Source organism: Culex quinquefasciatus, chromosome 2 (genome assembly GCF_015732765.1).
Source record: "Culex quinquefasciatus strain JHB chromosome 2, VPISU_Cqui_1.0_pri_paternal, whole genome shotgun sequence".
NCBI lineage: Eukaryota > Metazoa > Arthropoda > Insecta > Diptera > Culicidae > Culex > Culex quinquefasciatus.
In genome coordinates, this window is record NC_051862.1 from 108,637,950 (window position 1) to 108,709,481 (window position 71,532).

The 71,532-nt window shown below is 39.2% G+C and overlaps 4 protein-coding genes and 1 long non-coding RNA gene across 7 annotated transcripts in view; 1 reads left to right on the forward strand and 4 right to left on the reverse strand.

Annotated features, from left to right (window-relative positions):
- Positions 1–891: 891 nt before the first annotated feature.
- On the reverse strand, positions 892–1,537 carry LOC6050905 (putative U5 small nuclear ribonucleoprotein 200 kDa helicase). Its single transcript, XM_038250658.1, has 2 exons — positions 1,493–1,537; positions 892–1,419 (listed from the first exon to the last, which is right to left on the reverse strand). The coding sequence occupies exons 1-2, from the start codon at positions 1,535–1,537 to the stop codon at positions 1,123–1,125; spliced, it is 342 nt and encodes a 113-aa protein (XP_038106586.1). The 3' UTR covers positions 892–1,122.
- Positions 1,538–10,826: 9,289 nt separating this feature from the next.
- Positions 10,827–12,998, reverse strand: LOC119767106. Of its 3 annotated transcripts, none has more exons than XM_038254756.1 (4): positions 12,734–12,998; positions 12,317–12,607; positions 12,089–12,256; positions 10,827–11,184 (listed from the first exon to the last, which is right to left on the reverse strand). In XM_038254756.1, the coding sequence occupies exons 2-4, from the start codon at positions 12,348–12,350 to the stop codon at positions 11,000–11,002; spliced, it is 387 nt and encodes a 128-aa protein (XP_038110684.1). In that variant the 5' UTR covers positions 12,351–12,607; positions 12,734–12,998; the 3' UTR covers positions 10,827–10,999. The 3 variants fall into 3 exon arrangements, with proteins under 3 accessions (XP_038110684.1, XP_038110685.1, XP_038110686.1); XM_038254757.1 differs by lacking the exon at positions 12,734–12,998 and adding an exon at positions 12,650–12,664; XM_038254758.1 differs by lacking the exon at positions 10,827–11,184 and having other exon boundaries at positions 12,179–12,256; positions 12,317–12,998.
- Positions 12,999–30,303: 17,305 nt separating this feature from the next.
- Positions 30,304–31,377, reverse strand: LOC119767105. The gene is made up of 2 exons (XM_038254755.1): positions 30,581–31,377; positions 30,304–30,447 (listed from the first exon to the last, which is right to left on the reverse strand). Exons 1-2 carry the CDS (start codon positions 30,921–30,923, stop codon positions 30,398–30,400), a joined length of 393 nt encoding a protein of 130 aa, XP_038110683.1. The 5' UTR covers positions 30,924–31,377; the 3' UTR covers positions 30,304–30,397.
- Positions 31,378–33,781: 2,404 nt separating this feature from the next.
- Positions 33,782–34,640, forward strand: LOC119767116. The gene is made up of 3 exons (XR_005277335.1): positions 33,782–33,929; positions 34,049–34,131; positions 34,198–34,640. It is a non-coding gene; the product is annotated as an uncharacterized LOC119767116 (long non-coding RNA).
- A 17,234-nt stretch (positions 34,641–51,874) lies between these two features.
- The window catches only part of LOC119766220, a 20,612-nt gene continuing 954 nt past the window's right edge, over positions 51,875–71,532 (reverse strand). The window contains exons 2-3 of the mRNA XM_038250659.1: positions 71,410–71,532; positions 51,875–54,348 (exon numbers count right to left, since the gene is read on the reverse strand). The exon at positions 71,410–71,532 is cut by the window's right edge and continues 32 nt beyond it. Of these exons, the coding sequence (XP_038106587.1) occupies positions 51,875–54,348; positions 71,410–71,532 (2,597 nt within the window). The remainder of the gene's footprint in view (positions 54,349–71,409) is intronic.

A 71,532-nucleotide genomic window follows, 5' to 3' on the forward strand; every position in this document is an offset into this window, starting at 1 on the left:
CCATCTATTACTGGGCAACCAAGATCACATTTTGGTCGCTGATATTTGCACAAGTAATATCAAAATTTGGTATTTTCATACCATTTTTAGTGCAGCAGTTGCAGTTAGTGAAAAAACGGAAATGATCCATATGCAACAGCCAAATCTACTCACCTGATGATTCCATGTTGTTCTTAGTGATATTCTTCACCACACCGAATGCATTTGTCATTGATGAACGGCCTGTGCATGAAGTTCTTGAAGATTCTGAAAAATAACAAGATTGAAAAATAAGTGTTATTAAAATAAAACTGGATTGAAATTCAACAAAATTCAATAATCTTTCGATTGACTCGTTTTTCAAAGTATTTGGTTGTTTTCAAGTCATTTTAGCGCAAAATTTATTATCTTGTCCAAATTGGTAAATAAAAATCCCAAAGTTTCAGAGAAAATTGATCAAACCTTTCAATACCAAAATAATACCAAAATGTGCCATCCTGACTTAGAAAATTTTCCACAATTTCAAGTCATTTCTTTAGGGGGTATATCAAAAATGTTTAAAATCAAGTTTGAAATTTCCGGTTTTCAATGAAAGCATTCGCTTTGAGACATCATTTTAGTGCAAAATTAATTATTTTGTCAAAAATGGTCAAAATTTTCCCATAGTTTCAGAGGAATTTGATAAAACACTGTAATACCAAAAGAATACCAATATGTGGTGTTCGACCATTGACAAATTCTGCAATTTTTCAATATCAAAACAATACCTTAAATTGGTATGATACCACATTTTGCTCTTGCATAATCCTCAAGACAAATTTTAAAGGGTCCAGGAATACCAAAATTTGGTATTGATACCAGAGAAAGGTATTATTACGCATTTCCCTTGTTATTTACCTATGCTCGGGACGAGCGATCGCATCGGCGCGATATAGATAATCTTGAACTCGTCCACGTTGATCGTTCCTTCGTCGTTGATGTGCTTAAAGATTTCGCGCATCATGGTGGCAAAGCTGCGTTCGTTTTACCGGCACTGGTTGAGGCGCAAAGTAGCAGATTTACATCGCTCTCGAGGGCCGTCTTGTACAGGCGACTTTCGATTCTGTTGAGGGTTTTGAAGCCAGCGAACACGGGTTGCACGTACTAGAGCTGCTTACCGATGACCATCAGTCCCATTGCCTCTTCGGAGGGTTTTGGCTTTAACGCCGGCACGTAAACTTTTTCGTAACCCTTGCGCTGTTCGCAGAAACTTCTTTTTGGCAACTGGCATCGTTTGTTTGCCATCAGATGGGATCTCTTTTCACCATCGTAATCATCCAACTCTTGCTGTCCCGTGTCCAGCTGGTGCAAGATCTTCGCCAGGAACGGATCGGCCTTTTCGCGAATATCAATCTCACTTACGCTCTGCAACGAAGCCAGCATCGTCCAGAACAGAATAATCTGAAAAGAGAAAATCAAAACAGTCAAACCTAAGCAAATGGACCAGCTGTCCCAGTATGTAGAGTGCTTTTACCTTCTTGCCTTCCTCGTTGCTGTCGAGATTTTCCGCGTAAATCATTCCGTTGATTTACTTCGTCCATCACGTTCCTTGTCGCTCTCCTCTTCCGACCCGTACAGTCACTCCGACGCCCGCTCCCGCAGCGACAGCCGAATCCGTCCTAAGGTCGGTGATCTTATCCTTAAATTGGCCAACAACGCGTAATCATCCGAGTTTCGTTTTAAAGGCCATCGTGGCCATATTATTCCATTCCGGAGTAAAAGAACCAGTTGAGAACCAGGTTGGGAAGGAATTTGACGACGTTGCGAAAAACAAACAAAAAATGACATTTCTAAATGTCAAGTAGCAGTGCTGCTGATTTTATCATTTTTTTCAGGGAAACGTCAGTTCGACCGGTTTGACGTTTCGAGTTCCAAAGGAAGCGGAGGGGTAAGCCGATTTGGTGCCCACTTTTTGGAAGCGAGTGGCTTGTCGTGTCGTCGCTGAAACCCTACACGACTTACGCTGGAGCTTTTGATTATATTCTAGGGCAGCGATTCTCAACTTTCTTCTAGGCTGGTACCCCCTACCATGTAAATCAAGTAGCCCCGGTACCCCCGTTGAGAATCGCTGTTCTAGGGAGAATATAAGATGTTGATTCGAGCGACAAAATGGTTGGGTTTGAGAATTTCAATCAGTTTTGAGCAAAAATTTTAGAAACGATAGCCTGAACTCTACACGACTTACGTTGGAGCTTTTGATTGTATTCTAGGGAGAATTTAAAATGTTGATTTGAGCGAGAAAATTTGTAGGTTTGAGAATTTTAATCAGTTTAGAGCAAAGATTTAAGAAACGATAGCCTGAAACCCTACGCGACATACGTTGGAGCTTTTGATTGTATTCTAGGGAGAATTTAAAATGTTGATATGAGCGAGATAAATCGATGGGTTTGAGAAATTCAATCGGTTTTGAGCAAAGATTTAAGTAACCGTACAGGCTACTTACGTTGGAGCTTTTGAATGTATTCTAGGGAGAATTTAAAAGTGCGAGCGAAAAATCGTTGGGTTTGAGAGTTCCAATCAGTTTAGAGCTAAGATTTAAGAAATGGTAGCCTGAAAATCTACACGACTTACGTTTGAGCTTTTGATTGTATTCTAGGGAGAAATTAAAATGTTGATTTGAGCGAGATAAATCGGTGGGTTTGAGAAATTCAATCGGTTTTGAGCAAAGATTTAAGTAACCGTACAGGCTACTTACGTTGGAGCTTTTGATTGTATCCTAGGGAGAATATAAGATGTTGATTCGAGCGAGAAAATTGTTGGGTTTGAGAATTTCAATCAATTTTGAGCTAAGATTTAAGAAAAAGGTAGCCTGAAACCCTACACGACTTACGTTGGAGCTTTTGATTGTATTCTGGGGTGAAATTAAAATGTTGATTTGAGCTAGAAAAATCGGTGGGTTTGAGAAATTCAACCAGTTTTGAGCAAAGATTTAAACAACCGTACAGGCTACTTACGTGGAGCTTTTGAATGTATTCTAGGGAGAATTTAAAATGTTGATTCGAGCGAAAAATCGTTGGGTTTGAGAATTTCAATCAGTTTTGAGCTGAGATTTAAGAAATGGTAGCCTGAAACCCTACACGACTTACGTTGGAGCTTTTGAATGTATTCTAGGGAGAATTTAAAAGTTGATTTGAGTGAGAAAATTGGTGGGTTTGAGAATTTTAATCAGTTTTGAGCAAAGATTTAAGAAACGGTAGCCTGAAACCCTACACGACTTACGTTGGAGCTTTTGATTGTATCCTAGGGAGAATATAAGATGTTGATTCGAGCGAGAAAATTGTTGGGTTTGAGAATTTCAATCAGTTTTGAGCTAGGATTTAAGAAAAAGGTAGCCTGAAACCCTACACGACTTACGTTGGAGCTTTTGATTGTATTCTAGGGAGAAATTAAAATGTTGATTTGAGCTAGAAAAATCGGTGGGTTTGAGAAATTCAATCAGTTTTGAGCAAAGATATAAGAAACGGTAGCCTGAAACCCTGCACGACTTACGTTGGAGCTTTTGGTTCTGTTCTAGGAGAATTTTAAATGTTGATTTGAGCGAGAAAAATCGGTGGGTTTGATGAATTCAATCAGTTTTGAGCAAAGATTTAAATAACCGTACAGGCTACTTACGTGGAGCTTTTGAATGTATCCTAGGGAGAATTTAAAATGTTGATTCGAGCGAAAAATCGTTGGGTTTGAGAATTTCAATCAGTTTTGAGCTGAGATTTAAGAAACGGTAGCCTGAAACCCTACACGACTTACGTTGGAGCTTTTGATTGTATTCTAGGGAGAATTTTAAATGTTGATTCGAGCGAAAAATCGTTGGGTTTGAGAATTTCAATCAGTTTTGAGCTAAGATTTAAGAAACGGTAGCCTGAAACCCTACACGACTTACGTTGGAGCTTTTGATTGTATTCTAGGGAGAAATTAAAATGTTGATTTGAGCTAGAAAAATCGGTGGGTTTGAGAAATTCAATCAGTTTTGAGCAAAGATATAAGAAACGGTAGCCTGAAACCCTGCACGACTTACGTTGGAGCTTTTGGTTCTGTTCTAGGGAGAATTTTAAATGTTGATTTGAGCGAGAAAAATCGGTGGGTTTGATGAATTCAATCAGTTTTGAGCAAAGATTTAAATAACCGTACAGGCTACTTACGTGGAGCTTTTGAATGTATCCTAGGGAGAATTTAAAATGTTGATTCGAGCGAAAAATCGTTGGGTTTGAGAATTTCAATCAGTTTTGAGCTGAGATTTAAGAAACGGTAGCCTGAAACCCTACACGACTTACGTTGGAGCTTTTGATTGTATTCTAGGGAGAATTTTAAATGTTGATTCGAGCGAAAAATCGTTGGGTTTGAGAATTTCAATCAGTTTTGAGCTAAGATTTAAGAAACGGTAGCCTGAAACCCTACACGACTTACGTTGGAGCTTTTGATTGTATTCTAGGGAGAAATTAAAATGTTGATTTGAGCTAGAAAAATCGGTGGGTTTGAGAAATTCAATCAGTTTTGAGCAAAGATATAAGAAACGGTAGCCTGAAACCCTGCACGACTTACGTTGGAGCTTTTGGTTCTGTTCTAGGGAGAATTTTAAATGTTGATTTGAGCGAGAAAAATCGGTGGGTTTGATGAATTCAATCAGTTTTGATCAGTCTGCGATCAGCAGAGAAGCGAGTCAGACGTGCGTCCCTCACAAACCAAAAAAGTGCTTAAAAAGTGCAAAAATGCCTCACGGCAAGAAAAAGAGGCGGTCCTCACCAGCAGGATCGGCAGATTTGAAGAAGCTAAAGAATGCCGAAGCGCTACCTGCAAAGCCAGGCAGTTTGAGCAAGGACGCTCAAAATTCGTCTGGAAACCAGTTTGCTACCCTCCCTGTGGACGTGAGCGAGAAGGAAGAATTTGAACGACGGGAAAAGTTGCCACCCATTTTTGTGAAAACATCGTCATCGGATTCGGTGCGAAAGTGGCTGACCGGGTTTATCAAATCTGGTGCTTTACGAGCTTCCATCCGCTTGTGTGATGGACTCAAAATTCTGCTACCTACCAGAAAGGATTACAACTACGTTCGGGATTTCCTGAACAACACCAAGATTGAATACTACAGCCATGACGATCCAGGTAAACGCCCCATGAAACAGGTCCTCCGAGGCCTGTACGACATGGATGTGAGTGTGCTGAAAGAAGAGCTCAAAACTCTTAAGTTGAACGTGATCGAAGTCTTCAAGATGACGAGACACAACAAGGACATCAAGTATCGTGATCAACTGTACCTGGTTCATCTCGAGAGAGGATCGACAACGCCGTCTGAGCTGAAAGCAGTTCGGGCAATTTTCAACATCATCGTTACTTGGGAACGTTATCGACCAGTGCACCGTGACGTGACGCAATGTTCGAACTGTTTGCAGTTTGGACATGGTGGAAGGAACTGTTTCATCAAGAGTCGTTGTGCAACCTGCGGAGGTGAGCACAAAACTCAAGCTTGCGAAACAATCAACGAGAACATCGAAGCGAAATGCTTCAATTGCGGCGGCGACCATTCTACCAAGAATCGAAGCTGCCCAAAACGAGCTGAATTTGTAAAAATTCGGCAGCAAGCGACGACGAGGCACCAACCAAATCGTCGCAAAACACCACCAGCTTTCACGGACGTGGATTTTCCTGCTTTGGCGTCACCTGGAGCGGGATCTGTTCGAGTGGTTCCAAATCTGCAGCCATTGCCGTTGAATCAGCGGCAAAAAGTTGCAGAGAATACAACACCTCCAGGCTTCAGTCAGCAACCGAGAGAAAACCAATCAGCATTAACGGATGAAGGCAGCAGTGACCTGTTTTCACCACAAGAACTTCTGAACATTTTCATCGAGATGACAACAACACTGCGTGGTTGCAAAACTCGTCAGGAACAAGTAAGAACTCTTGGAGCATTCATCTTAAAATACAGTTCGTAGTTTACTCGTTCTAGTGATTTTGAATATTTCAATGAATTTACTTTTTTAGTTTTAAGTTAGGATTAGTTGTTAAAGTGATTTTTTTTCTTTTTTACCCAAATGTATTCGATTCAATGCAACAATGTAAAACAATTTGAAATAAATAAATGAATGTGAACAGTTAATAAGAAAACGAAAAATATAACAAAGATGAAGAGCATGTAGCCATACCACTTAGAATGTAAATGAAATGTAATTATTATAAGAAAGTTCAATAAAGACATAATTAATTTCAAAAAATTTCAATCAGTTTTGAGCAAAGATTTAAATAACCGTACAGGCTACTTACGTGGAGCTTTTGGATGTATTCTACGGAGAATTAAAAATGTAGATTCGAGCGAAAAATCGTTGGGTTTGAGAATTTCAATCAGTTTTGAGCTGAGATTTAAGAAACGGTAGCCTGAAACCCTACACGACTTACGTTGGAGCTTTTGATTATATTCTAGGGAGAATTTAGAATGTTGATTTGAGCTAGAAAAATCGGTGGGTTTGAGAATTTCAATCAGTTTTGAGCAAAAATTCAAGAAATGGTAGCCTGAAACCCTACACGACATAAGTTGGAGCTTTTGATTGTATTCTAGGGAGAAATTAAAATGTTGATTTGAGCGAGATAAATCGGTGGGATTGAGAAATTCAATCGGTTTTGAGCAAAGATTTAAGTAACCGTACAGGCTACTTACGTTGAAACTTTTGATTGTATTCTAGGGAGAAATTAAAATGTTGATTTGAGCTAGAAAAATCGGTGGGTTTGAGAAATTCAATCAGTTTTGAGCAAAGATTTAAGAAACGGTAGCCTGAAACCCTACACGACTTACGTTGGAGCTTTTGGTTGTATTCTAGGGAGAATTTAAAATGTTGATTTGAGCGAGAAAAATCGGTGGGTTTGATGAATTCAATCAGTTTTGAGCAAAGATTTAAATAACCGTACAGGCTACTTACGTGGAGCTTTTGGATGTATTCTAGGGAGAATTAAAAATGTTGATTCGAGCGAAAAATCGTTGGGTTCGAGAATTTCAATCAGTTTTGAGCTGAGATTTAAGAAACGGTAGCCTGAAACCCTACACGACTTACGTTGGAGCTTTTGATTATATTCTAGGGAGAATTTAGAATGTTGATTTGAGCTAGAAAAATCGTTGGGTTTGAGAATTTCAATCAGTTTTCAGCAAAAATTCAAGAAATGGTAGCCCGAAACCCTACACGACTTAAGTTGGAGCTTTTGATTGTATTCTAGGGAGAAATTAAAATGTTGATTTGAGCGAGATAAATCGGTGGGATTGAGAAATTCAATCGGTTTTGAGCAAAGATTTAAGTAACCGTACAGGCTACTTACGTTGAAACTTTTGATTATATTCTAGGGAGAATTTTAAATGTTGATTTGAGCTAGAAAAATCGGTGGGTTTGAGAAATTCAATCAGTTTTGAGCAAAGATTTGAGAAACGGTAGCCTGAAACCCTACACGACTTACGTTGGAGCTTTTGATTGTATTCCAGGGAGAATTTTAAAATGTTGATTTGAGCTAGAAAAATCGGTGGGTTTGAGAAATTCAATCAGTTTTGAGCAAAGATTTAAGAAATGGTAGCCTGAAACTCTACAGTACTTATGTTGGAGCTTTTGATTGTTTTCTAGGGAGAATATAAGATGTTGATTTGAGCGAGAAATTTGTTGGGTTTGAGAATTTAAATCAGTTTTGAACAAAGATTTAAGTAACTATAGCCTGAAATCCTACACGACTTACGTTGGAGCCTTTGATTTCATTCTAGGGAGAATTTAAAAATGGTGTTTGCGAGCGAGAAAAATCGTTGGGTTTGAGAATTTCAATCAGTTTTGAGTAAAGATTTAAGAAATGGTAGTTTGAAACTCCACACGACTTATGTTGGAGCCGTTGATTGAATTCTAGTGAGAATAGAGGATGGTGATTGCGAGAGAGAACAATCATGTTTTAGAATTTTGATTCAATTGTAAGGAAAATTTAAACCTGATGATGAATGCGCTGGAGGGGAATTGTTAAAATTGCGAAATTTGAATTGTTTATTCAAAGCGGAGTACAGGAGAAGGAAAATGTCGCAGATAGGGCGGGCAATGATGGTAGAATTTAAAGAATGCGTAAATGAGCACAAAATGTTGCAGAGATATTGCCTGTGACCATTCGAAATGTTAGTGCCGCAATTCGAATGTTTCTTGATTCTCCGTTAGACAACGGAGATGCACACGAAGCGAGAGCAACCTCGTGTGCAATGAAATGAGCCTGCTCCGCGGGTGCAACTGTATAAGTGTAGCGCGTCGTCTGGGTAGATTGAAGTGTGCGCAACGCGCACGTTGGTAGAGGAAAGAGAGAGAGAGCGAAAACGAACGTAGACGCGGATGTGTCGTGAGAGTGTAGCTGATGAACTTCGGGATGAACTCGCGCGGCGTGGTTGTGGGAAATTGAGAGAGTTACGCGTGTGTTTGATCGCTTGTAGACCGATTGTGTCGGGACCGGCCTTCGGGTTTCGGGATTCAGAAGAGTTCTTCAGTCTGGCGTTTAATCCTGAAGCGAGCGGTTGAGTTTTATGTGGTGGGTGGTGGGACTATAAAACGAAACGAAGGTTCGCTCCCGCGTGTGGCAGAATGTAGCCAGAGTTACGACAGTTGCGTCCACACTTTGCGCATTGCATTTCAATTTTGTATGGGAAAACCATAATTTTTACATTTTGATTTTTATCATTTTTATTTTCCACTAAAGTTTTTAAACCAACACAAAAGCGTTAAAATTGAGAAAATTCTCTAAAACTTTCCTGAAAAAAGTATTGAGCTATCTTGCTCCTGTCAAAAGATACAGGGAGCTCAAAACTGGTCTAAAACGTGTTTTCCGAGTCAAAAACACGTTTTTGGCTCGGAGAGCTACAGTGTCCGTTCACCTCGAATGTTCGCAAGACACTGATTCCAACATTCTTGTGGCTTCCCCCAAAACGTTCCTGGAACTGGAGAGCTGCTATCAAGAAATGCCACTTGGGACGGCTATGACCTTGTAAGTGACGACCTGGGTACAGAATAGTGGTTCGCAAAACGGCCTCAATTTAGAACTGTCAAAGCGGCACCAATTTACTGTTCGCAAAATGATAGCAAGAAGTGGCAAGTATTGTGTTCGATCTATAATTTATTTTGAGGAATAAAAAAAGTTGATGGCGTCGAGCTATTGAGGTATTCAAAGTCAACATATTTTATGAAAAAAAAAACGGATATTTTAAGAAGAGGGATGAAATCGCGCTTGGCATAATTCGTCGCTAACATTTTTTGGGTTTCACGCAAAACCAATGTTAATGACTCGTTTTGAAATATTAGCGAAGAATTATTAATAACTATGAATGGCACCTGCCAAATACTATTGAATAATCTTACTCCGATATTATCACTACCATTAAAAGATACATAATCTCGGAACTTCTATTCGGTTGCTCTTCTGATTCACAAAATTCCACCCACTTCTGACATAATTTTTCATCTAGTGGAAAGCAAATCTTTTGGCCGCCCATCGTTTAGACTACAAACAAAAAAAGTGCGAAGCACTTAATTTTTTAGCGAAAACTTTAACATTAACAGATCCAAAAAGTTTCGAAACAATTCACATGAGCAGCAAAAAATATGTCACGCTTGAGCTTGAGCATAGCCTTCTACTTTGTTTATGTTTACAGCTGTAGTGCAGTTGTATTAGTGGGGAGCAATGGGGAGCTTTCGAAAATCACGTTACGCATTCTGTCTATTCAGCACCCAGGTGACGACGAAAGCAACTCTACATGGAACTGTACAGAAAAAAATATTCCTGTAAATTTACATTATTTATCATGTACCAAAAGGTATCATGATAACTGATGTATATTTACACTACGTTCATTGGAAATTTACATTAGATTCATTGAAAATTTACATTATTTTGAAAATTTACATTAGTTTTGGAATTTACATTAGTTCAAATCAACTAATTCTGATTGGCCAATGGAAATGAGAAGCTCGACTTGGATTACAGTAGGAAAAGGGTGTGACCTATGTTCTATTTTAAAATGGTTGAAGCGGGCAGCAAAAGGAAATTCAGATTTTAAAAAGATGTTTCACAGGTAGGGGACGCTTTCTCGTCGACGGCCAAGTGGAATAATGCTGGAGGCTGGACTGTAATCGAACGGACGATGGGTAGGATGTTCGGTGTTACTGCTGCTACCCGCTGCCGACTGAGCCATCTTTGCATTATATAAACGAGTGGCTAAAGCATCAACTTGTTCAGGTCGAGGCACAGGCAGTGGAACAGCGAAGTATGAGAGCGATAGAAAGAGAACCAAATATAACTATTTTTAGTTCGGGTAGTTTTGCAGTCAACGTTTGGCAGAAATAAATTGGATATATGATTTACATTAAATAGGAATTAATTAGATAAATTAGCATATTTCTTAAGCTTTTTTTGGTAATAGACCAATAAAAACGTGAAAATTACTTTTTCGATAGCAAAAAAAAAATCAATGACAGATGTCAGAAGAAGAAGACGAAAAAACAATAGGTTGATGAGTGTCCGATTACACTGACCTACAAGAATGACGGCCTACACCCAACCGGCGGTCGCATGATTCTGATGCATGGCGGCATGAAAGTATATCAGAATCTGCATGAAAACTGTCGAGGCTTCGGATAATCGAGTACATACAAAGAAAAATTACTCTAAATTTAAAAAGATCGTTCGTTGGATTAAAAGTTCGCGTTGGTGAATATTCGTAGAAAGTTCAAACTTTTCAATTTAAAAGTTGGAAAGTTTTTGATACTACCATGCATTTATGGAACAAAATCGTTGTATTGGTAAAAGTATTTTACTTTTATTTGGAAAAGAAACCTTTTATGGCAAGAATACACAACATTTAGCACTACAGGGATAATTTCAGAAAAATGTGCTTGGTTTTTTACATTTATTTAAAAAAATTAAACAGTATGTTAGAAAAATCCTTTTTATGTATTTAACGCTTCTCCACTAGCTTCTGCTTCATACGGTACGCCACCGGTCACTTCCGAATACCCCAGTTTGGTCGGTTCCGGATGGAGGCTTCGACGCGACAGCAGTGTAACACGATGGTCACGTTTCCGGCCTCAATCAGGACAGTCTTGGAGGAGTTGGCCATTGATTCGGGAAGGGTGGTCGACGTTTCCCGGCTGGAAAGTAAAGTGCCTGAACGGGGAGTTCCCAATCCTGTGAACGGCCCGAGCGGTTTAGGCTTTCAGGATTTTTGTGATATTTACTTGTAGAGTCAAAACAGATCAGTAAACTTCACTTATCTGTATATTACATTTTTTTGAAGATTACATTTTTGCGGTAACACTCTCACTTTTTACGCGCACGATCACATCACTCAGCTTTTTGTTGCTAATTTCATTACGACCTTCGTCGAGCCAATTCTCTACGTTGAAGCCAGACTTGTCCTCCAGACCTCTTCGCCGAGCCATGCCAGACCCCGAACTCCTAAGTCCCGGGTGGACTCTTCACGGCGGCTAAGTCCCGGCGGACTCTTCACAGCGGCTAAGTCCCGACGGACTCTTCACAGCGGCTAAGTCCCGGCGGACTCTTCACAGCGGCTAAGTCCCGGCGGACTGCGGCCTCCACCGCTAAGTCCGGCTGGACTGGGGCCTCTGCTACTGGTGGCTGCTGGCGGGTCTGGCTGGTCTGGGGCGTCTTCTGGAACTGGACTGGAACAAGAACTGGAACTAACTGGAACTAACTCGAACTAACTGGAACTAACTGGAACTGATTGCCCTCCTCAAGAATTTTGGGGTTTTTATAGTCAGTCCCCGAAAACTCTACTAAATTTTGTTCTATTAAAAGTGGTCCGTTTCGATGAGAAGCATCGATGAACCTCATGAATTAAATTATGCAGACCTCTGCAATTCTTCATGACTTTCCGTATGGTGTAGTGAGTACACCTCAAAATCGGAATCATGGGTTCGAACCATTGTCGTGAAACTTTAAATTATGTTATTGGAATATCAAAATTATGTTCCTAAAACATTCTCAAAAATGTTGGTCAATAATGAGAAGGTCGAATTCTCCATTGAACGAACATGCCAATGAATTTGGTTAAGCCACGAGGTCGCTGCACCTGGAAGCACATCCGGAACATGGAGTTGATGAGGCCCTCGGAACGGAGTTCGATTTTGAGCACGTAATCCTAATTCGAGAATGACACAGATTTTTTTTGGCTCACTGTCCAGATTCATTCGGCTGAAGCTGCGCCGTCGCGACGTGAGTGTTTGTGGGCGGGAAGTTGCTAAAAAAGATGGAAAGTAAGTGAAGTTGGCTAACCACTGCACACATTTTCAATACTCACCGGTGCTGTAAACCGCCGGCACCGAGTGCAACATCTGCGCTGACCACCTCCGATTATGTAGCTTTTCGTCGTCCTCCTCTTCGTCGGAGGCCCATCGTGAAAATAAACTTTCGCGTACTTGTCCAAAAACTGGAAGTTAATCTTCTTCAACGCAATCTCGTTGTTCACGCAACGCTTCGGCAGCGCCATCTCCTCGATGATCTCGCCCCAGTCCTCACGCGAATTGACCTTCAATCCCGGGCCACCAGCACCCAATACAACCGGTGCGAATCCACATTCCTACCTCTCATCCTACAAAAACAAACAAAATCAATCACAAACCCCACAAAACACCCAAGCTTCCTTCTTAGGAATTCCGGCCGTGGAACAGCTGCAGTTCCTGCAGGAAGCTGGTCTTGTCCTTTTCGAGCACTCGACCTCGTCCCGCTCCTGCACCACCCTCCTTCGAAGGCGTTCCGCTGCTGCTGTTTGGCTCACGAAGGTATCCGCGTCCGAGTCCTGGCTGCTGCCGCGGTCGGCTTTACTTTGCGTCCTAGACTCACCAGCACCACCGGACCCACCAAAGTGTTTGTTTACATTTGCGACTTAGGCGTACACGGTTACACGAGAACGTCAAAATGAAAGAAATTTTACAGTCGAATTAAAAGTAAAAACTTTTAAATCAGTGAGCAATGAGATTTTCAAAAACTGTAGCAGTAAAAGTTTTCATTTTCAAAACAAGAAAAAAAACTTTTAATGTAGCAAATTTTAACAACTTTTTAATTCAAAAGTAAGTTACTTTTGTCATTACCGTAATATTTTTTTGTGTGTATGGACTGTAATTGGGTCCTAAAATTAAGCTGATATTAGTGTTCACAATGATAAAGCTTATTTTTCTAAGTACAATGACCCTTTGAACGATCGCAAAGGATTTAAAATGGATTTTTAATTCAATTTTTAAAAATTCACTTCCCGGCCCTTCTTGGCAGAAAAGCTCCTACTTGACAGCTCGTTCCAAGGGGACCATAGTTGATCCATCGAAAAAAAAATGTCTTGTTAATAACTTTGTTTTGCATAAAAAATGAAATAAAAAACGTCATCAGAAATGGTTTTTAATCGTGTTTCTTAACGTTGTTAAAAAAATGACAAAGGGCTTTACTACCCAATTTACAATATTTAATCAACAGCCCTCGAAAAAGCTGTTTGTTCGGTAAAATTGAGGAATCTATGACATTTCCCCGAAACCCATATTACCGAAGGGACATTTCCCCGAATGCCACTTCCCCGAAAAGACACTTCCCCTAATAGTCATTTCCCCGAATTCCATTTACCCGAATTTCCCATTTCCCCTAATCGTCCACATCCCCGAAAGTCATTTTCCCGAACAGGCCACAATCCCGAATGCCACTTACCCGATTAGTCATATCCCTGAATAGTCATTTCCCTGAATGCCATTTCCCCGAACGCGGTCAAGCGGAAATGCCCGGTGCCCAGGAGCGCGCGCGCTCCTGGTCACCGGGCATTTTCGCATGACCCCGTTCGGGGAAATAGCATTTGATAAGAAAAAAAATGATGGCAATTTTTATCACATCAAACTACATACAACATTTCTTGAAAGGTTCGTATTGGCCTTGAATGATCAACTTTCTTTTTGGATTCACTAAGAACAGACGTAGCATTTTAGGGGGGAAAGGGTGTTGAAAGGTTTGGTACTATTCATTCAAACACAATGAATATTGTTACAGACTTTTTGTTATATATTCTCAAACCAAATACTTTTAACTTATAGACATGATAATAATAATGCAATAGAAGTTTTGTTATTTTTTATGATTCAAAAAACATACCGTGCGATTTTCGTAGTACAGAACCCCGTTCACACTGATCATTTTATTCACATTGCTTGTTTTGGATTTGGCGAAAAGTATAATCAACAAAAACTTTTATTAAAATTTGTACAAGCCTTATGTACCTATTTGTTCGATTTTTGGGTTCTTGAACACACAACAACTCGATTATCTGAAGACCACGGAAAAATTTCACTTCGGATAATCGAAATTCGGATAATCGAAACTTCGGATAATCGAGTCTGGACTGTGATTGGGTCCTAAAATTAATACATACCATACCAAACAGCTTAGAACACCATACGCGGTGCCCGTGCTGTATCAAGAAGGTTGTTCCATGTTGCTCGGTTCTGGGCTTCAGCTCGCCAGTTTCCTAGGTTGCAGATCTTTCTTAGGTCCGCCTCGATCTGATTACCCCATCGTGCACGCTGCGCTCCTGCTCTTCGGCCAGTGCCGCCATCCGGTCGCGCGCGGTCAAAGAGCATCCTGACAGGATGGTCTTCGTCCATCCTCGCGACATGGCCGGCCCACCTGAGCCTCCCGATTCTCGCCAGGGTGACGATGGTCGGTTCTCCCAGCAGCGCGTGCAGTTCGTGGTTCATGCGCCTTCGCCACTCGTTCTGAGCTGTACGTACTCCACCGTAGATCGTTCGCAGCACCTTCCGTTCGAAAACTCCAAGGGCTCGTTCGTCCTCTTGCCGCAGCGTCCAGGTCTCGTGGCCATAGAGGGCAACCGGTCTAATCAGTGTCTTGTACAGGGTCAGCTTCGTGGCGCGTTGCACTCGATCAGATGTCAAGGTTTTCCGTAATCCAAAGTAGGCGCGATTCGCGGAGTGGATACGAGTCCGGATCTCTAAGCTGGTGTCGTTGTCGGCCGTTACCAGCGATCCCAAGTACACGAATTCGCTCACCTCCTCCAGCACATCGCCATCCACAGCTAGAGGGTGAGTCTTGGGGGTCAACGTCCTTTGAGCCCCTCCCTTTCATGTACTTTGTTTTCGTCGTATTCATGGCCAATCCAATTCGTCCTGCTTGCGTCTTTAAGGCGGTGTAAACCCTTTTCACCGTCTCTAGGTCTCTCGCTATAATATCAATGTCGTCCGCATAAGCAAGAAGTTGGACTGTCCTGTTGCAAATCGTGCCTCTCGTGTCTATACCCGCTCTTCGCACAACTCCCTCAAGTCCGATGTTGAACAGCGCATTGGATAAGCCGTCACCTTGTCGTAACCCTTGATGCGATTGGAAGGGGTCCGCTAGCTCCTGCCACTCGCACGTGACACATCACACGATCCAAGGTAGCCTTGATCAGCCGAGTCAGTTTGTCCGGAAATCCGTTCTCGTGCATGATCTGCCATAGCTGTTCGCGGTCGACTGTATCGTACGCTGCCTTGAAATCGATGAAGATGTGATGTGTGGTCACGTTGTACTCACGGCATTTCTCGAGGATCTGCCGGAGCGAGAAAATTTGGTCCGTGGTAGCCCGAGCACCAGTAAACCCCGCTTGATAGGGGCCCACGAACCTCCGTGCGTACGGTGTCAGCAGACGGCAGAGGATCTGGGAGAGGATTTTATAGGCCGCGTTGATAAGCGTGATACCGCGGTAGTTGCCGCAGTCCAGCTTATCGCCCTTTTTGTAGATGGGGCACACGACACCATCCATCCATTCTGCTGGTAGTTTCTCCTCCCTCCAGATCTTAGAAATCACCAAGTGGATCGCCCTCGCCAACTGCTCTCCTCCATATTTGAAGAGCTCACCGGGTAACCGATCTTTACCGGCGGCCCTGTTGTTCTTCAGCTGCCTGATCTCCTTCTTCACCGTCTCCAGATCAGGTGCCGGGAACTGTTCGTCGGCAGCGGGCGGTCCAAGTTGGGCTTCAAAGCCGTCTCCATGCGCTACATCGCCGTTGAGGTGCTCGTTGAAGAACTGCTGCCACCTGTTCAACACCTCGCCTTTGTCCATAAGAAGGTTTCCCTCGGCGTCCCGACAAGTGTTGGCTTGCGGCGCATAGCCTTTGCGGGACCGGTTAACTTTCTCGTAGAACTTACGCGTCTCGTTCTGCCGGAACAGCTGCTCCATTTCGGCGCGATCGCGATCTTGCAGCTGGCGCTTCTTGAGCTTGAAGACCGTTCTCTGCTGTTTCAGCGCTTGTTTGTATCTGGCCACGTTCTCATCAGTTGCAGCTCTCAGCTTCACCGCATAAGCTGCTTTCTTCTCGTCAAGTAGCCGCTGGCACTCCTCGTCGAACCAGCGCTGCTTTCCAACTCGGACCGTACTACCTAGCGCGGCTTCAGCGGCACTGCCGATGGCCGAGCATATTCTGCTCCATCCATCGTTGAGCGAGGCAGCGCCGAGTTCCTCCTCCGTTGGCAGGCTCGCTTCCAGCTGCTGCACGTAGTGCTGAGCCGCAGCCGTGTCCTGCAGCCGCTCGGTGTTGAACGGCGGTGGGAGCCGGCTCCGTCGTCGGTGATACGTCGTCGACAGTTTTGAGTGCATGCTTGCACCCACCAGGTAGTGGTCCGAGTGGATGTCCGCACCGCGGTACGTGCGGATGTTCCGTATGTCCGAGAAGAATCGGCCGTCGATGAGGACGTGGTCGATTTGTGTTTTTGTTCGTTGGTTAGGCGATGTCCAGGTGACTTTGTGGATGTCTTTCCGGGGGAAGAATGTGCTCCGTACCACCATACCGCGGGAGGCTGCGAAGTTGATGCACCGCTGGCCGTTGTCGTTCGTGACGGTGTGCAGGCTGTTCGGCCCGATCACCGGCTTGTACATCTCCTCCCTTCCTATGCGGGCGTTCATATCTCCGATGACGATCTTGACGTCCCTCTGCGGGCAGCTGTCGAACTTCTGCTCCAGCTTCGCGTAGAACGCTTCCTTCTCGGCATCGGATGATTCCTCGTGTGGGCAATGTACGTTGAAGATGTGATAGTTGAAGAAACGGCCTTTAATCCTCAATCTACACATCCGGTCGTCGATCGGCTCCCAATCTATCACACGACTCCGCATCTTGCCCAACACTATGAAGCCGGTTCCCAGCTTGTTTTCGGCTCCGCCGCTCTGGTACATGATGAGGTCCAAAGCATCATCCTCCCACATCTTCGCTCCCTTCCAGCACATCTCTTGCAGCGCTACAACATCGAAGTTGCGGGGTTTGAGCTCGTTCAACAGAGCGTACTCATACCCATCGAAACGTAGCGATCTGCAGTTCCATGTTCCGAGTTTCCAATCGGTGTCCTTTTCGTGCCTAGGTCTATGCCGTTTGTTCCGGATCCTTATTCCTTCTTGATTGTTCGTAATGGTTTTGATTTCGGTATGCAGCCGGATTGGGGCTGCGATACCTAGTCTCGGGGTGGGGCTGCCACCTTGAAGCTACCGAGACCCAGCTCCGGTTTTCTCTCGACACCGTAACGGGGGCCTTTCTCCTAAAATTAAGCTGATATTATTGTTCATAATGATTTCTAAGTACAATGACCCTTTGAACGACCGAAAAGTATTTAAAATGGATTTTTAATTCAATTTTTAAAAATTCACTTCCCGGCCCTTCTTGGCAGAAAAGCTCCTTCTTGACAGCTCGTTCCAAGGGGACCATAGTTGATCCATCGAAAAAATGTTGTTTTGTCAATAACTTTTTTTTGCATAAAAATGAAATAAAAAAACGTTATCAGAAATGCTTCGTGCTTTCATAAAAATTGACAAAGGGCTTTACAACCCAATTTACAACATTTCATCAACAGCATACCCGAAAAAGCTGTTTGTTCGGTAAAATTGAGAGAGAAAATAACTTTTAGTCATGGAAAAAGACTTTAGCGAAAATGAAGATTAGGGAATATGAAAATTCGGGAAAATTTAAATTTAAATAAACGGCAATTGGCGTAAGTGTCACTTCGGGGAAATGGCATTCGGAAAAATGGCCGATTAGGGGAAACGGCATTCGGGGATATAGCCGATTAGGGGAAATGATATTCGGGGAAATGGCATTCGGGGATGTGGCTGATTAGGGGAAGTGGTATTCGGGGATGTGGCCAATTAGGGGAAATGATTTTCGGGGAAATGGCATTCGGGGGAATGTCATTCGGGGATATGAGCTAGACCCAAAATTGAGAGAGAAAATAACTGTTAGTCATGGAAAAGGCTTTAGCGAAAATAAAGATTAGGGAATATGAAAATTCAGGAAAATTAAAATTTAAATAAACGGCAGTTGGCGTAAGTGTCACATCGGGGAAATGGCATTCGGGGAAATGGCCGATTATGGGAAATGGCATTCGGGGATATAGCCGATTAGGGGAAATGATATTCGGGGAAATGGCATTCGGGGATGTGCCTGATTAGGGGAAGTGGTTTTCGGGGATGTGGCCAATTAGGGGAAATGATTTTCGGGGAAATGGCATTCGGGGAATTGTCATTCGGGGAAATGAGCTAGACCCCGTACTCACATATTCGAGCAACCTTGACAGGTCGACGTTTCGGGTGCAAAATACCTCGATTCGGATCTAATGGGTGTCTCAAAATCAAACCCACATACGGAAAATTGTCAACAAATAAAAGGTGATTGTTTTCAAATACTGACCAAGATGGAAATGAATCTCATCGAACAAAGATGGTTTTCTTTCGCGGATATTTTTTTCAAACTTGTCCAAATAGTGTTTTGAAATCCTTTGTGTTTGATTGTCCATGTACAAACTAGGAATCGGTCAAAATTGTGTTTTCACAAGATTGAAAACAACGGGTTTTGCAATCCCGAGCAGACGGAAATAACTTGGGAAGGTCAGTTTTTGATATTGTGAGAAGATCGAAATATGTTATTGGGATGATCGGATTAGTTGTTAAAATAACAAAAATCAATAACAAAGATTTGTTCGAAGAATAACTTAAACTGTTATTATGTTGTTATTGCAATAACAAACCAATAACACAGAAGGAATCATGAAGGAATAACAAGATTTGTTATTTTGTGCGGAGAGGTGGAGCAGCATAATAACAAAAATGTTATTGCACTGGTATGTCTCCATAACAAAAAAAGTTATTGTTTTGGTTTATTTATAATTTGCAAATAAACCTGCAGTTGCCATAACTCCTCTGTACTAGTCAGGGCTGTAGAGTCGGGTACCTCCAAGCGACTTTGAATCCATACTTTGAAGACAACTCCGACACTGGATGCAGGATATGACGTCAACGACGACTTTAGCTCTCCAAAAATACCCGACTTCACAGATTCCGACTCCAAGTAAAAGTTGCTGAAAATTAGATGAATCCGATGCAGTCTCCGAGGTCACACTCCAGCTCGAACTTCAACGTCAGCTCCGACTTCCTGGCTCTGTGAAAATAATAACAGTTTTTGTTATTCACACTTCAAAAATTCTCAATAAATAAATCAATTCCGTTAGCGAATATAACAAAATAAAAAAGAACTCTCAAAAGTTAATTTATCGGATTAATTTTAGCTTGAAACCCCATTTCATGGTGAAATAATGACCCCGATGAAATTGGTCAAAATTATTTCATAGTTCTAGCCAATTTTAGTAAAATCCCTTAGGGGGTATATCAAATAATTAAAAAAATCAACTTTCAAAATTTCAACTTTTTAGAATAATTTTAGCTTAAGGACCCCATTTCATGGCCAAAATAATGACCCCGACGAAATTGGTCAAAATTATCCCATAGTTCTAACCATTTTAAACTAAGTCCTTTAGGGATATATCAAATAATTAAAAAATCAACTTTCAAAATTTCAACTTTTATAATAATTTAAGCTTAAGGACCCCATTTCATGGCCAAAATAATGACCCCGACGAAATTGGTCAAAATTATCCCATAGTTCTAGCCAATTTTAGTAAAATCCCTTAGGGGGTATATCAAATAATTAAAAAAATCAACTTTCAAAATTTCAACTTTTTATAATAATTTTAGCTTAAGGACCCCATTTCATGGCCAAAATAATGACCCTGACGAAATTGGTCAAAATTATCCCATAGTTCTAACCATTTTAAATTAAGTCCTTTAGGGGGTATATCAAATAATTAAAAAAATCAACTTTCAAAATTTCAACTTTTTAGAATAATTTTAGCTTAAGGACCCCATTTCATGGCCAAAATAATGACCCTGACGAAATTGGTAAAAATTATCCCATAGTTCTAACCATTTTAAACTAAGTCCTTTAGGGGTATATCAAATAATTAAAAAATCAACTTTCAAAATTTCAACTTTTAGAATAATTTTAGCTTAAGGACCCCATTTCATGACCAAAATAATGATCCCGATGAAATTGGTAAAAATTATCCCATAGTTCTAGCCAATTTTAACAAAGTCCCTTAGGGGGTATATCAAATAATTAAAAAAATCAACTTTCAAAATTTCAACTTTTTAGAATAATTTTAGCTTAAGGACCCCATTTCATGGCCAAAATAATGACCCTGACGAAATTGGTAAAAATTATCCCATAGTTCTAACCATTTTAAACTAAGTCCTTTAGGGGGTATATCAAATAATTAAAAAAATCAACTTTCAAAATTTCAACTTTTAGAATAATTTTAGCTTAAGGACCCCATTTCATGGCCAAAATAATGACCCCGACGAAATTGGTCAAAATTATCCCATAGTTCTAACCATTTTAAACTAAGTCCTTTAGGGGTATATCAAATAATTAAAAAATCAACTTTCAAAATTTCAACTTTTTAGAATAATTTTAGCTTAAGGACCCCATTTCATGGCCAAAATAATGACCCCGACGAAATTGGTCAAAATTATCCCATAGTTCTAGCCAATTTTAGCAAAGTCCCTTAGGGGGTATATCAAATAATTTAAAAAATCAACTTCCAATATTTCAACTTTTAGAATAATTTTAGCTTAAGGACCCCATTTCATGGCCAAAATATTGACCCCGACGAAATTAGACAAAATTATCCCAAAGATCTAAACATATTTAACAAAAGAAAAATAATAACAGATTGTGTTATGGACACTTAGAAACTTTTCCATTTGTGCGATTTGTGGTAATTTTATTTCTAAGTCAGTATACCGAACGAATAACAAATTTTGTTATTAGGAGAGTTTTTGAAATGTATAACATTTCCTCTTATTGGCGTGTTATTAAACATTTTCAATATAATATCACTTCAATACCAAATATTGTTATTTTATCAGAAACTGTTATTAATTTTTCTTCTTGAAGTTGAACTTCAGGTTAAAATAATAACACTGTTTGTTATTTTAACAGGATTTGTTATTGAAATATTATGAATTTTGTTATTACCGTCTGCCCGGGATGGAATACCACCTGAAATTCTATGTGATAGATTCAAAGATGGATCTTTCAACTTTGTATGGCGATTAGTAGTTTGAATTGTCGTTATTAACATACCTCATCCATATTTGTGCAGTCACTATCTGAATCAGAGCTCATCTCCTGTACCGTATCTGTATCTGATGAAGTCGAGGTTGACGTATTACTTGTACTCGAACATGTGTTGATGCTATTAGCTGTTGTAAATGCTTGTAAAAAATCCTGAAAAAAAATCAAAACAAACCTATTTATTTCATTTGAGACACATTTTTTGTAATTAAATATACTTTATTGAATCTTCTTATAATAACTACATTTGATTTACATAATAAGTGGTTTGCTGTGGCTCTTCAGCATTAGTTGGCTTTTCATGATTTAAATCGAGGGGGATGACACTTCGCGATTTGATAAAAATCGCGCCAAATCGCACCAAATTCCTGTATTCTTGCTCATCTTTCCTTCATCGCGCCAAATCGCGCCAGATCACGCTCATCGTGCTCAGATCGTGCTCGAATGAGTTTTTTCATTCATGCAGTCAGGGTTGCCATAAAATATTCATTCAAGCAGTTTTCCATGAAACCAGCCACACGGCTGAACTGTTTGTTTTTGTTGTTTCGAGCAGTCAGAGAATGTAAATAAACAAAGATCTTCGCATCAGATATTCGGAACGGAACTGCAACGGCACGTAAAGTGGTTTTCGGAATGGCAGCGGAAAAACGAAATTAAAACGAATTTAAGTTCGACTACAAAATTTCCGCGTGTTTATTCGAGAACGTTTTACTTGGGAATGCTGTTTGACAGCAACACTCGCGCCGTCATGTTGGTACCACTTCCGGGGTACAGGGTTGGTTTAGTTGGCAGAGGTTGCCTTCCCAACACCCCTGCTCAACCGCTGCAACGCTCCAGTCCGATAGCGGAACACTGCTTGCGAAAAGCTGCTACAGGTAGCCCCTTCGTCATCATGTCCGCTTGCTGGTTCGCCAGCATGATCCGCTTCTGCTTGATGAGGTCACGGATGAAGTGAATCTTGACATCAACGTGCTTGAGACGCCCGAAGTCTTTTGCTTCCTCCGCAACCCGGATCGTTGATTGGTTGTCTTCGTGAACTCGGACCGGTTCTTCTGGCTTGAATCCGAGATCTTGCAGGAGACGTCCCAGGCACAACTCGTGACACACCGCTGCACAAAGCGCAGTGAGCTCAGCTTCAGTCGAAGATATCGAGACCGTCTGTTGCTTCCGTGTGATCCAGGCCACCGTCGATCCGAACACCTTGAAAATCCCACCGCTTACCGACCTTCTGTCCAGCACGTCGTTCGCCCAGTCTGCATCGGCGAAGACTTCCACGGTTGGCGCTTCCAAGTTCTTTCGGTACACAAGGCCAACGTCGAGAGTTCCTTTGATGTAGCGCAGAATCCGTTTGAGGTGTTTCCAGTGCGCTTCGTTCGGGCAACTCTGATACTGGCTCAAGAAGTTAACCGCTGCTGCCAGATCCGGCTTTGTGGTGAGGCAGGCGTAAGTCAGGCACCCGATGAGCTCTCGGTAGGGCTGACTCGTCCGTTCCTCCTCCGTGCCCTTGTGCAGCTTCAGGCGACTTTCGATGGGAGTGGAAACAGGTTTGCAGTCATCCATCCCAAATCGCCGCAGCAAACTCTCCATGTACTGTTTCTGGCTGATCCGCATCACGCCTTCATCCCGGTTCCGTTCGACTTGCATCCCGAGAAAGCACTTTATCTCTCCGACGTCGGTCATGTCGAACTCGTTGAAGAAGCAGCGTTTGATCGTCTCCACTGCCTTCAGCGTCGTGCCGGCAATAACGATGCCATCGACGTAGAGCACGATGATCAAAGTCTGCCGTTCGTCCTTTCGTGTGTAAAGGCACTGATCGTTCAGGCTCCGCTTGAACTTCAAACGATCCACGACGAAGTTGTTGAACCGCTCGTTCCAGGCGCGCGACGCTTGCTTCAGGCCATACAGCGACTTCTTCAGGCGACAAACGAGATCTGTCCCTTCCTCGAAGCCCTCAGGCTGAGTCATGAAGATCTCCTCTTCCAGGGTTCCGTTCAGGAACGCCGTGCGCACATCCATCTGGTGCACGACGAGCTTCTCACGATTGGCAACGGCAAGAACCGTCCGCAGGGTGTCCAGCTTGGCGACGGGTGAATAGGTTTCCCCGTAATCGAATCCCTTGCGTTGGCTGAAACCTCGTGCCACGAGGCGCGCCTTGTACCGAACTCGATATCCATCCAATCCGCGCTTGACTGCAAACACCCACTTGCAGCTCACGGGGGCTCGGCCATCCGGGAGTTTGGCCAGAGTCCACGTGCCGTTCTTCGTAAGCGATTTCATCTCGTCATACACCGCCGCCTTCCAGTTCAGCCAGTCACTTCTCTTGCGCGCCTCAGCCAGCGAACTCGGGACATCGTCCACGTAGCTGGTTGCGTTCAGCGCGAAAGCTGCGTACTCGACCTGGTAGTCCTTGTGCCAGTCCGGTGGATTACGCGGACGCTGCGGCCTGCCGCCGCTCGGTCCTGGTTCTGGCGGATTCTCGACGTTCGGCTCTTCTTCGTGTGGTTCACCTTCGGATTCCTCCTGCAAACTTTCATATTCTTCGTCTGTCTCCACCTGGCTTTCTTCCGGTTCTTGCTCGTCATCGGCCGCAATCGAATCTTCGTCGGCCTCAGGTGACGGCAACAGAGCCACGTCTGAGTCGTTCCACTTCGCCTTGTGTTCGGGCTTCTCCAGTTCCAGGAAGTCCACGTCTCGTGTGTGCACAATGCGCTGCATTTCTTGGTTGTAGATCCGGTAGCCGCCGCGGGTGTAACCGAGGAAGATCCCCTTCCAAGCTTTGGGATCCAACTTCTTCCGCAACTCCTTCGGCACATGCGCGTACACGGGACAGCCGAAAGCACGCAACTTGGAGACGTCAGGCTTCTTACCTTCCCACTGCTCGTACGGCGTCACATCCGGAGGAAGCGCACTCGAAGGACTGCGGTTCGTCAGATACGCCGCTGTCTGGATCGCTTGATCCCAGAACTTCTTGTCAACACAACTGTCCTCGAGTATGGCTCGAGACTTCTCGACGAGGGTGCGGTTGAACCGTTCATCTTGGGTGTGTATGGCGCCGTCCACTCCACCTGGATGACCTCCTGACAGAACTGCTCGAACTCGTTGCTTCTGTACTCCCCGCCGTTGTCGCAGCGGAGCCGACACACTTTCTTCCCGAACTTGGCGGTCGCCATGGCCTCGTACATCTTGAAGTACCGAAGACCTCGCTCTTCGCCTCCACCAGGTAAACCACGACGAAGTGGCTCCAGTCGTCGATGAAGGTCACGAAGTACTTCGCTCCGTCCAAGCCGTCCGGCGAAATGGGTCCGCACACATCCGAGTGTATCAACTCGAGCACTCGCGACGAACGTTTGCCTTCGCGCACTGCAAACGGCTTCCGGGTTTGTTTGCCGAGCACACAAGCTTCGCACGTAACGAGTTCTTTGCCGTTCTGCCCACCGTTGAGCTTCAAACCCGAGACCATGTCCCGGCGAATCAGCTGGTCGAGCGACTTCGCGTTCAAGTGGCCGAACCGACGGTGCCACAGCTGGACGTTCTTCGGCACGAGTCCGCACGTTAACATCGACTTGTTTTCGTCAACGCGCGCGCGCACGAAGTTCAAACGGTACAGCTTCCCGACTCGTTTTCCACTCGCGACGAGCACCGACCCACGGTAGATCGCGACTTCACCTTCGGCGTAGGTCACACGCATTCCCGCATCGTCAACACGCATGACCGAGAAGAGATTGCAACACAACCGGCACAAACAGAACAATTTCGATCGTGCAGAGAAGGTCCTTGTCGTTCACTTTGGAGATCACTTTAACCTTGCCAGAATGCTTGGCCACGATACACTCGTCGTTCTTCGTGATTGCAATCTAGACCGGACACTTCAGTGGTTCGAGTTCCACGAACAAGGACTTGTCGTTCGCGAGGTGGTCTGAGCAGAGAGCTCGAGCTCCCCGAGCAGGGGTAAATAACACGGGAATACCAAATTTTGGTATTACTTGGGCAAATAACAGGGACCAAAATGTGCCCTTGGTTGCCCAGTAATAGATGGTAAAATACCATTAAATCATAACGAAGTCTACACAGAAAAAAATATGTAAACTTCCACGTCATGTAAACTATGTTCTAAATGTGAATATGCTCGATGTAAAAATTAAATACGATGTAAACGCATAAATCATATGTAAAAACCTGTTATGTAAATTGAAAACAAATGTAATTGATGAATCTCATGTAAACGCATAGTTTTTTTTTGCCGTTTTCAATAATTAAAGATCATGTAAAGGTCAAATTCAATGTAAAATATTGTTCATGTAAATTAAGAATCATGTAAACTCTAGTGAAAATCTTGTTTGACAGCTGTGGATTGTTTTCAATTTTAATGTTTGTTCGGAAGAGAGTGGAAGTGTTTTACATCTTAACAGCTCGTTGTAAATTTGTGAAAGAATTATCTCGTCGACCGAATTGTTGCATCTTCTGCCTGACCTTTGATTGCCTTTGACTGTCCATGTTCCCCTAGAGGGGAATCGATCACAGATTTGTCAACAGGTGCAACGGAGTCTGGTGGAAATAATAACGATGCAGTTCTCAGAGCTGAAAGCTGAAAGAAATCGAGACAGCCGGTTGCGGTAGGTCCTAAACAAAATTACTAGTTATTTTCTTTTCTCAAAATTATTTAATCCTACTGACAGATACACTTATAGGAACTTGTTTCGCTCGATTATAAACAGCATATTTCGTGTTGATGCCCGGGGGATAACTTCTAGAGCAATATTTGAATCGGGAAAGCTGTAATCATTTTGCAAACTCCGAGCCGACCGAGCCGACAGATAACTATTTGACAAAACCTGCATTGTTAAAAGGAGCTATTGTTTACATTTTGAGATTTGTAAACTTACTAGTTGTTGTGGAATTTGCAAAATATTTCCAGCTGTCTTTTCCCATTTCTCTTGTTGATTCAGACTTTTCACTCACTCCGAGTTAGGCAACGGACGAATCTTTCCTCCTGCGTCAGGCTAGATCCGGCTTCCGGCGGATGCTGGACGAAGTTCGTTTGAGACAGTGCATCACGCGTTGTCTGACACGGGCAGATGCATCATCCGGCAAGTTGGAACTAATGTGGGCCATCGCCTTTCTCCTCAAAGCACCAACAGAAGAGCTGGAAGACGGTCTGGCACTACACCGATGAACGGCGCCCAGTGTGGGTGACTCCTTAATCGAACCGCTTTTGTTGATTGTGCCACGAAAATGGCAAGAAAAACTAGTTTATAGTAACAGTTTCTAAATTACTGCGCAAATCAAAACAATTTTTCCTTGGATGGAAAAGTATTCTTGGGGCCCTAGAACAGTGTGAGACTACTTGTCAAAAAAGAAAGGCGATGTACGATGCAAGGTGCAAAGGGGGTGGAATCGAAAAAAAAAGACATAATCCAAAAGGCATAAATATTTATGTCCGTAAAAAAGGTGAGTATAAATATTTTTTCCAACTTGTTTGTTGTTTAATAAATTTAATAAATTTTAAAAATATTTGATTTTTCTTTGTTAAAAAAACTCAAATTGATTGTTTACAAATTGTGTATATGTTGATAATGGATTTCGCTAGGTTTTTACCACCCTTTTCCTAGATTTGAAGATTTGAAACAAACAATTTCTATGAAACCAAGTCAGTATCTGAAACAGTCATAGTCCAAATCCAAATCTCTATACAAGCACAAATGAAACAAAATTGTAACATGCTATCTCGAAAAATAAAAATTAAATTGAATTGAAAAATATGTTGATAATATTCACGCTACAATCGAAGCTACGATAGTTTTGAATATTGATCTCAATTTGAGATGAGTTCAATTTAATTTAATTTAAAATTCACTCTTTGTTTATGGAGTCACATTGACCCGTTTACATTGTTTTGCTTGAAGTTATCAATAGAGCTTTATGACGTTTCGCGTACGCACACTAGCGCACCTTTTGGTTTTGCTGGCTGACAAAATTTAACCTCACTTTATTTTCGTGTACATACACGCAATACATACGCACAACATACGCACGTAGAATTTTTTTTTCTTATATTTATTTCATATTTTGCCAGCACCACTTTATGATTTTCACACTGCACCTACATCGTTACTTGCATTGCTCCTTTGGCAGGACCGTAATGCAAAACAGAATGTCAACACAGCTCCAACAAAAAGTTGCTGTATTCGTCAGAGGATTAAAATTTAGACTCAGATATTAAATGCAGAATTTTGTCAAAATGTTCAGTGTCCCCGGAGCCGGCTGCATCAAATCGACTATACCATTAAGGTGGCCAAGGTGGGTCTGTTAAACTAGGAAATGCTGCACCCTTCCTACTGAAGATCACCCCGGTCGATTTCGACCGCGGGATCACGGCTGGTGCCCGTACTTTGAGCCCTTGTGATGCAAGGGGAAGATTTGACCCAGTGGTGCGACGACCGCTATCCGTCCGTCCGTCCGCTGGTGGCTTATTACGACGGGCAAAGGGCGATCCTACAGCGTGACCAGCGGCATGAAGGCCACCACCGTCGCCGGCAAGGTAGAATGCAAGCCGAGTGTCGTCGCAGGTCATACTAAATCGTTGCCAGATCCGTTTGAATCACACAGACATCCAGACGCTGATGTTCGGAGGTAAGTTAATTTGTTTTTCGCTTCACAAACCAAAACTTAAAAGCTTTTTCTTTTTCACTTTTTTAGGTGCATGCGTGAGTATGGCGGAATCGCCAATCTACGCCTCGCGCAAAATCAAAATCAGGCTGTTGACCATCCTTGGAGACAATTTGGACACGTAAACGTGGCGCTCTTAATATTTCTTGATGCTCGACCAAACAACCCCGAGTGATTGTCGTGTGCAAGAATCGAGTTGAGCTCCCATTGCAAAAACCGGCCTTTAAATTTGTAGGAGACAACGGAACTTGTGTCGGGCTAACACAACCTGGGTCGAAAGATGACTTGCTCTCAGTAAGATTATTGAATAGTTGGTATACCGTATACCGTAGCTATATTTGAACGTTAAGCCTTTTATTTTACAATTAATGCTATAAAATTAAGGAGATTCATTAAAATTGTAATTTCATTAGAAATGTTACTGGTATTGCTCCGTTGGATTTAAAATCCAATATAAAAGCGGATTTTAGATCCAGCGGAGCAAAAAAAAATTTTTTTCTTTGGTAAATTTACATTATTTTCATTGGAAATTTACACGATTCTACCATATTTTTATTGGAAACATTTACAATGAAAAGCATGTAAATTTCCAATGTATCTAATGTAAATATACATCACTTATCATGATACCTTTTGGTACATGATAAATGATGTAAATTTACAGGAATATTTTTTTCTGTGTAGTATGTGGAAGGGCACAACAATACCAAACCATGTTATTCCAAGGGTAAAATAATACCTTAAAATAAAACCATTTCAATACCAAGTTGAGATCTTCTGGATTTTTAACATTGCTTGAATACCAAAACTTGGTATTGCCATGGTTTAATTTTTAGGTATTCCCGCGCCCTTGGAAAATCAGATTTTGTAATTCCTGTGGTCTTCCAAATACATGATTTTGGTATGATTTCATGGTATTTTACCATCTATTACTGGGCAACCAAGATCACATTTTGGTCGCTGGTATTTGTACAAGAAATACCTAAATTTGGTATTTTCATACCATTTTTAGTGCAACAGTTGCAGTTAGTGAAAAAACGGAAATGATCCATATGCAACAGCCAAATCTACTCACCTGATGATTCCATGTTGTTCTTAGTGATATTCTTCACCACATTGAATGCATTTGTCATTGATGAACGGCCTGTGCTTGAAGTTCTTGAAGATTCTGAAAAATAACAAGATTGAAAAATAAGCGTTATTACAATGAAACTGGATTGAAATTCACTAAAATTCTATAATCTGTCGATTAACTCGTTTTTCAAAGTATTTGGTTATCCCAACTCAAAGAAATTTCAACGTTTAAAAAAAAATCTTAGTGGGTATATAAAAAAAATTGAAAATCAGCTTTAACATTTTTGGGTTTCAAGTCATTTTAGCGCAAAATTAATTATCTCATAAAAATTTATAAAAAAAAATTCCCATAGTTTCAGAGGAATTTGATAAAACCTTTCAATACCAAAATGTGGCATCCTGACTTAGAAATTTTTCCACAATGTCAACTCATTTCTTTAGGGGGTATATCAAAAATGTTTGAAATCAAGTTTGAAATTTCCGGATTTCAATGAAAGCATTCGCTTTGAGACATCATTTAAGCGCAAAATTAATTATTTTGTCAAAATTGGTTAAAAATTTCCCATAGTTTCAGAGGAATTTGATAAAACACTTAAATACCAAAATGTGCCATCCTGACTTAGAAAATTTTCCACAATTTCAAGTCATTTCTTCAGGGGGTATATCAAAAATGTTTAAAATCAAGTTTGAAATTTCCGGTTTTCAATGAAAGCATTCGCTTTGAGACATCATTTTAGCGCAAAATTAATTATTTTGTCAAAATTGGTCAAAAATTTCCCATAGTTTCAGAGAAAATTTGATAAAACACTGTAATACCAAAAGAATACCAAAATGTGGTGTTCGACCATTGATAAATTCTCCAATTTTGCAATATCAAAACAATACCTTTAATTGGTATGATAGCACATTTTGTTCTTGCATAATCCTTAAGACAAATTTTAAAGGGTCCAGGAATACCAAAATTTGGTATTGATACCAGAGAAAGGTATTATTACGCATTTCCCTTGTTATTTACCCATGCTCGGGGCCGCATTCACTCGAACCACTCGTCCTATGGAAAACATTCGTGGCCAACCGCACGTCCAAGATTCTGCAGTTTCTGTCGCGCAAACACTGGCTCCACGTGTCGTCCAAGAACAACCCGGCCGACTGCGCGTCCCGGGGAATCACGCCGCTTGAGCTGCTGATGCACCCCCTGTTTTACGGCCCCAGCTGGCTGAAAGAGATCAAGAATTACTGGCGCATTGAACCACTGGGCGAGATCGAAGAGGATGAGCTGCTGGAGATGCGAACTACGATCCCCTGTCCGTTTCGTGGTGCGACCACGAAACGCTAACTTTCCTACTCACCCGCTACTCGGATCTGGCTCACATTCGGCGCATCTTGTGCTGGATCAACCGTCTGCGGCTCAGCTCTCGGGCTCGTCGCACCAACGCGCCCAAACTGGAAGGACCGCTGACGCCAAAGAAGATCAACGACGCTTGCTTGCAACTGGCGCGAGCAGCTCAACACGACAGCTTCCAGACGGAAATCGATTGCCTGGTCAAGAATGCACCGCTTCCAAGCAACAGCAAGCTCAAGGCTTTGTTTCCGTTCGTCGACACAGATGGCACTCTGCGGGTTGGTGGCCGACTCCAGAACTCCAACCAGCCGTACGACGTGCGCCATCCTATGATCATCCCGAAAGAGCATCGGTACACGAACTTGCTGCTGTCAGAAGTCCACCTTCGCAACCTGCACGCAGGACCAACTCTGATGATCGCCACACTCAACCAAAGATATTGGATCGTTGGCTGCCAAACGGTGGTGCGTGGCTACGTTGCGAACTGCACGCGCTGCTGCAGAATGAAGGCGAAAACCGCGACGCAGCTGATGGGAAGCCTGCCTTCCGTATGGACGAACCCGGCTCGTCCTTTCGTGCACTGCGGTGTGGACTTCGCGGGTCCATTCCTCGTACGCACCTCCAACCTTCGAACGGCCAAGACAGTGAAGGGTTACGTCGCTGTCTTCGTTTGCCTCGCGACTAAGGCAGTGCACCTAGAAACCGTTTCCGACCTGTCCACGAGCGCGTTCTTGACCGCCCTCAAGCGCATGTTCGTCCGTCGTGGGATAAGCAGCGAGATCTGGTCCGACCACAGAACCAACTTCGTGGACGCGAACCGACGCATCCGAGAGCACCTGCAGTCACCTGAGTTCAACGGAGCTGTCAACCAGTACCTGTCGGACCACAAGGTGAAGTGGACGTTCATCACTCCATCCGCCCCCCACATGGGAGGAATCTGGGAAGCGGCGGTGAAGAGTATGAAGAAGCACCTCCAAGTGGTGCTCGGGAACACGGCGCTGACGTACACAGAAAAAAATATGTGAATTTACACGTCATGTATACCGCATTTTGCATGTAAATTCACTTCATGTAAAAATGAAATACGATGTAAACATTTAAATCATATGTAAACTACAGTAATGTAAATTTAAAAACAATGTAAATGTTGAATTTCATGTAAATACACGATTGTTTGCCATTTTTGAATAATTACGCATCATGTAAAAGGCTAATTCAATGTAAAATAGTCTTCATGTAAATAAGAATCGTGTAAATTCAAATGGAAATGTTGTTTGACAGCTTAAAGTTGTTTTCAATCATGTTGTTTGTTTTCAAGAGAGTGGCAGTGTTTTCAAAAGATTGCTCGATGATTCAGTCGATTTTGACAGACAAATTGATAGATTATTAACAACACGTCTAAATCCATGAGAGGTTTGTCGCGTTGGTTGGTAGAATATTGTTTTGTTTTGGGTTCTGGGAGAAAAAAAAATCATCGGTAAGGCGGGAAGGTGCGAGTAGTCGGTCTGACGAAGCGGAAGCTGTGACGCATTTACTAGAGCTTCCTGAAGGAGTTGAGCCGATTACGGTAAGTTTCAAGAACTTTAAACTTCTCAAAATGTTTCATATCCAACGAAATCTTAAATTTTAGATACTTGCCCCGCTGGCTTACGAGATATTCAACGTTGTAGTCTCGGGGTTTTTGCTACACAGAAAAAAATATGTGAAATTACCCGACACGGAAAAAATGAATCACATGTAAACTCAGTTGATGTAAACTTGAGATTCGACGTAAACGGTTGAATCACACGTAAAATCATGTTTTTACATATAATTTGTTGGAAATTTACATCAAATTGCATTTAAATTTAAATGTTTAATGACGTGCAAAAGTGTTACATCATAAATATTTTTTTGTGTGTAGGCAATGCCTAATCACCCGAGCGTAGGGCGTACCTGGCGGAGCACCTCTTGCCTCTTTCATGTGGACGAGGTCATTGTGTTTGACGATTGCGGGTCCGGGACTCAGGTACGGACTAAGTGGCAATCGTTGACACCGCTTAAGGAACAACCTCAGTGCGTCGTCCTTAACTTTTGCTGCCTGCTGACACCGTTCAATTCTCAGCAGCACCATCGTCTGGGTTGAGGTCAAGTTTCGCAAAGCTATCATAATCAACAAACAGTCCAGAAACAACGAATCTTCGATGGTGAACGTTAATCTGCTGAACGATGTTCTTATGGACACTAAGTTGGAAGTCGGAGTGCGGGTCATGGTCAAAACGCCTTCTGTGGTCGTTCTCAAGCCGATGAAGATTCGAACTAGTCTTTAAGCCGTCGCAACCGATGCAGGTGTTTACTGAGTCGGTACGGTACGGTAATACGGTAATCCGATATTGGAACTAACCTTCAGGAGCCAAAAAAGCCTCAAGTACAAACATGCTTTGGCCGCTTTCGAAGAAACTGGCCCCGGACACCGGCGTTCAGCAGTACACCTTCAACGAAAAGCGAAAGAACCCGACGATTGGTCCACCTGCGGAAAAGATCCTCAAACGAAGCCACTTAAGCTACATCGGATGAAGGAATATCGCGATTCGATTATTAAATTTAACAAAAATACGCGAACATCAAAATTTGATTAGTTTTGTTCGAAAGATTTAATTTATTGAAGCCCTCCAAACGTGTGAGACTACCTGTCAAAAATGCTATCGGCGATGCCAGGGGCAACCGAGGGGAAATCGAAAAATGAACTAAACCAAAAGGTATAATTCACACGGAAAAACAAGTGAGTACATTGCAATTTTATAAAAATTCAAAACATTTTAAACATCATTTAAACATGATTATCAATGCAGAAAAATGCATTTTAGATTGTTTTCAGTTGATTAGACTTCTATTTTCATGGAAATTTTGAAGTTTTTTGGAAAAATATTTTTTTTGCCTCCTGATTTTTCAGACCAATTTTGGGGGGTGACATAAACTTTGAAAAATATTTGCAACGGCCTAAACAAACAGTGCATTAAGCCCTCGTCAGTGTATGTTCATATTTAAAAATGCATTGTTTTTACAAATTCACGTTGGCCCATTTACATTATTTTGCTTGAATTTTTTCATGCGCAGCTGTGAGGTATAATTTTTATGTCTTTTATTTGTTATATATTTTGCTAGCACCGCTTTAGCTTTTTTTCGCTACACCTACATTGTTTATATTGCATTGCATCTTTGACAGAACAGGAACAGAGGGGCGAAAGTCGAAAAACAACACAGGAAAAAGTTTTCCTTCGGCAAATTTGTGTGGCTCAGCGTTTACTATCCGGGTTGGCGAATGTCCACGGAGTGTTTCAGAACGTGATCAGGCTACCGTGCTGTCACGGTCGAAGGTAAGAAATGCGCAGCAAGTCGGAGACAAGACTTAGTTTGTTGGCAGAGACTTGCCCCTGAGGGATTTTCTGCTACGAACCAGTTCACAGGTTAATGATATGTTTTTTCTCTGTTACAGGTGTGAAAGTGGTTCGGTTACCTTAGCTCCCCGGTCAAACAAGGTCAGATCGAGCGCCGCATTTACCTATATTATAGACGGAGGTAAGTCCCGTTTATTCTTCGCAATCCACAAACCAAAACTAAAACTTCGTTGCTTGTCCTATTTAGATGCATGCGTCAGTACAGCGTCCGTCTCCAGGCTGGTGTCCACGTTCCTGTCAGTGTATGATGGCCCCGGACGATGTGTTGCCATTGATCAAATCGAAATCAAGCTGTTGGACATCCCCGAAGGCAAGGCGGTTACGTTTGCGCGAAATGATGGCGAGCGCTTAAGATACCAGTGGGTGGCTTGCTGCGATTGGCGATTGCTCGCTTCTGGGCTGGGTGGTGTCCAATATCGATTTCCTTTAAGATGCGTCCGGTTGCATCTGGAAGCGATTAACCCTGTGAACCTGTAGTTGGTCTATAGATGACTAATGCCAAATTATCTACAGGTAAGTAGCCTATTGGAAAATGCATATGCTCTTTAGATAGTTCAGTATTTTTGTCTCAAGTTTTGCTTACCTTTTCTTTTTCGTAACCATTCTACATGACACTTGCGACTTGTTTTATGTTAGCACATTGATTTTAAAATAAAATTAACAAAGTCAAAAAGTAAAAGAGACAGAACAAACTTTCTTTACTCTCAACAAGGTGTATTGCTTACAGATTGTCTAGGGAAACAGATTGGCCAATGTTTCTGGACACCAAACCCGCTGGACACCAAACGCCCTTCACGCACAGCAAAACTGGCAATGTTGCAAGCGCAAAACATACGTTGCCAGTGCCTGTTTATTTTGCATTGGCCAGTCTGTTTCCCTAGACAGTCTGTAGTATTGCTTCGTTGGATCTAGAATTCGTAAAACAAGCGAATTTTGGATCCAGCGGAGCAAAAAAAAATTTTTTGGTTCGGCAAATTTACATTGTTTTCATTGGAAATTTACACGTTTTCAAAATATTTTGATTGGCAATGTTTACAATGAAAGTCATGTAAATTTCCGATGAATCTAATGTAAATATACATCATTTATCATGATACCTTTTGGTACATGATAAATAATGTAAATTTACACAAATATTTTTTTCTGTGTACGAGGACCTTTCGACCGTCTTGACGCAGATCGAGGCGTGCTTGAACTCGCGTCCCTTGTGCCAGCTCTGCGTCGCCTGACTCGTACGAGGCCCTCACGCCGGGCCACTTTATCATCAACCAGCCGCTCAACCTGCTGCCGGAACCGGACATCAGCCACATCAAGGAAGGCCGTCTGGACAAGTGGCAACGGATTCAGCGCCACGTCAACGAGATCTGGGCACGCTGGCGTGACGAATACGTGGCCACACTCCAACACCGGAACAGGTGGCAAACGGTGCAGCAGAATCTGGATCCGGGACAGCTGGTCCTGATCAAGAACGAGAACACACCACCTGCGGAGCTCGCAAGGATCGTCGCAGCACATCCGGACCCGTACGTGCTGCAAAAAGTAGGTCTATTCCCGTACTTGCAGAATTGCAAAATTTCCGCAGCTTCTGCAGAATTCTGCAGCCAGCATGAGTCACTTTTTTGCAGCACGTTCCCGTACTTTTCAGCTCGCTCTCTTCATCTCTCTCTTTTGCAGAAGTTCTGCAAGGAGAGAAACCGCAAAACTTTTGCCTGGGTAGCGCGTTCCAGTACTTTTTCTGCAATATTGTACACAGTTGAGTGGATTTACTCAAATTGGGTATTTTTTTAAATATTTAAAAGTTTATTTCTAGAACTTATTGTTCTATGCAACTCAACATTTTATTTAAAAAATCAAGCCTGTACAATTTTTAAGTAACTAGAAATTAATTATGCTTAGGTAGAAATTATACATTAGAAACAAAACTTTGACATTAGGTAAACAATTTTAGAAATAAGAGTACGTTTAACTAATATAATTTAAAAATGACAGCCATAAACCTTTAATGGTTAAAAAAAATCTAAGAAATTTTAATTTCAAAAATAAGTAAAATTTGAAAATGCTGTAAATCCAAAATTTCGAATCTTTAAATCCTTTAAATCTGAGTTTCTAACCTAAAATATGACTCCAATGTGTAGTTTTTTTTATTATCACCTAAACTCCCATCCATAAAAATATCCCGCTTAGAGGGTGACGATTCTAGAGATTTTCAATTTCCCGGGAATCGAGAGTTGAATTTGGCAATTTCCCGGGAATTCCCGGGACCCGGGAGTTTTTTTACTATGCCAATAGTGGCACAATTTAAAAAGAAAAGTATTAAATTCGTTACTCATTCGTTAAATTAAGTATCCTAATAATTTAGAGGAACTATATAGTTTACTTTAATAGTTTAAAATATTTAAGAATCATAATTCGCACTGAGTGATTTTTCAAATGTTGCACAAACTTGTTCCAAGAACTTCTTATTATTAAATTTTTGTGAAGTAAAAACATAGCTAATATATAATTTTCCTGTATCGAGATTCTTGCAATCACAACCCTGGCAACGCTTGAGCCAGCAACAACACGGTGTTCGACGCTCTTAAAGTTTTTTTTCGATTTTAACGTCGCGAGTTACCAGTTTATCCGCGAAACTGCCTCCCCGAGATGCCGAAGTCCGGCCGGGGCCGTGGCAGCTCGAGTGCGGCCTCGAAACATTCGCGAAGTTCCTCCGCCGGCCGAGTGCAAAAAGGTGGTAAACAAACCATCGCCAAAACCACCGCCATCGCTAAAACGAGCGACAGTGTCATCGACAAAAATCTCCTGCACCCGGAATACCGGCCACGTGGGATTTCCCCACGTGGATTCCCTCCGCGTAGTCCCGTGAGAACACGTGGGAGAGTCGCCGCCGGTTCCAGCCAGGTGAACGTACCAAAACTCGACGGCAATAAATCAACGGGTGGAATAAATATCAGCAACCCGTACGATCCCCTCAGCGGGGAAGAGGAAGAAGACGGCGAAACGACCAGTGACGACGACGACGACAATAGCAACATTCCTGAGTCCAGCGCAAAGGAGAAGAACAAGACGCGATCGCAAGAACGAAGGCCGCCGCCTATCTTTGGTCTGGGCCATCTCGAGGGCAATAAATATTCGTTGAAGCTAGGCAAAACTGCTGTGCAAGTAATCACACTCGACAAAAAAAGTTTTGTCGATGTGATTGCGACGCTCAAAGCAAATGGCATAAGGCACTACACATTTAACCATGCTGATGACGTCCCCGTGAAAGTTGTCCTTGGTGGTTATATGGATCGCCCCATTTCGCAGCTGGAGGAACACCTCCAAAATGCGAAAGTACGACCGCGGGAGATAAAAGTGCTCTCGCGCAAGACAACAGAGACACACGCTGTACTTGTTGTACTTCAACCGCGGCACCGTCAAGATCCAGGACCTGCGGCGGATTAAAACGTTGGACGGGTTTTGGGTAAACTGGCGGTTTTACTCGAAACACCCAAACGACGCAGCGCAATGTCACCGTTGCCAGAAGTACGGCCACAGCTCGCGACACTGCAACCTCCAGCCGCGTTGTGTGAAATGCGGTGGCACACACCTTTCTGAGGTGTGTTCACTGCCACGGAAGGTGGATTTGGGGGATGACGCAGCCCAAACCAAGCCGCGCATCAAGTGCGCCAACTGCGAAGGTAATCATACCAGCAATTACCGTGGATGCAGCGCACGGAAAGCATACATCGAGGATCAGGAAAAGAGGAAGAAGAAACCGGCAGCTTCCCGCCCTCCTCACCGCAGTACGAGCACAACCGTTCCTGCAGCTGGGCAGCGTACGGTTCCGTCGAACAATTCAGCGTCTCCTACTGGCTGGGGACGATCTTTTGCCAGCGTCGTTGCCGGTAGCGGCGATTCGGCACAGCAAGAAATAACTGGCGAAGATCTTTTCACCCTGCCAGAGTTCTTCACTCTCGCGGGGGAGATGCTGACGCGGTTCAAGGCCTGCCGTAACAAGGCGGAACAATTCATGGCTCTAGGTGAATTAATGATCAAGTACATCTATACTCGCTAAATTTGAACTGTGATCTAGTTGTAAGCTTTTCTCTCCTATCCTTTTTCCTTAGTAACTCTAGTAAGTTTTTTGAAACTTTTCTTACTTTTTGTTAAGCCCATAGTCAAAACAATAATTCCTCCAACATGGACTAGTGTAACACACAGCTGCAAGGAACTCCAAAACTCTGTTTTGTACACAAATTGAACTTATTGTAACTTGTTTATTCAAAAATAAAAACTGAATTGAATTGAGATTCTTGCAATATGATAAATAACGACTCAAAACAACAATTTAAACTTTTTTCATCATTTTTAAGGTCAACTTTAAATTTGAATTTAAGATATACATAATTACAGTTATCAGGAAAACTGGAGTGTTTACAATTGGCGAACCTTAACTTTACAAAGATTACCGCTCCAGAGTTTTTTTTTACAAAATATAATTAATATTGAGGATGATGTGAAACATAAAATGGCCTTTTACACAAAAAAAGAAATTACCTTGATACAGCGAAATTACCTTAGGTACTAAGAATTAAAAAAAAAATATAAGCATTGCTATGCTCGAGAAAAGATATGGAATTTGAACTTATCATGAAAAAGCTATAACCTCTTAGAAATAATAAATGAAAAAAATATTTCTAGAGTTTTATTTATAACGTCCTATAAACATATGAAACCCAATATATATAGTACATTAAAAAAAACACTGGATTTATAAAAAAAAAACATTAAATTTCATTTCTGGGGTGTAACTGCAAAGTATGTTTTAAGGTAAATTTTGGGGTCCAAATTTTTTTTGTCTTCTCTCGATTATAGTTATTGGAATTTTTGACAAGTTAAAATTAAAAAAAATATATGAATAGAAAGATTAGAGAAACACTGGTTTATTCGAACTTGAACATCAAACATTAAACATCCAATGTTCCAAACAATTTTGAATTTTTCAAATAATTCTTGATTAGTTTATATAGTTTTGCTTCAATGGTTTAAGTTTAAAATTTCCCGGGAGTCTCGACCGAATTTCCCGGGAATCGAGAGGTCCAAAAATGGTCGATTTCCCGGGAATTCCCGCTCGTCACCCTCTAATCCCTCTAATCCAAGCAAGCGAAAAAAGGTGGAACTCCAACTTTGCACAGCTATATCTCGGCTCCCTGTGGACAGATTTTCGATATCTAAACAGCAAAAGATGCAGATCTCTAGATAATGTTGCTTTTTTGAAAAATCAAAAATAGAGGCATTTACCCTAAGTTATTCCCGAAACCATAGGAGCAACTTTTTTTCAGCCCTCTTTTTACTATATGTTTTACATGCAGTTATAAAAATTCAATGATAATCTATGTCAAATCCATGCCAGAATGATAGATAATGCTCAGTTATTATACTCAAGACCATTTTTGGTCCAATGTGGCCACTATGGAACCGGTCCCAGGTACTCCGGTGAAACCCGGATTACGCTCTATTGTGGAGCATTTTCGGGAATATTTTGGTGAAGGCAACATGCATATCACAGTTCATAATTTTCAAAATCAAGCTCATTGGTGATTCCCAAGTCCAATTTGGGACCAATCTGGCCACTTTGGGACCGATTCCCGGTACGCCGGTGAAACCCGGAATATGGCAAATTACGGGAGTATTTCTGAATAATTTTTGAAAAGGCATTATCAATGCCAAAGATCATCATTTGCAAATCAAGCTCATCCATGATCCCCAAAACCACTTTGGACCAATCTGGCCACTTTGGGACCGATTCCCGGTACTCCGGTGAAACCCGGATTACGCTCTATTGTTGAGCATTATTGGGAATATTTTGGTCAAGGCAACATACATATCAAAATTCATAATTTTCAAAATCAAGCTCATTCGTGATCGTAAGACCATTTCTCTACCAATCTGGCCACTTTGGAACCGGTCCCGGATTCTCGGATGAAACCCAGAATATGCCGAACTACGGGATTATTGGAGGACAATTATTGACAGGGTAATATGGATGTCAAAGATCATCATTTGCAAAATCAAGGTTATCCATGATCCCCAAGACCGCTTTTGGACTGATCTGGGCACTTTGGGACCGATTCCCGGTACGCCGGTGAAACCCGGAATATGGCAAATTACTGGATTTTTTCGAATCATTTTTGACAGGGCAATACGGATGTCAAAATTCATCATGTTCAAAATTTAGCTCATCCATGATCCCCAAAACCACTTTTGGACCTATCTGGCCATTTTGGGACTGGTTTCCGGTACTCCGGTGAAACCCGGATTACGCTCTATTGTTGAGCATTATTGGGAATATTTTGGTCAAGGCAACATACATATCAAAATTCATAATTTTCAAAATCAAGCTCATTCGTGATCGTAAGACCATTTCTCTACCAATCTGGCCGCTTTGGAGCCGGTCCCGGATTCTCGAATGAAACCCAGAATATGCCGAACTACGGGATTATTGGAGGACAATTATTGACAGGGCAATATGGATGTCAAAGATCATCATTTGCAAAATCAAGGTTATCCATGATCCCCAAGACCGCTTTTGGACTGATCTGGCCACTTTGGGACCGATTCCCGGTACGCCGGTGAAACCCGGAATATGGCAAATTACGGGATTATTTCTGAATAATTTTTGAAAAGGCATTATCAATGTCAAAGATTATCATTTGCAAATCAAGCTCATCCATGATCCCCAAAACCACTTTGGACCAATCTGGCCACTTTGGGACCGATTCCCGGTACTCCGGTGAAACCCGGATTACGCTCTATTGTTGAGCATTATTGGGAATATTTTGGTCAAGGCAACATACATATCAAAATTCATTATTTTCAAAATCAAGCTCATTCGTGATCGTAAGACCATTTCTCTACCAATCTGGCCACTTTGGAACCGGTCCCGGATTCTCGGATGAAACCCAGAATATGCCGGACTACGGGATTATTGGAGGACAATTTTTGATAGGGCAATATGGATGTCAAAGATCATCATTTGCAAAATCAAGGTTATCCATGATCCCCAAAACCACTTTTGGACCTATCTGGCCATTTTGGGACCGGTTTCCGGTACTCCGGTGAAACCCGGAATATGGCAATTTACGGGATTATTTCTGAATATTTTTTGACAGGGCAATGTGGATTTCAGACCAATCTGGCCGTTTTTGGACCAATCTGGTCACTTTGAAATCGGTTCCAGGTTCTCCGGTAAAACCCGGATTACGCTCTATTGTTGAGCATTATTGGAAATATTTTGGTCAAGGCAACATGCATATCAAATTTCATAATTTTAAAAATCAAGCTCATTCGTGATTCTCAAGACCATTTCTCTACCAATCTGTCCACTTTGGAACCGGTCTCGGAATCTCTGGTGAAACCCGGAATAAGGCAAATTACGGGATTATTGCAGATCAATTTTTGACAGGGTAATATGGATGTCATAATTCACCATGTTCAGATCGGTCCAAAAGTGGTTTTGGGGATCATGGATGAGCTTGACTTTGCAAATGATGATCTTTGACATCCATATTGCCTTGTCAAAAATTATTCAGAAATAATCCCGTAATTTGCCATATTCCGGGTTTCACCGGAGTATCGGGAATCGGTCCCAAAGTGGCCAGATTGGTCCAAAGTGGTTTTGGGGATCATGGATGAGCTTGACTTTGCAAATGATGATCTTTGACATCAATATTGCCTTGTCAAAAATCACCAGAGTACCGGGAATCGGTCCCAAAGTGGCCAGATTAGTCCAAAGTGGATTTGGGGATCATGGATAACCTTGATTTTGCAAATGAAGATCTTTTTATTCCCATATTGTTTTGGTCACCGAGAACTGATGTTAATTTAATCTAATCGGTTTTATCGGTGAAATCTGACGCAAATTTTTAGAAGAAAGATAATGAAATTTTTAGGTGGATAGGTCGACTAAGAGTCATAGAAGAAGATATAAAGGACGGAAAACTAAGTCAGCGAAGGGCCATTTGAGGAAGTATGTTTGTGTGATCAAGTCTTTTAGCCTTCTAATTTGGCTCTGTACAAGTACTGAGTGAAACACACAGTAAATGTACAGAGACAAATTATTCCTGCAGCGTCATCCATATGACTCCCGGCCTATCCACCTAAAAATTTCATTATCTTTCTTCTAAAAATTTGCGTCAGATTTCACCGATAAAACCGATTAGATTAAATTAACAAATGAAGATCTTTGACATCCATATTGCCTTGTCAAAAATTATTCAGAAATAATCTCGTAATTTGCCATATTCCGGGTTTCACCGGAGTATCGGGAATCGGTCCCAAAGTGGCCAGATTGGTCCAAAGTGGTTTTGGGGATCATGGATGAGCTTGACTTTGCAAATGATGATCTTTGACATCCATATTGCCTTGTCAAAAATTATTCAGAAATAATCCCGTAATTTGCCATATTCTGGGTTTCATCGGAGTACCGGGAATCGGTCCCAAAGTGGCCAGATTGGTCCCAAAATGGACTTGGGAATCACCAATGAGCTTGATTTTGAAAATTATGAACTATGATATGCATGTTGCCTTCACCAAAATATTCCCGAAAATGCTCCACAATAGAGCGTAATCCGGGTTTCACCGGAGTGGCCATATTGGACCAAAAATGGTCTTGAGTATAATAAATGAGCATTATCAATCATTCTGGCATGGATTTGACATAGATTATCATTGAATTTTTATAACTGCATGTAAAACATATAGTAAAAAGAGGGCTGAAAAAAAGTTGCTCCTATGGTTTCGGGAATAACTTAGGGTAAATGCCTCTATTTTTGATTTTTCAAAAAAGCAACATTATCTAGAGATCTGTCCGCATCTTTTGCTGTTTAGATATCGAAAATCTGTCCACAGGTAGCCGAGATATAGCTGTGCAAAGTTGGAGTTCCACCTTTTCCTCGAGCATGGGAGTTTAGGTGTTATTCATGATGGCGGCATTTAAGAATTTAGGAATTAAAAACATTAAGAATTAAAAAAATTAAGAACAATTCCTTAACGGAGAAATGAGGTGTAAAGTATACACAGAAAAAAATATGTAAATTTACTCGCTATGTAAACATTGTTTCAAATGTAAAATTGCTTAATGTAAAAATAAGATCCAATGTAAAGAGATGAATCTCATGTAAATTATGATCACAGACAAACAGACGTGACTCTCCATACAAATTATTTCTGAAATCCATCGTCCTTAATCAACCCCACCAAATCACGGCGACGCCAGCGCTGCCTGGTGAGCTGATGCCGAAGCGCAGCCCAAACATACCAATACAAATCCATTACTGTCATGTGTCATGTCAGTGTATGCGTGAGACAATCAAGCCTTAACGATTGTAAACATCAACAGCTGACCGACATGATTTTGTTGATGCTGAGCTGATCGTCAGTACCCGATGCAAAAAATAAAAATCAACGTCGAAGATGACGGTGAATCAGTTCTGTTTCCAATGGCAGAACCTCATGAGCCAAATCATGCGGCAGCACCAGCAACGACGCACTACAACCGCAACGATAGAGATCAAACCACTGTTCCTCCCCGTTGCATCCAAGTTCTGTCGAAGATTCCTCCTCCCCCAGGTTTGGAAACATCCGCGGGGAACGTGTCCACGGCGCAGTTAAGTTGCGCCAAACAACAAAAGCAAGGCAAAAGGTTCCAAAAAATGCTGCCGTTAAATTTATATCGAAACAGAACCACAGAAACTGAACTGTGGAAAAAAGATTTTGTGGCGCAACATCGCCAAAAGGCCAAAAGGACGACCAGCAGCAGCAGTCCACGAAGGATAAGCAGGTTGCTCCGAATTAGATGACTCCTCCGCAGTAGCGGGCGCCTCAGCAGCAGCCTCGACATCGGCAGGCAGTTGAACAGGCCTACCAGTTTAATATTGGGGCATGAGGCTATGGCCAAGGCTGCCCCAAACTTTTCCTGCAAAGCCTGGATTGTGATTCTCCGTTAAATTTCCTGAATTTCATAAATTTTTGTGTTCTCATTTGCTGTCTCGCACGTGCTCACGCTCAACTTAAAAACAAAAACACGCATCACACACACTGAGAAAAGACGGGTGAGCTGTCACGACAGCAGCGCCATCAGCGCCGGGTGAGTGGATGCCGAAACAAAATTGCATTTGAAATAACCGTTTTTGAAGGACGATGGTCCGGCACTCGAGTGTCCCGTCTGTTTGTCTGTGTTATGATGATGTAAATTCTAATTCAATGTAATTCATATATTGCATGTAAATTCATCTTGTCCAACAGATTTTAGGATCATGAAAAGCGTGTAAAAAACAAATCTGATGTAAAAAGCACTTCATGTAAATTCCGAAGTAATGTAAATTTCGATTTCAGTTTAAGATTAAAATGACAGCCGACCAAAACAAAACTTTTTCGAGAGCGGTCAGAGTGTGCAGCTGGCGCTTTTAAAAATGTTGGTGGTTAGTTGGGTTAGTTAATTGCCTTTGTGTAGGCAATATTCTGCATCGCTGCAAATCAGGACAACTCGGTACAACTTGTGCAACCCTTATCTTCACAGGTGCGAAATGTCAAAACAAAAAAAATCAAAACAAAGTGAGCCAGCGGAGCCAGTCATTTGCGGCTGTAGTTCGGGAATCGGGAAGGAGTGTTTTTTAAATTCCGTTTTTTAGAGTCGTAGCATATTTGGTAAGTATTTTCCACTTTCTATTCCAAAAATGTATTCACCCAAACTAGGAAACCAAATAATCTTGCCTAGTGATATGTTTGCGGTTGTTTACAAGCGAATTTTCCAACCAGATGTTGCTGTTTTTTTATTCAAATAGTTTTTTTTTCTTGTTTCCGGTGGCGGTCAACCGGAGGATTTGGTAGCTACCCAAAGCAACCGGGAGATGCTATCGGACAGCATTAGAGTAGCGGTTCGAGACGTGCGGTTTGTTGCTGGCCGATGGCGCCCCGGAAGTCGTTCCGCTTTAACGTTTGTTGCTGGAGTCGTCGTTTGCTGGAAGAGATCACTTTGTGAGTTAACCTTAAGGAGGAGAATATAGAATATTTTTTTCATTGCTTAATTTTTATTTAGAGATGAATCTGAGGAACAGAGCAAGAGCAGCACAACTGCTAGATCAGGCTGACAAAGATTGTCAAGGGCTCGTTCTCGATCGTGCGCGAATACAAGCTGCAGCAGTACAACAACTCGGACATGGATGAGGATAAAAGGCTGATCAACACCGCGATCAAGCAGATGCTGTTCGGCTCGGAGCCGGAGCTGAATGGGGCGATGCTGCTGATGGTGTTCCGAATGCTACTTGAGACCATGCACAGCTCGGAGAAGTTGTACTCTTCAATATCTTCTATAAGCGCTATCTGCCGTCATGCTGCTGAACATTTTCAAGGACAAGCCCGCCAACGAGGACTACCACACAGTTCACCTGCTCAGGCTGGTGCTAGAGTGGCTGTTGTTTTGCATCGAGCACCACAACTACCACATAAAGATCTGCATAATCAACAAGGACCTGCTGCGGCAGATACTGGTCCTGATGAAGAGTCCCCACACGTTCTTGGTTCTTGGTGCGATCCGATTTCTTCGGTACAAGCGCCGCCACAACCTGCTCGTGGTCGCCGTCCTTGAGCTGTTCAAGTTTGTTAAGCCGTGTACACGTACTTTGTGGAGTACTTTGACAGCAGACGTTCAAGACGATCAAAAACAAGAACGACCATCAGCAGGAGCGGCTCAAGGAGACGCAAAAGGGCGTCGGTGCTCTGGACAGTGTTCCCTCGATCCTGCGCGGTAGGACGTCCGGCAACTCGACGAGGAGGAGACTGCAACAGAAACATATAATAATCTGGATTTTTTGTCAAAACGACCGCGACGAAGCAGTTTTCAATTTCCTCGCTGGTCTTGAATATTATACTGCATCGCAAGCGTGTTTAAGTGGGTACCTCCTCATCCAACATTCAATATTTTTACTAATATGTTATTCTATTCCAAGTCGGCTCATTGCGGCATGTTACACAAGATTACTAAAATCAAAACCTTTACACGACAGCGACCTACACCTGTTCACAGTGACACACACACCAGACACACCAATCCGGAACTGGCCACCACGTCGCCTATGGAAAGGCTCCGTTCGTTTTTGATCAGGAAGACCCCCGGTTAGTGTATATTTCTGAGAGATTCGCAGCCAAACTTAAAACGCGAAATCAGCACGGGACCACTACTGACAACAGCACAACGCATCGACCTGGTTCAAAAGCAGCATCTTTATCTCGATCGAATCCGCATGTAAGTACAACTTAATTTAAATACATTTTCTAGTGCTAACATCACCTTAAAGATTCTGAAAGCCCCGTCTAAAGAAAAACATCAAATAAAAATTAAAAAATATATAAAATTACCTTTAAACAGATTGCTTCGTTGAATTTAGAATCCGATATTTAAATCGGATTTTAGATTCAGCGGAGCAAAAAAAATTTTTTGATTGGATAATTTACATTATTTTTATTGGAAATTTACACGATTTCACCAAATTTTGATTCGAAACATTTACAATGAAACACATGTAAATTTCCAATGAATCTAATGTAAATATACATCATTTATCATGATACCTTTTGGTACATGATAAACAATGTAAATTTACAGGAATATTTTTTTCTGTGTACCGAATGTTTGGATTTTTAATAAAATGTATTTCCATTTTAAAATAATATAAAATATGATATGTAAACAACGTATGTTTAGTTTCAGAAAAATGTTATGTTCATCAATAATCAATTATATTTATTATTTGTTTGGTATAGTCTAATACCTCCTTGTTGACCCCTTCGTTCGACAAAATTATATTATTATTTTATTTGCCAATCAAATTTACCTATTATGTAAACACATGTAGTCTGTTTTAGAGTCTGTTCCACGGCCTGTTCAAAAACAATAAAATATTAAAATTAATCCTTAAACAAATATTTATTTAAGGATTATTCAACTCAAAGATTTTTTTTTCTTTTTAAAGTTTTCATAAACAATTTGTTTTTATGATACAAATTGTTTGTTGGTGTATTAGCCGTCATGTAATACTGGCTTTGGTTATCGACTTTTTATCTGATTATTAACTGAATATTACCACTAAAAAAATAAATCCAGGCATTAAAAAAACTACCCCAAAACCCATCAATTCAATATATACAAATGTCCCTTTCAAAAAAACTATTTAATTTAGTAAAAATAAAACATCAAATTTACTACAACTAGAGCGTCCAATTTCTCGTCCCGGGAAAAAAATTCCCGGGATTTCCCGAAAAAAAATATTTCCCGTTTCCCGGGAAATTTATAAATTTCCCGGGAATTCCCGAAATTCAAGCGGAAATATAAATTTTCTAAATTTTTTGGAACTATTTTTTGATAATGCTCTGAAAAAAAAAATAACATGCTCAACATTATCATTATTTAATCAGATTATCAGAAATGATGATATCAGAATTATTTCTGATAATATTAATTTTTGAAGCAACTGGGAATAGATCTTGCTTAATGAGTATTAAATTATTACAATTGGGTAAGCTATTAACAGATTGATGTTATTTCAAACAATATGAACTCTTCGCCTCTAAATTAAAATTGAGATTTTTTTACGTTTTTGTTTACCGTGATCAAATGAGATGAAAATCGAATTTAGGCAAAAATAATTAATTCAATTCGTTGAATACCTAGTACTAAGAAAATTACAATTTGAAGTTAAAGAATTATGGAGAACTGGTGCAACTACAGGTGTTAGACGGTTAAATGAGAAAAATAGAAGACTTTTTGTAGAATGATGTTAATTTATCGTATAATTTAAATCATGTTGCATAATAATACATAAAAAAAATCATTGAAAATAACTTTCTATTGCTTGTTCTCAAAAAATGCAAAAATATATTCAAAGCTTGCTTCAAATATTTGAAAACATTGGGTTGTTTGGAGTAAAACCAACACTAAAAAGCTTTACCATTTTTTCAAGAGCTGAAACCAGTATTTGTCATGAAAAACATAATTTCTGCATGTTTTTTTTTTTTCTCATTTCAATAAACTGGTCACAGAGGCAAGTTTAAAAGAAATTTTATGATTGTGGATGATGGATTCATTTTACTCACAGTTTAAACACATTGATAAAAAATATTTCTCATCAAAAAAAAAATCCAAAATACATTGATTGACATTGATTTTTTACATGCAGTCAAGCTGTTAATTGATCTTCACACTTATTTGAACCATTAATGTTGATGTCCTATACAATTTTGTTGCATAACATTAATTAAAACCAAGATCATAACAATTTTCAATAAACTTAAAATTTCCCGGGAATTCCCGGGATTTCCCGGGAAGTTGGCTGAAAATTTCCCGTTTCCCGGGAAATTTGAAATTCCGGGAAATTGGACGCTCTAACTACAACTCATAATAAAATGCTTGATTTCACCTAATTTGCAAACATCCATCACACCAACTTGCAGATACTTTTCAGCACGAAAGAGAAAGAGAGCTTGCAGAAAAGTACGGGAACGGTTTCGCTGCAACTGCTGTCTCTCTCATTGCAGAAGTTCTGCCTGTAAGAAAAGTTACTTTTGTTGCAGAAAAGTACGGGAACGCTCTGCTGCAGATTTCGTGCAGCATTGCAGAATTCTGCAGTACGGGAATATACCTAATGTTTGAAATACCCTTCCAACCCACCCCCCTCCCTGTGTTGCTTTTCTCCCTCCTCTCCAAAAAAAAAAACACATGCATGAGTCCTTGTGGGTAATGACCCCTCACAAAACTTACCAGAACCACCCACCCCCAGAAGCCGAACGGTCGAAAATCCACTCACAAAACTACAACATTGATTTGTAAATCAAACTTCTTCGATATTCTCTTTAAAAATAAATACACAAACCAATTCCACCAATCAGCTGGTCAGCAAATCAAAACTTGTATGTTTTGTTTACTAGCGTTACTGGCTACTTTGTAAAAGTAACGCAACTTATCTTCTTTAAACACGGATCACAGCGTCATGAACTAGTTCATAACTTTATGATGTGCACATCATGATTTCATGATTTTTGTACCATGATTTGATGAATTTGTTCATGTTTCCATGAACGTTTGTTTGCTAAATTGATGATTTTTTGTTCATGGCTACGGGAACGCTTTTTTTGCGTGCAATAAATTTGCAAACGACAATTTAAAAAGTACCATTACAAATGTTAAGTCCTACAAAGCGAATTCACTAGTTCGAATCTAAAAAATAGGACGGAGCGAATCCAAATTGCTGCTGATAGGTGAATGCTGCAGTCATTAGCTCTATTCGACGTATTTCGGTTTGAATCTTCCACCCGTTTACTTTTTGGGATGCTTTTTGTTTGATGATGTACAACCGTTCTTTGTATTGGTTGGCTATAACGTCAACTCCTTTTTAGTACTGTACCTGTGATGTGATCTTCATTGTATCATCCTTTTCTTGGACATATCTTTCAGATGTTTGTATGCTTTGTTCTCCTGAGAATTTATGTTTTTTCAATAACACTTCGTTGATTTTAGCACGATTAACTGCAAATGGACATACCGCAAGCTCCTTTAGAATTTTCATAAACATCAATCCTGTTGAATGCCGAATATTAGAATTCCGTTCCACAAATTTTATTATCGCAGCATTGGTTCTATAAAATAGTTCGAGTGACTCAATGCATAGTAGTGATGGATTACTGTGACTTATTTTGATCGGATAAGTAGCATTCGATTCGTATAAACAAATCGACGACTTAAAATAATGTGTTAAATAAACCACCGGATCCCCTCTATCTTTCTCAAATATTTTTCCAAGCATGTAATGGTACAGCCAATGCTCATCATCGTGATCCTCGTTATCTGCGTCGCTACATTTTTCATGGCTTAATGTTTGATTTATCGCTCTATTGAAGCATTTATGCACAATTTTAGAATATTTGTTCTGCTGGAGCTTAGCATATGATAATCTAAAAAGAACGAATATGATAGTTAACAAATAAACCTCGAGCATTCACGTATTGCGCTATAAAAAAGGAAAACATGCAAACATGGCGTCAAACGGTTACCTGCACTTGTTGGCAAAAACTGTCTGAAGTGAAACGTTTGTGCGGCTGGTTGTTGTCTACGTTTTGTGCGCAGGTATAATTTTCAAACAAATCATTTTAATTACCAGATACAGTCATCCCACATATTCGGAACACCCACAAATTCGGAACACTTTGTTTATTTTGTTTATTTGTTTATTTGTTTATTTGAATCATCCGACAACTTGTGGTCTTAATGATAAAACTTAACTTAACTAAAGACAAATGCTAACAACATGAAACACAAAAACATATTAAAGCTGGTGAGAGTACCAGAGCCGGGCTCGTTGTTGAAACTGCGGGGTGGAGATGTTGGGATCGTACAGGTGAGAAAAAACGTTGAATCGGCTACACATGAAACGAACTGGTTCGTGCTGTCCATAGTTGGTGTTGCGGTGAGCAAGTTGTAGATATTGGCGTTAACGAAGTGGCCGAGCAGGTGTGTAGATTTGAATTTGAGCGCGAATCCAAGGAGTGTCAACTTCACCGGCCAGTACTTTGGCAACAAACGTTGCTTGTGAGACGTGCCGCCTCCGCTCGAGAGTCTCTAGCTGCAAGACACGACAACGTTCTTCGTACGTGTTCCAACCGGCAGGATTCCTTGCACGGCGAAGGGCAAGCCGGGTGAATTTTCGCTGAACTGATTCGATTTTAGCAGTCCAAGTGCTCTGGTACGGACACCACACTACGGAGCAGAACTCGAGGATGGATCTTACCAGCGCGCAGTATAATGAACGTAAGCACGCGACATCTCGGAAGTCATCAGCGATCCTAAAGATGAATCCAAGCTGTCGATTGGCTCTGGACACGATTTCATGGAGGTGGATAGTGAAACACAATTTGCTATCAAGGGTAACGCCCAGGTCACGTACTTGGGTTACCCGAGCAAGAGTGTTTCCGGCGATGGCATAGTCGAAGACCACGGGTTTGAGTTTACGGTGGAAAGAGATTGTGCTACACTTTTCTATGCTGATCGTCAGGAAGTTACGCACGCACCATTCGTTAAAGTGGTTTAACTGTCTTTGCAGAGCTGAGCAGTTCGCTTAGCAGCATCGACAGTTCGTTGGCGAAAAGTATGAACAGTAACGGACCTAAATTACTGCCTTGAGGAACGCCAGAGAGACTTATGAACATGTCTGACTCAGAGTTCCCAATCTTGACTCGCAGAATCCGGTTGGTGAGGTAAGACTTCAGCCAACGAACGAGACTGGCGGAGACTCCGAGTCTTTCCAGTCGTTTTAGCAAAACTCCGTGGTCAACCCGATCGAACGCCGCCTTCAAGTCTGTGTACACTGCGTCGACTTGAGCTCCAGCATCCATTTCTTGAAGACAATGTGACACGAATTGAGCAAGATTCGTGACAACAGAGCGTTTAGGGTAGAAGCCATGCTGATCCTTGGAAATGTAGTTTTTGCAAGAGTCAAACAGAACATTATTGACCAGAATTTGGAAAACCTTCGAACAAGCCGAGAGAGAGGTGATTCCACGGTAATTTTTGACGCTGCTTTTGTCACCTTTCTTGTGCACCGGGAACATAAAAGAGGCTTTCCACTTATCCGGGAAGGTGCTTTGCCGCAAAGATAGGTTGAACAGGCAGGTCAAGGGGGAAAGGAGTGCACCAGAACATCGTTTGATAACCGAAGAGGGAATTCCGTCGGGACCGGGCGAATAGGAGAGTTTGAGCTTGTTAATAGCAGCAGATTGTTTGTTTATTTCTCAACAGGCACTTATTGCCCAAATGAACTTAAAAACTAAGACTAAAACTAGAACATTCGTCTTAACACTGATAAAAACTTGGACTTTAACACATCGCGGGACAAACTGACGTCAAAAACAGAGGACACTTTATTGAAGGCTCGCTTCAGTCCGACGATGGCTCCGTTGGCGCTGTAATTGGTACGGCGGAAAGGGATCTGCATGATTGGCGTGTGGCGTAGCTGGCGGGTAGGTGCAGTTAGGGTGATCTTTTCTCGAAGAGAGGGGCAATCGATCCTGTCGGTCAGAACGTCCGAAACTGTCAACGCACGGGCCAGGTCACGACGCAGCTGGAGAGTGTCGAGATGCATGAGCTGGCAGCGGTCTTCGTATGGCGGCAGCTGCTGGGGATTTCTCCAGGGCAGCAGTCTCAGGGCGTATCGGACAAACCTGCGTTGAATTCTCTCTAGCTGATAAACGGCGTTGTTGTAGTGCGGAGTCCAAACCGACGAGCAATATTCGAGCGAGGACCGGACCAACGAGCAGAACAGCGTTTTCAAGCAGTGGATGTCGGTGAAGTGGCGTGTCATACGGATCACCAGACCGAGCTGACGGGATGCTTTGGCAGTTATGAAGGACACGTGTTGCTTGAAGGTCAGTTTAACGTCCAGTATGACACCGAGATCCTTAACGTGATCAACTCTTTCCACTAGTGTGTCGCCAAGATGGTAGTTGAAGAGTATCGGACAGTGCTTCCGGCTAAACGTTATCACCTGGCATTTACCGGGATTTAGGACCATGTGATTCGCCTCACACCAATCAGCGAACTTATCCAGTTCGCGTTGCAGGGCTTCGGCATCTTCGAGACAGTCGATCTTGGCGAACAGTTTGAGGTCGTCTGCGTAGGAAAGATGGGGTCCTCTCAAGGTGAAGTTGGCGTCGATGAAATAGAACAAGAACACCAACGGACCGAGGTGGCTGCCTTGACCGATTCCAGAGGTAGCGTCGAAACTTTCGGAGAGTGCGTCCTCGATTTTCACCCGCAGCGAGCGTCCCGACAGATACGACCTGAACCATGTCAACAGGCTGCCACAGAATCCGAGCTTCACGAGTTTGGCGATAGCGATACTGTGGTTAATCTTGTCGAAAGCTGCCGACAAATCTGTATAAACGGCGTCAGTTTGAGAGCGATTGTCGAAGCTATCGAACACGAACTCGATGAAGCACAGCAGATTCGTGGCAGTGGACCGTTTTGGAAAGAATCCATGCTGATCGCTGGATAATTCCTGGCGGCAATGGGCAAATATTGGACCAATCACCACCAACTCGAACAGTTTCGAGGCAGCGCAGAGGGCCGAGATACCTCTGTAGTTCTCGATGTTCCTTCGATCGCCTTTTTTATGCACGGGGAACATGAAGGCCTGCTTCCATGCACACGGGAACTTTCCGGAGGCGAGGGATAGCCGGAACAGGTGCAAGAGGGGCGATACCAGCGCGGACGAATATCGCTTCAGCAGTGTCGAGGGAATTCCGTCCGGTCCAGGGGAGCTGGAATGTTTCAGTTTAGTTATCGCAGCTGATATGGCGTCGTCATCGATGTCAATCATGGGGAGAAATCGATCGCAACGGGGAACGCTGTTGGCAGCAATTTGGATCTCGTCGTCGGTGATATGTTCGTTTGTAAAAACACTCGAAAACTTTTTGGCGAACAGCCTGCAGATTTCCGCAGTGCTCTCAGCTTCCTCGTTGGCCAATCGCATGGACGAAGGCAGCCCAGATTCTTTGCGGTTCTCGTCGACGAATTTCCAAAACTTCTTCGGGTTAGCCTTCAGCTCACGCTGCTTCTTGCGCTGGTAGCTTGCCATACAACTGCGACTCAGACGCTGGTATTTGCTGTTCATTCTCAAGTAGTACTCGCGAAGGGAAAGTGTTCCACACCTAGAGAAGATCTTGAAAGCGGCTCGCTTCTGGGTTTTGAGGTTGCAAAGCTCCGGCGTTTGCCACGGTAGGTGAGTGGAATTACGCTTCCTGACCTTAGGCACGAAATGTTCGATGTGATCTCGCAGGATTGATGAGAATGTATCGACCGCGGCATCGACGTCGACAGAGTCCAAGAAACTATCCCAGTCGATGTTGCGCAGTGCCAGAGACATTTCATCGTAATCAGCACCTCGGAAGTTGTAGCATACGGTGTCCGGTCGGTCTCGAGCAACAGAGCTGTGGCAGCCGTCGATGGTGACAACGAGCGCGGGATGGCGATGGACGATCTTAGCAAGCGGGGCCGGGGCAACGATTAGCGTTGGGGCGAAATCCTGTGCGCTCACAAAGCAAAGATCGAGGCGGCGACCGTCTTCGTTCTCAATATGGTTGATCTGCTGGAGAGTGGCCAGGTTATATCCGGCCAGAAGATCGCGCGCACAGGGATGGAATTGTGAGCGATCAGGATCCGGGTACAAGAAACCGTTACGGGAAGGTGTCCATGTCAGTTTCGGCAAGTTGAAGTCCCCTACGACAACGATGTCATCGATCGGGCGCGTGCGTTCTGCAATAGATGCTACCGAATCGAGATGAATCTTATACAGGTCCTTGTCGTAAATGCGATCCGGGGGGAAGTATACCACGCAGAGGAAAAGGACACGATCAGACAGCTTCAGAGACACCCAAACCTGCTCAACTGCTTTCCAAGCGTCTTGGACAATCCGGCGAGGCTTGAAACAGCGGCGTGCCGCGACGAGGACTCCTCCTCCTTCCGCTTTCCTGCTGTTGTTTGGTCCACGATTGTGTGTGTGTGTGTGTGTGGTCCAATCCAATACCCGCTGGCCGGCAGCGAAATTATGGGAAAGTATAATTTGTATCAGACTTGGGTTATGCTGATACAGCTTATCTCAGTCCCGGGTATTAGGTGGTGACAGCCCTCGCGCTGCTTCCAATGACCCATTTCAGAATGGCAGAGATCCTAGCGGCCCAATTCCGAGGTCATTGGGCATTGTCTGGCCCCGCCTAAACATAGAACAAGAACCAGACGGATCCTCGAACTATCTTTAAACTTCCAATCCCATCAGGCAAAACAGGGATCAGCGCGTATATAATGATAAATAAGTGGCATTTGGGTAAAAACACTTTTTTCTTCCTCTTTTCCCGCGCGAAACAACGACGCAGGCCAAACACGATCGAATCAGGCCTTGCCTCGCAAAGAGCAACGGCGAGACTGACCAGCTTCTTTCAAATCACTTTCTTCTTCTTTTCTCCCGCGCGAAACAACGACGCAGGCCAAACACGATCGAAGCAGGCCTTGCCTCGCAAAGAGCAACGGCGAGACTGGCCAGCTTTTTTAAAATCACTTTTTTTCTTATTTTCTCCCGCGCGAAACAACGACGCAAGCCAAACACGATCGAAGCAGGCCTTGCCTCGCAAAGAGCATCGGCGAGACTGGCCAGCTTCTTTCAAATCACTTTTTTCTTCTTTTCTCCCGCGCGAAACAACGACGCAGGCCAAACACGATCGAAGCAGGCCTTGCCTCGCAAAGAGCAACGGCGAGACTGGCCAGCTTCTTTCAAATCACTTTTTTCTTCTTTTCTTCCGCGCGAAACAACGACGCAGGCCACACACGATCGAAGCAGGCCTTGCCTCGCAAAGAGCAACGACGAGACTGGCCAGCTTCTTTCAAATCACTTTTTTCTTCTTTTCTCCCACGCGAAACAACGACGCAGGCCAAACACGATCGAAGCAGGCCTTGCCTCGCAAAGAGCAACGGCGAGACTGGCCAGCTTCTTTCAAATCACTTTTTTCTTCTTTTCTTCCGCGCGAAACAACGACGCAGGCCACACACGATCGAAGCAGGCCTTGCCTCGCAAAGAGCAACGACGAGACTGGCCAGCTTCTTTCAAATCACTTTTTTCTTCTTTTCTCCCGCGCGAAACAACGACGCAGGCCAAACACGATCGAAGCAGGCCTTGCCTCGCAAAGAGCAACGACGAGACTGGCCAGCTTCTTTCAAATCACTTTTTTCTTCTTTTCTTCCGCGCGAAACAACGACGCAGGCCAAACACGATCGAAGCAGGCCTGGCCTCGCAAAGAGCAACGACGAGACTGGCCAGCTTCTTTCAAATCACTTTTTTCTTCTTTTCTTCCGCGCGAAACAACGACGCAGGCCAAACACGATCGAAGCAGGCCTTGCCTCGCAAAGAGCAACGACGAGACTGGCCAGCTTCTTTCAAATCACTTTTTTCTTCTTTTCTCCCGCGCGAAACAACGACGCAGGCCAAACACGATCGAAGCAGGCCTTGCCTCGCAAAGAGCAACGGCGAGACTGGCCAGCTTCTTTCAAATCACTTTTTTCTTCTTTTCTTCCGCGCGAAACAACGACGCAGGCCACACACGATCGAAGCAGGCCTTGCCTCGCAAAGAGCAACGACGAGACTGGCCAGCTTCTTTCAAATCACTTTTTTCTTCTTTTCTCCCGCGCGAAACAACGACGCAGGCCAAACACGATCGAAGCAGGCCTTGCCTCGCAAAGAGCAACGGCGAGACTGGCCAGCTTCTTTCAAATCACTTTTTTCTTCTTTTCTTCCGCGCGAAACAACGACGCAGGCCAAACACGATCGAAGCAGGCCTGGCCTCGCAAGAGCAACGACGAGACTCTGCTGTTGTTTGGTCCACGATTGCAGCGAAAAACTTCGTAATCCGGTCCGAAGACCTGCGACGAAAGCGTGTTCTCTTTCAGCCAAGTTTCCGTCAAAGCGATGAAGTCGAAGCATTATAGCAGATACTTGGCAATTCGCAACTTCCGTGAGAGAACACTCGATAGCATTGATGGGAGTGTTCCTTGTGGCTTCGATAATTTCCGCCTCCGAAGCGAACCTGGAATTGAACGCGTCCTTGAAGTGGGCAGCAAACAGGACACATTTCTCCTCTGAAGTCGCAGCAGCAACATCGTCCAGGTATAATGTGGGTGGCAGACCGTCCGCTTTTCTTTTTGAGTTCACGAATGACCAAAAGTTCTTAGGATTTCTCCGGAGATCACGCTGCGTCCTTATGACGTATCGCCTGTAGAGGGTGCGGTTGTACCCCCGGTATCTTTTGCTGGCAAGGTTGAATTTGGATTTGAAGAAAGGCGAGCGGTGATTGCTGAATTCTTGAAGAGCAGCTGTTTTGAGTCGGTTTAGTTTCCGTAGGGTTGGGTTTGACCACGGGGGTTTCTGGGAAGGCCTTCGTAACGGGACATGTTCGGTAAAAAGGTTGTTCAAAATCGATAGAAAAGCTTCCACTGCAGCATCGATGCTCGGGGCAGTCTCTAAGAAACTCCAGTCAATCCTGCTCAGCTCTTCTTGAATCGCTGCGTAGTTGGCCTTCCTGAAGTTGAACGATTGCTGAGAGTTGAGTGGTGGTTCGGCAGTTGCAGAGGGCGCGGGAACATCGACGAACATTTCGAGCGCCGGATGCGCAATATCCTGCGGAAGCAACGGGTCCACGGCTGCGAGAACAGCGCAGTTGGGCAGCGCAACTTCATTCACCAATACAAGGTCGAGGCAATTGTTGTAGACATTGACGCAGGGGTTGAGCTGACTAAGTCCATGCAGGTTGAAGCCGTCGATGAGGTAACTGCTAACAAGCTTTTGTGGTAATTTGTCAATTAGATGCAAAATGCAACTTTTTTGTCGACCCTGGTATTTTTAAAACCTTTATTTGGACATTCTCTTGCTACTTCACTAGTAAAAGTAGTACTTTTTGAACAAAAAACATTATTTCAAGACTATTTGATGCAGAGCAGCAAAACACTGCCTCAAAATTGCCTGTTCCATAATTGTGGGATGTTATTGTGCCTCCCACAATTGTGGAACACCTGAATTTAACGGATATTTTCACAAAAAAAAAGTTATCAGACCATTCATAAAACATAACTAAGCTTGAGTTTCGTTAGTTTCAGTGCATGAATTCATTCTTGTGAAAATTATGTAATCATGGAAAGAACCAAAGTTTGTTTACATCCGTAAGAAAAAAGTGTTCCGAATTTGTGGATTTCAATAGTCAAAGTTTTTCTTCAAAAACTTGATATAAAAGTTTAAATTTGCAGCTGTTCTATACAGCATTCGAAAGATCGCAAGAAAAGCTTTCAAATGAAGGTAAAAGCGAATCATTAAGTTCAATTATCGATTTGCTATGATTTTTTGAACATTGGCCGATCTATAAACTGTTCCGAATATGAGGGATGGCTGTACTTTGTTCGAGCCTGACAGCGCCAGCTCGAAGAAAATTTTGTTGTTCTGGCAGCACAGCGCTTGCTGCGATTTGAACACATATTTGAATGTTACATTCTACTCGATGCTTTGCTATTTTTTTTTTTCAAATTTGGACGACTTTGGCAGTATGATCAACCTAACAGAATCGGCAATCAACTAGGAATTAATGCCGAAAAAGTTCAAATATTATTGTTGTGAACCATCCGTCAAAAAGTGAACAATTCTGTACAAATTAAAGATAAACTTCAACTTACCATTTAATAACCATTTATCAAATAGTAAAAACAGGTCGAAAATGTATGGATAAACCTTAAATAACCATTTAAAAACTATTTTGCACGACGAATACGAATATAGTGGAATTGCAGGAAATTATAGAAGAGCAATTCTCTACGAAATCGGTCTTTTTTCTTCAATTTTAATATTTGTATTTTTTAATCCGACTGAAACTTTTTTGGTGCCTTCGGTATGCCCAAAGAAGCCATTTTGCATCATTAGTTTGTCCATATAATTTTCCATACAAATTTGGCAGCTGTCCATACAAAAATGATGTATGAAAATTCAAAAATCTGTATCTTTTGAAGGAATTTTTTGATCGATTTGGTGTCTTCGGCAAAGTTGTAGGTATGGATACGGACTACACTGGAAAAAAATAATACACGGTATTTTTCAAACAAAGGAAAGCAGTGAAGAGTTTTTAGCTCTAAATGCTCTCTATGGAAATTTGCCATTTTATTACCTGTATTCTAAACACTTTTTTATTTTTCAATCAAAGGAAAGCAGTGAAGAGTTTTTAGCTCTAAATGCTCTCTATGGAAATTTGCCATTTTATTACCTGTATTCTAAATATTTTTTATTTTTCAAACAAAGGAAAGCAGTGAAGAGTTTGTAGCTTTAAATGCTCTCTATGGAAATTTGCCATTTTATTACCTGTATTCTAAATATTTTTTTATTTTTCAAATAAAGGAAAGCAGTGAAGATTTTTTAGCTCTAGATGCTCTCTATGGAAATTTGCCATTTTATTACCTGTATTCTAAATATTTTTTTATTTTTCAAACAAAGGAAAGCAGTGAAGAGTTTTTAGCTCTAAATGCTCTCTATGGAAATTTGCCATTTTATTACCTGTATTCTAAATATTTTTTATTTTTCAAACAAAGGAAAGCAGTGAAGAGTTTCTAGCTCTAAATGCTCTCTATGGAAATTTGCCATTTTATTACCTGTATTCTAAATATTTTTTTATTTTTCAAATAAAGGAAAGCAGTGAAGAGTTTTTAGCTCTAAATGCTCTCTATGGAAATTTGCCATTTTATTATTTGTATTCTAAACACTTTTTTATTTTTCAAACAAAGGAAAGCAGTGAAGAGTTTTTAGCTCTAAATGCTCTCTATGTAAATTTGCCATTTTATTACCTGTATTCTAAATATTTGTTATTTTTCAAACAAAGGAAAGCAGTGAAGAGTTTCTAGCTCTAAATGCTCTCTATGGAAATTTGCCATTTTATTACCTGTATTATAAATATTTTTTTATTTTTCAAATAAAGGAAAGCAGTGAAGATTTTTTAGCTCTAAATGCTCTCTATGGAAATTTGCCATTTTATTACCTGTATTCTAAATATTTTTTTATTTTTCAAACAAAGGAAAGCAGTGAAGAGTTTCTAGCTCTAAATGCTCCCTATGGAAATTTAGTAAAAAACATAATCGACAATAAAATATATTATCGATTTATTCAACTCAATTGATGTTAAAATCTTGTAGTGAGAAAAAAATAGCAAAATTTCCATAAAGAGCATTTAGAACAAAAAACTCTTCACTGATTTCCTGAAAAAATAGAATACATGTAATAAAATGGCAAATTTCCATAGAGAGCATTTAGAGCTAAAAACTCTTCACTGCTTTCCTTTGTTTGAAAAATAAAAAAATATTTAGAAAACAGGTAATAAAATGGCAAATTTCCATAGAGAGCATTTAAAGCTAAAAACTCTTCAAAGCTTTCCTATGTTTGAAAAAAAAAATAGAATACAGGTAATAAAATGGCAAATTTCCATAGAGAGCATTTAGAGCTAAAAACTCTTCACTGCTTTCCTTTGTTTGAAAAATAAAAAAATATTTAGAAAACAGGTAATAAAATGGCAAAATTCCATAGAGAGCATTTAGAGCTAAAAACTCTTCAAAGCTTTCCTATGTTTGAAAAATAAAAAAAAATTAGAATACAGGCAATAAAATGGCAAATTTCCATAGAGAGCATTTAGAGCTAAAAAATCTTCACAGCTTTCCTTTGTTTGAAAAATAAAAAAAAATTAGAATACAGGTAATAAAATGGCAAATTTCCATAGAGAGCATTTAGAGCTAAAAACTCTTCACAGCTTTCCTATGTGAAAAATAAAAAAAAATTAGAATACAGGTAATAAAATGGCAAATTTCCATAGAGAGCATTTAGAGCTAAAAACTCTTCACAGCTTTCCTATGTTTGAAAAATAAAAAAATTAGAATACAGGTAATAAAATGGCAAATTTCCATAGAGAGCATTTAGAGCTAAAAACTCTTCACAGCTTTCCTTTGTTTGAAAAATAAAAAATATTTAGAAAACAGGTAATAAAATGGCAAATTTCCATAGAGAGCATTTAGAGCTAAAAACTCTTCACAGCTTTCCTTTGTTTGAAAAATAAAAAAAAATTAGAATACAGGTAATAAAATGGCAAATTTCCATAGAGAGCATTTAGAGCTAAAAACTCTTCACAGCTTTCCTATGTTTGAAAAATAAAAAAAAATTAGAATACAGGTAATAAAATGGCAAATTTCCATAGAGAGCATTTAGAGCCAAAAACTCTTCACAGCTTTCCTATGTTTGAAAAAAATTAGAATACAGGTAATAAAATGGCAAATTTCCATAGAGAGCATTTAGAGCTAAAAACTCTTCACAGCTTTCCTATGTTTGAAAAATAAAAAAAAAATAGAATACAGGTAATAAAATGGCAAATTTCCATAGAGAGCATTTAGAGCTAAAAACTCTTCACAGCTTTCCTATGTTTGAAAAATAAAAAAAAAAATAGAATACAGGTAATAAAATGGCAAATTTCCATAGAGAGCATTTAGAGCTTGAAACTCTTCACTGATTTCCTGGCTTGAGAAATAAAGAAAAAATGGTTTTTGCTATTTAATTTCATTTTCTTATTTTATTTAAAAAGGTGACAAAATGTAAAAATATCATAGAGATTATTTAGAGCTTAAAACTTTCTTATGGTTATCTTGCTTGAAAAATATAGTTTTTTCTGTTGAATTAAATAAAAAAGAAAAGTTTCCTGAAATCTTTATAAGGTTAAACTTATGTTAACTGATTTTCTTTTTATAAAATTAAAATAATTGTTAGTAGATTTAGTTTTTTTTTAACTTGCGTATTTGAAATTGTTTTTTATCTTGATTTGTTGTACAAAACTTGTAATTTTGTTAAACATTTGTTTTGTCAAGACAAACATAAAAATAGCTGTGCAATAATTTTGTTGTTTCTAATCTTAATTACTTACCAGTACAATAAAAATAATATAATTTTATAAATTTGTATAATTTTATCTGAAATTTCTTTCAACCATCCAGACGAGAGCATTTAACATAAAAACTCTCTATGAACACTCTGCTATACTAGTTTTCACTTCAGACGATCTCTACCAAACATGCCTCATATTACTTGTGCCTACGACGCGGTCGCTTTGTGTTTGTCGCAAGCAGTATTTTTTATAAAAATAGTTTTTATTTTTTATTTCGGTATCTATTGAAGATAGAGCTTTGGTGTCTTCGAGAGAGTTGTTCATTTTTGGTAGTTGAGCAACTTTGTCGAAAACAAAAATATTCTATACCTTGTATCTTAGCAAATAAATAGTTTTTTCTTGTTTTGCACAACTAAAATCAACCAAATTGTAATGACGTCTAAGACAATAATATAGAACCTTTTGGTACCAGCAACTTTCTAGAACATGTCAACTTTCTAAAACTTATCGTTTTTGAGATATATGCAAATCAATATTATTTTTCCCCATACAGAGCTGGCTCTGTTCGCTGCATACAGAGCTTAGCTCTGTTCTACCATACAGAGCAGGTAAGGAGTTTTTATTGAGCCTGTAGAGCTCGATGCGTCTCTGATGACAGCTCGATCAACCATGGTGCGTTCGTTAGAGGAGCGTCGCCCAATTTAGGTGTCATGGTGCGTTCGTTAGGGTAGCGTCGCCCAGTTTAGGTGTGTTCGTTTTGTGATCCTTAATATTTTTTGTTTAAATGTTTAAATGTTCACCCAACCGGCGGTCGCATGATTGTGATACATGGCGGCATGAAAGTATATCAGAATCTGCATGAAATCTGTCCTCATGCATTTTTTGCGATATAGGGGTATGACATTTTTGCCCTCTTAACAGAACGAGGATTGAACCATCAACTTCTGGGTTGCTGATCCGACACGCTACCACCGCGCCATGAACGCTTGATGAATGGTGAGGGACAGAGCGCGAACATAATGTTCTCTCTAGAGTGTTGCTCGGGGACGCGCCAGCATTCTATGTGTTGGTGAGATCTGCAGATCGCTGACGTGTTTACACGCGGGCAAAAATGATTCATGGGCTTGCTGCAAAAAATGTAATAAAATATAACATTTTCTGCAGCAAATCCACTGTTGCAGATTTTGAGATATATTTTTCGTTTGGGTGTTTAAATGTTTAAATGTTTAAATGTTTAAATGTTTAAATGTTTAAATGTTTAAATGTTTAAATGTTTAAATGTTTAAATGTTTAAATGTTTAAATGTTTAAATGTTTAAATGTTTAAATGTTTAAATGTTTAAATGTTTAAATGTTTAAATGTTTAAATGTTTAAATGTTTAAATGTTTAAATGTTTAAATGTTTAAATGTTTAAATGTTTAAATGTTTAAATGTTTAAATGTTTAAATGTTTAAATGTTTAAATGTTTAAATGTTTAAATGTTTAAATGTTTAAATGTTTAAATGTTTAAATGTTTAAATGTTTAAATGTTTAAATGTTTAAATGTTTAAATGTTTAAATGTTTAAATGTTTAAATGTTTAAATGTTTAAATGTTTAAATGTTTAAATGTTTAAATGTTTAAATGTTTAAATGTTTAAATGTTTAAATGTTTAAATGTTTAAATGTTTAAATGTTTAAATGTTTAAATGTTTAAATGTTTAATGTTTAAATGTTTAAATGTTTAAATGTTTAAATGTTTAAATGTTTAAATGTTTAAATGTTTAAATGTTTAAATGTTTAAATGTTTAAATGTTTAAATGTTTAAATGTTTAAATGTTTAAATGTTTAAATGTTTAAATGTTTAAATGTTTAAATGTTTAAATGTTTAAATGTTTAAATATTTAAATGTTTAAATGTTTAAATGTTTAAATGTTTAAATGTTTAAATGTTTAAATGTTTAAATGTTTAAATGTTTAAATGTTTAAATGTTTAAATGTTTAAATGTTTAAATGTTTAAATGTTTAAATGTTTAAATGTTTAAATGTTTAAATGTTTAAATGTTTAAATGTTTAAATGTTTAAATGTTTAAATGTTTAAATGTTTAAATGTTTAAATGTTTAAATGTTTAAATGTTTAAATGTTTAAATGTTTAAATGTTTAAATGTTTAAATGTTTAAATGTTTAAATGTTTAAATGTTTAAATATTTAAATGTTTAAATGTTTAAATGTTTAAATGTTTAAATGTTTAAATGTTTAAATGTTTAAATGTTTAAATGTTTAAATGTTTAAATGTTTAAATGTTTAAATGTTTAAATGTTTAAATGTTTAAATGTTTAAATGTTTAAATGTTTACATGTTTAAATGTTTAAATGTTTAAATGTTTAAATGTTTAAATGTTTAAATGTTTAAATGTTTACATGTTTAAATGTTTAAATGTTTAAATGTTTAAATGTTTAAATGTTTAAATGTTTAAATGTTTAAATGTTTAAATGTTTAAATGTTTAAATGTTTAAATGTTTAAATGTTTAAATGTTTAAATGTTTAAATGTTTAAATGTTTAAATGTTTAAATGTTTAAATGTTTAAATGTTTAAATGTTTAAATGTTTAAATGTTTAAATGTTTAAATGTTTAAATGTTTAAATGTTTAAATGTTTAAATGTTTAAATGTTTAAATGTTTAAATGTTTAAATGTTTAAATGTTTAAATGTTTAAATGTTTAAATGTTTAAATGTTTAAATGTTTAAATGTTTAAATGTTTAAATGTTTAAATGTTTAAATGTTTAAATGTTTAAATGTTTAAATGTTTAAATGTTTAAATGTTTAAATGTTTAAATGTTTAAATGTTTAAATGTTTAAATGTTTAAATGTTTAAATGTTTAAATGTTTAAATGTTTAAATGTTTAAATGTTTAAATGTTTAAATGTTTAAATGTTTAAATGTTTAAATGTTTAAATGTTTAAATGTTTAAATGTTTAAATGTTTAAATGTTTAAATGTTTAAATGTTTAAATGTTTAAATGTTTAAATGTTTAAATGTTTAAATGTTTAAATGTTTAAATGTTTAAATGTTTAAATGTTTAAATGTTTAAATGTTTAAATGTTGAAATGTTTAAATGTTTAAATGTTTAAATGTTTAAATGTTTAAATGTTTAAATGTTTAAATGTTTAAATGTTTAAATGTTTAAATGTTTAAATGTTTAAATGTTTAATGTTTAAATGTTTAAATGTTTAAATGTTTAAATGTTTAAATGTTTAAATGTTTAAATGTTTAAATGTTTAAATGTTTAAATGTTTAAATGTTTAAATGTTTAAATGTTTAAATGTTTAAATGTTTAAATGTTTAAATGTTTAAATGTTTAAATGTTTAAATGTTTAAATGTTTAAATGTTTAAATGTTTAAATGTTTAAATGTTTAAATGTTTAAATGTTTAAATGTTTAAATGTTTAAATGTTTAAATGTTTAAATGTTTAAATGTTTAAATGTTTAAATGTTTAAATGTTTAAATGTTTAAATGTTTAAATGTTTAAATGTTTAAATGTTTAAATGTTTAAATGTTTAAATGTTTAAATGTTTAAATGTTTAAATGTTTAAATGTTTAAATGTTTAAATGTTTAAATGTTTAAATGTTTAAATGTTTAAATGTTTAAATGTTTAAATGTTTAAATGTTTAAATATTTAAATGTTTAAATGTTTAAATGTTTAAATGTTTAAATGTTTAAATGTTTAAATGTTTACATGTTTAAATGTTTAAATGTTTAAATGTTTAAATGTTTAAATGTTTAAATGTTTAAATGTTTAAATGTTTAAATGTTTAAATGTTTAAATGTTTAAATGTTTAAATGTTTAAATGTTTAAATGTTTAAATGTTTAAATGTTTAAATGTTTAAATGTTTAAATGTTTAAATGTTTAAATGTTTAAATGTTTAAATGTTTAAATGTTTAAATGTTTAAATGTTTAAATGTTTAAATGTTTAAATGTTTAAATGTTTAAATGTTTAAATGTTTAAATGTTTAAATGTTTAAATGTTTAAATGTTTAAATGTTTAAATGTTTAAATGTTTAAATGTTTAAATGTTTAAATGTTTAAATGTTTAAATGTTTAAATGTTTAAATGTTTAAATGTTTAAATGTTTAAATGTTTAAATGTTTAAATGTTTAAATGTTTAAATGTTTAAATGTTTAAATGTTTAAATGTTTAAATGTTTAAATGTTTAAATGTTTAAATGTTTAAATGTTTAAATGTTTAAATGTTTAAATGTTTAAATGTTTAAATGTTTAAATGTTTAAATGTTTAAATGTTTAAATGTTTAAATGTTTAAATGTTTAAATGTTTAAATGTTTAAATGTTTAAATGTTTAAATGTTTAAATGTTTAAATGTTTAAATGTTTAAATGTTTAAATGTTTAAATGTTTAAATGTTTAAATGTTTAAATGTTTACATGTTTAAATGTTTAAATGTTTAAATGTTTAAATGTTTAATTGTTTAAATGTTTACATGTTTAAATGTTTAAATGTTTAAATGTTTAAATGTTTAAATGTTTAAATGTTTAAATGTTTAAATGTTTAAATGTTTAAATGTTTAAATGTTTAAATGTTTAAATGTTTAAATGTTTAAATGTTTAAATGTTTAAATGTTTAAATGTTTAAATGTTTAAATGTTTAAATGTTTAAATGTTTAAATGTTTAAATGTTTAAATGTTTAAATGTTTAAATGTTTAAATGTTTAAATGTTTAAATGTTTAAATGTTTAAATGTTTAAATGTTTAAATGTTTAAATGTTTAAATGTTTAAATGTTTAAATGTTTAAATGTTTAAATGTTTAAATGTTTAAATGTTTAAATGTTTAAATGTTTAAATGTTTAAATGTTTAAATGTTTAAATGTTTAAATGTTTAAATGTTTAAATGTTTAAATGTTTAAATGTTTAAATGTTTAAATGTTTAAATGTTTAAATGTTTAAATGTTTAAATGTTTAAATGTTTAAATGTTTAAATGTTTAAATGTTTAAATGTTTAAATGTTTAAATGTTTAAATGTTTAAATGTTTAAATGTTTAAATGTTTAAATGTTTAAATGTTTAAATGTTTAAATGTTTAAATGTTTAAATGTTTAAATGTTTAAATGTTTAAATGTTTAAATGTTTAAATGTTTAAATGTTTAAATGTTTAAATGTTTAAATGTTTAAATGTTTAAATGTTTAAATGTTTAAATGTTTAAATGTTTAAATGTTTAAATGTTTAAATGTTTATGTGTTTTTTTCTAAAACGAGCTACCAAAAACTTCCAAGAGATCTTTTTTCTTTGTTTCAGTATGTATAGAAAACACTCAAAAATTATTCAAAAAAATATTTTTTATACATTTAGAGCTAAAAACTCTTCACTGCTTTCCTTTGTTTGAAAAATAAAAAAATATTTAGAAAACAGGTAATAAAATGGCAAATTTCCATAGAGAGCATTTAGAGCTAAAAACTCTTCAAAGCTTTCCTATGTTTGAAAAAAAAAAAATAGAATACAGGTAATAAAATGGCAAATTTCCATAGAGAGCATTTAGAGCTAAAAACTCTTCACAGCTTTCCTATGTGAAAAATAAAAAAATTAGAATACAGGTAATAAAATGGCAAATTTCCATAGAGAGCATTTAGAGCTAAAAACTCTTCACAGCTTTCCTATGTTTGAAAAATAAAAAAAATTAGAATACAGGTAATAAAATGGCAAATTTCCATAGAGAGCATTTAGAGCTAAAAACTCTTCACAGCTTTCCTTTGTTTGAAAAATAAAAAATAATTAGAAAACAGGTAATAAAATGGCAAATTTCCATAGAGAGCATTTAGAGCTAAAAACTCTTCACAGCTTTCCTTTGTTTGAAAAAAAAAATTAGAATACAGGTAATAAAATGGCAAATTTCCATAGAGAGCATTTAGAGCTAAAAACTCTACACAGCTTTCCTTTGTTTGAAAAATAAAAAAAAATTAGAATACAGGTAATAAAATGGCAAATTTCCATAGAGAGCATTTAGAGCTAAAAACTCTTCACAGCTTTCCTATGTTTGAAAAATAAAAAAAAATAGAATACAGGTAATAAAATGGCAAATTTCCATAGAGAGCATTTAGAGCTTGAAACTCTTCACTGATTTCCTGGCTTGAGAAATAAAGAAAAAATGGTTTTTGCTATTTAATTTCATTTTCTTATTTTATTTAAAAAAGGTGACAAAATGTAAAAAAATATCATAGAGATTATTTAGAGCTTAAAACTTTCTTATGGTTATCTTGCTTGAAAAATATAGTTTTTTCTGTTGAATTAAATAAAAAAGAAAAGTTTCCTGAAATCTTTATAAGGTTTTTTTTTTTAATTTTTCATACAGTTTTATTTTTGCTGCACTTTAAGTTTGCTTACTAAAACTTTTTTTACGAGAATTCAATATAGATTTTACTTCTTCAGATTTTTTTTCCCCCGGTTTAAAGGCTGTTTATTTATAGGTAATCTTCAAATATAACAAATCCATTTTCCAAAAACTCTGTCGTAAAATTTCTTGTTGTTCCATCGTTTCTCCCTAACTTTACATTCAAAATTTGCTACTGTACCATTTCCAAAGTTTTTCAAATTGTAAGCAATTGCTTCAACTACTAACCACAAACCTAATTTTTCTTTTTCATTTTTAAACGTTTTCCCTAGCAACTCCTCAGGGTCTACAATGTCTAAGCCTAGTTTTCTAATTATAGTTGTTTTTACGCTATTCCAAACTAATCTACTGCTGCTACATAACTTTATACGATGCTTTGATGTATCTAACTTATTACAATATTCACACAAATTCGTATTAGTATCCCTAACCTTATGGCGAAAAAGTTTTGCTTTTGTTGGAATAAGATCATTGAGCATGATGAATAGCGAATGTTTTTCTTCAGAGGAAATGAAATTCGATTGTATATTCTGCCAATAATTTTGCCATGGCAATTCAGGGAACTCGGTTGCGATTTTGATTTTAATATTTTGCTTACTAATCAACAAACGGTAGATTTTTTTGCTTGTGTTTAAATCAGTATCGTTTGATATTTCTTCTGCCAAACTTAGCCACTCACGTGAGTTCCGACTAAGCGTGTTGTTAGTTTGCTGCGATAACATGAATGAATCTTTGATACCGTCTTGACTAAGAAATAATATGTTTTTTTACAAATAGTGCTTTACATTTACTTTCAACATCAACGAGAGATAGTCCTCCTTGATCAACGTCTAAGTATAACGGATCAAATTTAACTTTGTATAATCCAACACCTTTAAAAATAAAATTTCTGCAGATCGTTCTGATTTCAGCGATATTTGAATTATTAGGAGGGAAAACTTGTGCTATGTACCATAATTTAGATAAAATAATTTGATTTAAAATCCATGATTTTTGGTAAATGTTTAGTTTTCTTTTATGATGAATCGAAATTAAAAACTTAATGTTAAATATAATTCTAGAGTAATTGTTTTCAATGATAGTGTTAAAATTTTCAGATAAATCTATTCCTAGTATTCTGAGCGATGAGACCTCTTTGAGAACATGTGGACCTGAGAGGCAATTGTTTAGTCTCATGTATTGAGACTTTCCAACATTCAACCTAATTTTAGCAAAAATGCTGAAATAGTTGATGAGCTCCAAGGTCTTATCAAATTCGTGATTATTGCGAATAACGACATTAATGTCATCTGCATAAGCAATAACTTTCAAAAAGCTATTATCTATTAGACAACCTCTAACGTCATCGTAAAGCATGCGAATAAGTGGTTCTATGTAAATGATGAATAAAGCCATGCTCAAAGGGCACCCTTGGCGAACAGATGATTTTATGAAAATGTTATTAGTGAGAAAACCGTTAAATAGTATCTTAGAGGAAGCATTTTTATATAGATTACGAATTAAGTTAACAAATTGAATTGGGAAACCAAATTTTTCTAAGGTTAGCCAAAGAAAATGATGATCAACTCTATCGAAAGCCTTTTCTAAATCGAAACTTGCAACAAGTACTTTTAATGATTTAGATTTTTTTGCATTGATAATAAGATTTCTAAGCAGTTTTAGATTTGTGATACAAGATTTTTCTGAAATTCCTGCAGCTTGACCTGGTCCAATTAAAGAATCCATAAGGGGTTGTAATCGATTCATAATGATTTTAGCAAAAAGTTTGTAATCACAGTTCAACATGCTAATCGGACGTTTGTCAGAAATTTCAAAGGATTGTTCTTTTTTAGGAATTAATGTTACTATCCCTTCAACGAAAGCAGTATTGGGAATTTCCCCCATCAAAAATAGATTAAAAAGTTTCAAAAGGTCATTTTTTATTTCGTCAAAGAAAGTACAGTAAAATTCGTATGTCAGTCCATCTGGTCCTGGACTTTTCTTTTTAGAAGCTTGTTGTAGTGCCACTTGTAGTTCGTTGAGATCAATTGGTTTTATTAAATTATTGCTTTGTTCAAGAGTTAAACGGTTTTTCACGTGATTAAAAATATTATTTACACCTGGATAAAAAGTTTTATCGCCTTCGAATAATAAGCTAAAATGATTTTCTAAAGCTAATTGAAGTTTAGTTTTTTCAGAAGTAAGGTTACCATTTATTAAAAGTTTCATAATAGAGTTTTTTGCAGCGTATTTAGACATTTGAATGTACTTAGTTTCTCTTCTTCAATTATATTTTCTGGTTGGATTTTAAATTTTAAATTTGAAAGTCGATTTTGTTCAATATTCATCAATTTGGATTTTACAAAAGATAGTTCCTTCTCAACATTTTCATTGTTGCTTTGTTTGCATGATATTTCTCTAAGACAACCGTAAAGGAAGCTTTTACTAGATGTTATAAATTTATTCAATTCAAAAGATCTTGTTTTAAAAAATGATTTTGCTTTTGGTTTAAAATGTTCAATCCACCATCGACAAAAATTATTGTTATATGCAAATCTTTGTCTGGTGTTTTGAATTTCTAAAACAAATTCACGTTTGATATCCTCATCATGCAAAAAAGAGGGATTTATTTTCCAGAAACCTCTACCAGTGGAAGTGACGTTAGAATTTGAGTCAACATTAAATTTCAAAACTATTGCACGGTGATCAGAGAAGGCAGTTGTTAATGTATCGTAACTTAAAACTTTTTCCAAAAAATCTTCTGGTCCATAAATTCCATCAATCCTGGACGCAGAATCTCCTCTGAAAAATGTATAAATCGTATTACGGTGAATTGAATTTCCGATATCGATCAAATCAAGATTAGATGTTAGGTCTTTCAGTCCTTGGCATAAATTTTTCACGGTTCCGTTTGAATCCGAATTTAAAAGAATACAATTAAAATCGTCTAGAATTACGTTGGGATGGGCAGCAGATAGGTGTGGGATGATATCGTTTGAAAACAGAACGTCACGTTGGTGTCGGTATTGTGATCCAGAATGACCATAAACGTTGATAAAGTGAACTTTATCGATTGTGACCGACAGAATTCGACCATTTGGGTTCATTAACATGTTATCAAACTCGATATTTTTTCGAATCAACACAGCAGTTCCTTTGTTATCGACACTGATATTAACAAAAGCAAAATGGGAAGCAAGAAATTTAAAGTTTTCAAACGACACTTCCTGAAGAAAAACAATATCAAGATCATTATTCCACACGAAGTCCTTCAATAAACCTAGCTTGATGTTAGTGCTAATAGCGTTGATGTTAATTGTGGCTAGTTTTCTAGAAAATGTTGTTGTGGCCATTATTAAGATGTTTTTTAGTTATTGATGGTACGATAAAACGATGGAACGATGGATGATTTAGGTTGTCTTCTTCTTCTTGTTGCGTTTACCATTTGGAACCGGAATGAACCCATCCCCCTCTCCAGTTGGCCCACCCTTTCCCTTACCCCCCTTTCCCTTCCCACCCAGCTTACCCGCATCACCCTCAGAAGAGAACGGAGAGGAACTCTTCGTTCGCTTCAGCAACGTCTGGCGATCGAGTTCGCTGATCTCGGCGTCCATCGCGTCGGTGTCTGCTTTGTCGATGTGTTCTTCGC

Bases quoted from the DNA above. Each gene is read 5' to 3' on its own strand.
- LOC6050905 (XM_038250658.1), bottom strand. From the start codon at position 1,537: ATGATTTACGCGGAAAATCTCGACAGCAACGAGGAAGGCAAGAAG. The intron at 1,420-1,492 runs GTAAAAGCACTC...TTCTCTTTTCAG, and splicing joins GCAACGAGGAAGGCAAGAAG to ATTATTCTGTTCTGGACGAT.
- LOC119767106 (XM_038254756.1), bottom strand. From the start codon at position 12,350: ATGTTGCACTCGGTGCCGGCGGTTTACAGCACCG. The intron at 12,257-12,316 runs GTGAGTATTGAA...CATCTTTTTTAG, and splicing joins GCCGGCGGTTTACAGCACCG to CAACTTCCCGCCCACAAACA. The intron at 11,185-12,088 runs GTGCAGCGACCT...GGCCGTTCACAG, and splicing joins TGTTCCGGATGTGCTTCCAG to GATTGGGAACTCCCCGTTCA.
- LOC119767105 (XM_038254755.1), bottom strand. From the start codon at position 30,923: ATGCTCTTTCGGGATGATCATAGGATGGCGCACGTCGTACGGCTGGTT. The intron at 30,448-30,580 runs GTGAGTAGGAAA...GATCTCTTTCAG, and splicing joins GAGCCAGATCCGAGTAGCGG to CCAGCTGGGGCCGTAAAACA.